Source organism: Acomys minous, assembly GCF_964271855.1.
Source record: "Acomys minous genome assembly, chromosome: 10".
NCBI lineage: Eukaryota > Metazoa > Chordata > Mammalia > Rodentia > Muridae > Acomys > Acomys minous.
In genome coordinates, this window is record NC_140491.1 from 41204259 (window position 1) to 41276347 (window position 72089).

Genomic DNA, 72089 nt, shown 5'->3' on the forward strand with positions numbered 1-72089 from the left:
TTGACCTTTCAAGCCGTGTTTGCTCCATCTCACGGAGTGGTCCTTAAATCAAACCGGACATTGGTTTGTTAATTCCTACAGGGTCTGTTCAGCAATTGTGCTAGCATATCTTTCAGGCAGGACACTGTTACAGACTGAAGGATCTTTACGCAGGTTAGTCCTTACCTCTCTCCTTTGGTGCTTGCAGTGCACCTGATAGTACAAGTACACTAGGACATAGAGGAGGAGACTCTGGCTAGGCAGGAGCTCTACTTCTCTGTGTTCCATGGGTTGTGTAGTTGCTGTCTTCAGCAATGGGGGTTTGCTGTCAGTTTGTGAAAAGCAAACTGTAGCCTTGGCTTTTCCTTGACACCATTTTAACCAATGACCCAATTAGAAATAACCCACTCCCAGTACTGAAAGCTTCACTTGAAGACAAGAAATATACCTCTGGGGCTCTGTCTCCCTGCATTGGACAATCTCACTCAGACCACCTTCATAGAGATACATCTGCCTCTTAAAATAAACCTGTAGCAGAAAAAATATTGTAGATATATTGCTTTAATACTTTTTAATAATGATCTCTAACTGTATTTTACATATAAATTTTAACGACTACTTGTTGGACACATAAGATACCTAGACTATATGCTTGTGTATGTTAATGAGTATTTATGAGAGAGAGGCAGAGACAGATGATGAGGAGCAGAGGGAGGAAGAGAGATGAGAGAGAGACTGGGTTGTTTATATTTTATGTAAAATTATAATGAAATATAGCATAATCTTCTATAATCTTTTAACAATTTGGGAAAGGTTTTGATAGCATGGAAAAGAACAACAAAGATTTATGAAATATGGATTGCTTAATTAGGAATGAAACATTTTAATATTATTATTATTTTGAAAATATTGGGACTTTCCCCCTCATGTTATATAGCACAGTTTAGAGGTTTGAGGCAACTGGGATGAAGCTGTAAAGGAAGGACATAGTTATTACCTAATAAAAACCAACGTAAGAGAGGACAGATTTACTATAGCTCAGTTTCATGAGATTCAGTATGTCACAGTAATGCAGGCATAGCAGAGTGGGCCAGTTCAGATACAGATCAGGAAGCCAAGAAAGGAATCTTCTAGCATTCATTTTCTTTTTCATTTTACTCTGTTCATCATGCCATTTCCCAGGATGGTGTCACTGATATTGAAAGAGGGCTTCATACCCTTAGTTTACATTTTCTAGATATGTTCTCACCCACAGACATACCTGCAGGTTGTCAAAAAGCACACGGCAAACAAACAAATAAACAAAAAAAAAACCCTTCAATTTTATTCTAAAACCTGCCAAGTGAACAATGAAGTAATTACAGACATTAAGTAAGCTGGGGTGAATTATACTAAAGTGTGGACAGTGAAACAGAGAGCAAGCAAAAGGGACAAGGATGAACAGTTGAATGTGTAAGCAATGGTCATTGCCACTTAGTCTGTAGCATTCCACTTTTGTATTAAGGAGACATTCAGTGAAAGGTGACACTGCCATCTCCAAGTCTCTCTGTAGGCACTGAGGTAGGCAATGTGTCCTTTAAACTATTGCACAAGACATAAGGTCTTAAGGTTTTATTATTTAGGTGCAATAATACAGCTTTTCAATATTTCCTTGATGGAAAACACTTCAGGTACTTTTCCTTCCATACAGTTAATCCCAATGGGTCCAGCCAAATTCTACTCATAAAAAGGTTTGTAATTCCAACTTTTGTTCCAAACTTCAACTCCAAGTAGCAAATGGCCTTGTTTGCAGGGCTCCAGTTTTGCGTCCACAAGTGTTATATATTGTCTTGATCTGGCAAATACACTGAAGATGTTATTTTTATGTGAGTAAGTTAGTAATTAGTAAGTAGGATAGACTAGCCCCATACCTTGAAGTTGTAGCTCTTTGTTGAATAACCACATGTAGCATTAAAGTAAATGTCCTATAAATTTAGACTGCTATCAAAAGGTCAGGTTTATAGCTGGATTGCTGTAAACGGTTTTTACACAAAACGTGAGCTCCACCACTGGTTTATACCTACAGTTGTTTCCACTTTTCAATTTGTTACATCCAACCTTATCCCTATGAATGGTAGTCAACTCTAATTCCTTTGTTCACTGTCACATACACATAAAACACCTGGTGCTTACCCACAGCCTCAGAACTTTAGAGTCTTAAGAAACCACTCACTCACTTACCAAGTATGGACTGAGCTCTAGGAAACAGGAAAGGAAGTGCCCCCAATTTCTGCTTCTCCAAAAAAGTTTACAATCTAGTGAGTTAAAAACATTTGGAAACAACTTGAGATAATGCAGGCACGGAAAGAGAAAAGACTCAAATCATAGGCTATGTATGAGAATCGAGAAAGAATACTGAGCCTGCACTGTGTGCCCTTTAATACTTCCAGAGAAGAACACAGGCTGAGTCACACAATAGGACTTTTCAGGGAACATTCAGAAGCTGAAGGTTGGGAAGTAGATAGAGCCTATTTCCATTAGTGAGTAAGTGGTTCACTGAGGCAGGGATATGGATACCTGAGTAATATGGGATGTTAAAGGATGCAATGGTAAATAGGCAGTGACATCACACTTTGATTCTTGTATCTCAAGAATATATTATATTTTATCCTTTAGAGGTGTTAACACTTACACCAAATAGAATTTAGAGTTATTAAAAATTTACACATAAAAAATCATTTTCAGAAAAAAATCATTTTCAGAAGAGTAGACAGATAGTTCAGTGCTTAAGAACAGTTGCAGAGAACCTAGATTCAGTCCCCAGCACTGACATGGTGGCTCACAACAGCCTATAACTTCAGTTTCAATGACATAATTGCATTTTTGATATCAGAGTATATATAACACATGTTTTATATATATACACATGTGGGTATAACCACTCACACAGACACATAAAATATACAAATATTTAAAAAGAAAGAAAGAAGGCAGTGGAGAAAAAGAAATGAAGGAAGAAAGGAAGGAATGAGGAAGGAAAGAAGGAGAAGAAGAAAGAAAGGGAAAGGAAAAGATAGGACATTTAGAAGATGGTCAGTGACCTCTTTTGTTCATTTGCCTGCCATGTTGTTAAATCATGTATGACTGAGCTTATGTAAAGTTTTCTTGTTATTTTAAAGCAGGAAGAATCAGGAAAAAAAGTTCTTGATCCTTATTTTTAACATCAAATTTCTTCTTCATTTGTGTCTAATATATATTATGGAGTAATCTTTTCTTACTTAGTCTTATAAAGTACTTAGTTGAAGGCTCTTGTGATAAATGATAATTTCATAAGAATTAAAATCATGTTGCAAAATAAGAAACGCAACAATAATAAATGGGTTTAAACCTTATGACAATAAGTTCAGAGTTTGATTTGTTTTCAGAAGAAAAGCTAATCCACTAAATTTTCTGCCCTTTCTGGGACAAGCCTCCACCCTTGCATATCTAAGATGCTAGAGCAATGTCTGGCAACTGAAAAGAGGGAAAGAAGAAAATGAGGAATTAGAAAGTCTAATGGAACAGATCTAGACGCAACCAACAAGAAATGATAAGCTAAGAGTTTTGTCTCAATTTAGTATATTTTTAAAATGAGGACTGTTTAATCATGAAGTGTATTTGAAGAATAAAATCATTTTCTCTTTTTTATTCTTTGTTAATTTTATATATTTATATAATGAATTTGGTCATTTTCAACTCCCTTTTCCTTTTTATTTTCCTCTTTTTTCAATAACCTTCTCTCCGAAATTGTGTGTGTGTGTGTGTGTGTGTGTGTGTGTGTGTGTGTGTATCATAGCTGCTTTCATGAACATGGATAAAGTTATTTACTGTAGCATGAACAACCTATTGGTAGTTACAGCACTGAAAATAACAGACACATCTTGTCCCAAGAAGTCATTAGCAGCCAACAATGTCTCAATGAGCGATGGAGCCTATACATCTCTCCCCCCAACCATGGTGAAGGGTGCAGAGACAAACCCAGTCTATTGAAGGTCTTTTGTAGGTAACCACAGTGACAGAGAGTTCAGGAGTACAATGGCCACGTCTAGAACACACCTTCTTTCATCACACCTCTTCACCCTACAACTTTTAGATTCTTTCTATTTCTTATTCTATGCTGTTGCCTTAGTCTTGAGTGGACTACATAGATAACTTGTTTAGAGTGAAGCCTTCAATGGGTACTTATTCTTCTATCTCTTTAAGTATTCAAAAAATTACTCATAGATTTCCATGAAAGGAAACTAATATCTGTTTTGTGTAACTGAAAGGTATATAGTCAAACTAACCTGAAGATATGGCTTCTGTTCCACTGTATTCTCTTCACTGAGCATTAATTGAATATTGAATGTGTTTTTAATTAAATGTTGTGGCCTCATTGTTATCATAGAGTTCATTTTACCATTTTCATGAAGATTCATTTTGTCTTTATAAAGCCTTCCCAAGCATCATTACTGTCTTCATACTCAGCACTTGCCATTTATCCATCCACAGATGACCTTGTCTACTATCTCATTAAGCAAATTGGATTTGATAAGTGGGCACCACATGAACCCACCTCATGTGAGATGGGATGACTCAGTCTTTACCATTAGCATTATTTAGTGTTAATGTCACTTTCTGCCAATATTATAAATGGCAGTATCATTCCCTAACAGCTTTATTTTTATAAAAATCCATGAGTGAAATTCTGCCTCAGAAACAAGGAACTTATTTTGACTCTTTCGTCTTCAACAAATTAAGACAAGGAGACAGACTAGCTACTTATTCTCAATATCTTGGAAAAACTGACCAGATAGTTAGCAATATCATCTTACTATGTCAACATGATAGAGTTGAAGATGCAGACATGTCTGAGACCACTGACAGAAACCTCAGTGATGCTAAACCTACAGACTTGAACAGAGAAAGCTCAAATCAGTGGCATGAGTGTATCAATGCCTGTCTAAAATCACTGACGACTACCAAGATAATTCCTCTCTTCTAGCCAACCTCTGATGATATGCACAGCCTCCCAGGCACTGTGGGAAGATTGTTATAAAACTCAAGAGGAGCTTTTTACATAGTAAACCTAGATAGGTGTCCCTGCATCAACTTTCCTTTAGCACATGTCCTTTGTGCTTTCCTGACTACATTGTGCTAGCTCATCTTCCTCTCCATTTTCTCATTTTCCTTTGAAAAGCACTTCCCCATGCCTGAATAAACTAAGGTGAGTTCAGTTTACAATGGACTAAATGTCCTATTGTCATAGCCAATACAGACCAGAATTCTATTCTTCCCACTTTAAATACCATACAGCCTTGCCTATCTGTGAAACTCTCCAACAAACAGGGATGTGCTTATCAGATTTTCATCCCTGAATTATATCAAACATACATGAACAACCACTAAAGTTAAAAATCAGTCTAAGTAAGTGAAAATTATGGTCTTTCTGAAACATTGAAGATAATACAAAGTTAGAAACAGTGAAAAAGCAAACTTAAAATGTAGACTTATTATAATTATTGTATAAGTAATAACAAACTAGCAAAGATTAGATTAAAATTTGAGTCTGAATTATTAAGATGTATAGTTTTCATTCCTTTGAGAAAGCATGAAGACAGAGTCACAGAACAAGAGAGTAAAAGGCAGTATTAGAAGGACATGTGACAGGAGGAATAAGAGAGCCTTGGATTACACTCTAATGTAGATGATAGAGTAAATTTTAATGGATTTTAAGGTTGAATGTTTACAAAACAAAGGAGAATCTTATTTCACAAAATCTACACGTCTAAACATTGCCCAAATAATGAATGATGTGTCATAGAATTAGTCTTCCTTAGGGGTAAATACAATAATTGCATATTAAACACTCAAACATCTTGATCATAGTGAGGAGCAGTATACATGAAAGGAGGCGATCACATACAGACAGCTGTATGGAAGAAGAATTGCCAAATACTGCAGAAATTAGTTCTAAAGCATATTAGCTGACCCCATAAGGCCAACCTCTATTGAACTAAAATGAAAACGCAATGTCCAAATTACGCATGTTGTGAAATCTCTGCCCCCGTAAGTGGCATATAAACTGCTGTGGTTCTTTCTATTTCGTATAGTCTTATATTCAAAGAAACGCTGGAAATGAGTTTACAGAATCCCAGGATGCTGTTATAGAAATTTTCAAGTATTAATATGTTATGCTATTTTAATTAGGCTCATCTTATTCTATACATAGCTAAGCGTGCAGGCAGGTGGTGACAAAGAGTAGGATGCTGGTGACGGTGTAGAAGGCAATAATAAAAATGTAAATAGTAAATAGAGGATACAGAGTTATGGGCAGATCTAGAAAGCATGTATGTGTAGGTAGTTTGAGAATAAGATGCACAGATATCTGATAGTAAATAACTGATTTAATCAATCAATAAAATAAATGTACTTCCTAGAAGCAGAGGCATTCTCTTATATTAACATAGAACAATAAGAAAATAAATCCATTACTTTATTATACTATACTATAACATTTTAGTAATTGGGGTGTAGATTAATCATGATGTGCCACCTAGCATACACAAAGCTCTGGGCCCCATCCCTAGCAAATAACAAACAAAAAAGCAAATAAATCCTAAACGGTTGTTCTGGTCTCTTTCCAATCCTCTCTTTTCTCCATTCTTTCTCATATTTCCATTCTCCTTTTCTTTTGATTTTTTTCTTCTTTCCCTCCTTCCTTCTTTCTTTTTTTCTCCGTTCCTTACTTTATTACTGTCTTTAAAATAATTTTAGTTTTTGTGTACATGTGTGCTGACTTGTGCACATGATTGTGCATTCATGTGTGTGTGTGTATGAAAGTAAGTGAGAGAGAGAAAAAGAGAGAGAGACATAGAGAGTGAGAAAGAGAATGAGAGAGACAGAGACACAGAGAGATTGTATGTATATGCTACATAACAGTGCAGGTTCAAATTTGTCATGTAGTGTGTATAGAGGTCACAGGATAATTTTCTGAGTTACTTCTATCCTTCCACTATGGGTTCCAGATATAGGATTCTGGACATTAGGCTTATACAGTCAGTTCTTTTACCTACTAGGGCAAATTCACAGCCACTTTTTTATATTTTGGGGTACAAGGTTTCACACTGGAGCCTAGCATGGCCTAGAACTCACTACATAAGCCAGGCTGGCCTCAGATTTATAACAATCCTCTGCCTGAGTCTCCTCTATTAGTCATCTAATATTTTTGGTTTTTTTTTAAAAGAAAAATAAATATCTTCTTTAGTCAGTTGTGTTCTACTGTGCTGTTTTAATCTGGAATGGACTTCTAATTATACTGTCTTTAATGGCCATGGCCATTTATGTTATCACAGGTATTTTTTTTTCCTGTAACAGGCTCCTCGATCTGAATCTGTCAAGCATCTTTTGAGGCTGTGGGATACACTGCAGACATCCTAGTATGGCCTCTTCACTTCCCCATATCACAAGGCACAGAGCAGCACTATTGATGATATCAACCATGTGTCTACATTGTCAGATTTTTATTTATGCTCTATAATGGCATGGTTTAGACACTCAGAGAATATATAAATATTCCTTTTTATCAGACTTCGACTTCCTCCTTAGCTTTAGCATCAACTGTTGCTCTGTGTTGGAAAATACTGCTACAGCACCTCTAACTCAGTAACTCTCCTATCAATACAAATTAAGACACTACTGTTAGAAAAACCCTGCTCCAATTCTCCACTTATCACTCTACTTTCTTCTGTGTGTATGAACTCATGGACAGTTTTTATATGCATGCATACATTTATGTATGTGTGTATATATATGTGTGTGTGTGTGTGTGTATGCATACATGTGTATATGTGCATGCATGTACATATGTATGTATGCATCTATGGAGTAGATGGTAGTGCATTTCTGCCATGACATAAGTGTAGAAATCAGAGGACATCTTGTAGGAATTGTTCCTTCCCTTCCATTATGTGGTTCTCAGGAATTCAATTAGGTCGTCACGTATGACAATAAATGCATTTACCCTCTGAGCCATCTTCCCAGGGCCTTGGCTTCTTTTATTGGGTTTAATGCCAATCATCAAGTAAACTCATTTCAGCATCCTCATTATATCAAGATGTGTGTGTGTGTGTGTGTGTGTGTGTGTGTGTGTGTGTGTGTGTTATCCATGCATTCCCCTTACATTTGTAACAAAGGCATATTGCAGATCCATCTTCTGCTTTCACTGAACTGTCACAAATACCAGCTATTTTTTTTTCTGAGCAGAATTCAGTGGAAAGCTATAACACACAGTCTTGAAGTTGTTTGTTTTTCTTATTACCATTATAAATCCTTCGTTATTTTCCTAATGTGTCAGCAGAAGGTTCACTGAACTACACTTTCTTCCTTCATAATGAAAACTGAAGTTTATCTTCTTTCTTTCTTGTAAGGGTCTCTATCCAGGATGTAAGACCAAAGGAAAAGTAAAGAGGAGGGTGTCAGATTATTGGAAAAATATTTTGATATTTTTGCCTCTGATACTAACATAACAATACAGCATTGGGCCATCAAGTACTCTAGAAGTACCAGTTCAGTGAGGCAGGGATTACAGAAACAAGTCCATTTCCTCATTGCTGCCCATAGCATGTCAAAGAGGCTACACACCCTAAAATATGCCGGATGTGTGGATACCACAGATTTAAATATACTGCATTGGACCAGCACCTCTTAATGGGAAGTCCTGAAGGTGAATCGTATATGACACAGTAGAGGAGACATTGATGTGTTTCTTATGAGAAAAAAAATCAAAGAAATATAGGGCAGAGTTTTGCAAGGTGGTAAGATTATGTACAGTCTTTATACACTCTTGGTGAACCTGCAAGGAATAGGAACAAAATAAACAGGACATTTAATTTGAGAGGGAATATTTCAACAAGTAAAGTGTCTCTATTCAGAGAAATACTATGAGAGAAACTGCTTCCCAAGGCCTTCTATCTAGGTGACCTTTAATAAACCAAGTGTAAGAGTCCTTTCAAACTGCATGGGATTATGATTTATGAGAATCATCTATATAAATAGCATTTCTTTGGGAGCAGGCTTCACATATATCAAAACAGAAGTGATTCTGGTGGGCGGTGACATAAACAGCCCCTCTAAGTGCATGTGGAATACCAGAGGGATGATATCCTTCCGTCTGAGGAAAGAAGGCAATAGCTGTGTTGTGAGGGAGGCAGGGCAACCATGTGCAAACCTCTAGACACAAGGAGCGTGTCCTGAGTGATGGCCAAAATAAAAAGAAGTGACCTCACACAGCTGTATGGAAACTTCTTAGTAACTTCAGTGAGACTTGAAACTGAGTGGGCCAGTGCTTTTGCCACTACCCGTGGATCTCAAGGATGCCATCAACGTACAGAGCTGAGTCTCCTGATGCTGAAATCCAGACGCACATTCCTAGTATTCTAAAGTCTATTTATTTGTAAATAAAATGATCAGTCAAAGTGACGGAGACAAACTGGAGGAGAACACTGCTGGTGTGCTGTGGAATGGATTGAGGTCTCCGTTTAAGTGCCATGATCATTACACCTTGTTTAAGGACATGACTATCACATGGATTAGGACCACACTGAAACCATCTCCTACTAATTGTGAATAAACAACATAACACTCACTTCCCCTATTCTTAAGGTCAACTTCTAAGTGAATGAATGTGAACTTGATAAATGAGCTTGCCCTTTCACAGGAAATAAATAAGTTAATCCAATCTCTCCTCACAAAGCTAATATTGAAACAAAACTTTTTTGGCTATTTTATTTAATATATAATGTATAAAAGTATTATAGTTCTTACATTTACATAAGTGTATGTATGCAGAGAAGATAATTTGCATGGACAGACTGAATAAGTTGAAAGGGGTCATCTCTGTGCATATTTGTGCAAGAAAGCTCCATTATACGTCCTGGTCTATTAATTTTGATATGATTAAATATTTAATTTTGTATATCAAATTAAATTTTGTCCAAACTATTACTGTAAGCCTATGTACTTAATATAATTAAAATGATGAAAGTAAAACGGCAGACGTTAAAATTTGTGGGAGAGAAAAGTATCTAATGCTAGCAGAGACCTTAGTTCAAAGAAAAGAAGGTTTAAAAAGGTTATAAATATATATTTGCATGTCAAATCATCCTCATTTTAGTGGGAAGAACCTTGGTATGAGTCCCCCTTTTCCTCATTACTGTGATGTTTTCCTACAATTTCCATTCTTCTCTAGTCTTCACTTGTCCCATCTCCCTATGTCTTATAAGCTCCCAACACCATCTATGATTTTTCCTTTCACTGTTATTTCATGACTTTGTCTTATGACCATGCCATGCTTTGGTTTTATTCACGTATAATAATCACTCATTTAGTTAGTGTGGGGACAAACCATATCAAAGACAATGTCCTATCACATCTACTCCACACCTCTTTCCCCATGAGAGAGTGCCATTGATTTAGGTTAACCAGCACCAGAAGTTTTTCCCATTTTAATAAAACTGAATTTCCAATATCAGTGAAAATCACGTGGATGGGGCTACTATGCTTATGTTTTTCAGTCTCATGTTTTTCACTACAAATGAAGCTACCTAGTTCTAGATAGTCCTCTGCCTCTGAACCCACACATGCACTTTCTTTCCTGACCTTTACATGAGGCTCCCAAAATAGTATGAAAAATATCTCCAGGTGTTGTGGACATATGATTCGCTGCAATGTGGCCAGCAGGCTATGAATGAAAGCTCTACATGCCAGAAGAAAAGAAACGCGAGCACATACAAGAATATAAAGATCATTTTCAAAGGCTTCCCACATATAATTCAGTAATAGAAAGTGAAACTTTATCTTTCTACTTGATTTATGTTTTATGACTTTTTAAAGCTTTGGTTATTTTACTTTGGATTGAACAATTGCACCTTGCTTATTTTGTATTTGTTGTTTTAACTAACTAGGAAAAAGTGAAAGGTAAAAATATTGTTTAAAATGTACCCAGTTATTTAATTTTGGGAAAAAAAGTTTAAAAGTTGCATTTTGAGTTCATTCACAGCTATTCAAACACAAGACCTTCTAAATTCTGTTTTGCCATAAGAAGATTCTTCATATCTTCTCTCTACTTTCCTCTTTCATCCTGGTCTTTGCCAATTCCATTACTCTGAGCTGAGATCCTGATCGTGCACATCTCATTGCCTGCTCCAAGGCCTCATCTATTCTCTGCTCAGCAGCTCTGAAGAATGAGGTTTCAGCCACACTGCCTCCACAGTTTGATTTAGTAAAAAATTATTTATGCACCTCATTGCCTTTTGGGTTGATTTTATCTGCTTGCTATCTGCTGTAATTTGGTTGGGGGAATAATCTATGTTTTCTAGTGGTTTTTATTTCCTAATTGACTATAAACAGGTTACTGGGTATTTGATCTCACTAATAAGGATAAAATTAGAATGTGTATTTTAATGTAAGTAAACTACACTCTGACTGCCCAAGGATGATGTCCATATTACTCTTAGCGATTCATGTAAAACTGTGGTAAGCTAGTCCTCTTCATGCCTTACCAGTTAATGCTGTTTGCAATAGTTCTCCTCATGTGCAGTCCTCAGCCATCAATGAGAAAACTTCTCTTTACAGCGGAGAGACACCACTGCAGGAAACCACAGCCAATCAAGATGAAGAGATGTGGATCCCTATTCAAGGAAAGTTTCCACACAACTATCTCTACACCTAAGGCTCACGGAACATTGCACAAGAGTGGGCAGCAGGATTATAGGTGCCCAGAGGATCAGGAAGCATTCTGTGTGATTGGGTCTCCTAGTAACTTCAGAAGTTATAGCCGTAAAGTCTCAGCAGGTGGAGTACCTAAACTTGAGCTGAACAAGGACAACAACTAGAATGGTAAATTGAATGGTGAAAGCTGATGAAAAGAATTTTAGACAACTAATAAATTCTGGGAGCAAAAGAAATAGTCTCATACCAATTTACTGTCTAGTACCAAGTGATCAGCTGTGAAAACATACATACAAGTAACTTTATACATATATATATATATATATATATATATATATATATATATATATATATATATATATATATCTTGAGACAGGGTTTCTCTGTGTAGTCTTGACTATCCTAGACTCACTTTGTAAACCAGACTAGCCTCGAACTCAGAGATCCACCTGCCTAGCCTCCCAAGTGCTGGGATTAAAGGCATATGCCACCACTCCTGGCGTCAAACCAGTTATATTTAAAAGTGTGTGTGTGTGTGTGTGTGTGTGTGTGTGTGTGTGTGTGTGTGTGTATGAAACAACAATTAATGAAAAATAAATTAAAAGAGAGCAAGGGGCATATGAGAGAGTCTGGAGGAATGAAAAGGAAGGAAGAAATAATATGATTCCATTATATATAAAAGTGAAATATAAGGTAACTGGAGATACCCATATACCATAATGCCCTGATGATGAAAAATTTGAAAAATAGTGGAGCAAGCACAGCATTTAGAAGACTTGGGTGTTAGGGATGGTTGTGTGAGATAGTGGAAAGCTTTCATGAGTGTGCAAATCTTTAGAAAAAAAGTAGTTGCATTTCATTTTTTATTAGTCGACTTCCCATCACTGTAGGACAATATCTGAGCTAATCAGGTTGGCCTGGCCTGTAGCTTATGGATCTATGATGAGCCAAAATACTGTCAATGTAATCACATGGAAAAAGGAGTTGCTAACTGTATAGTTGACAGGAAGCCAAAAAAAAAAAAAAAAAAAGAGCTGAGGCCCATATCCTCCTTCTGGAAACACCACAATGAATTGACTTCTCCCCAGTGTATTTTACATCTTGAAGACTAACCATTTCTAATTACACCATAGGCTATAACCAGCCTTTAACACGTGGACCTTTGAGGAACATTTATCTAATCCACAACACTGTCTAAATCAGAATTAGCCAAGGATGTATATGTGTCTACAAACATTATTAAATCAAACTGTAGCTTGTAACCTGACATTGGTACCAGGAACATAGAAAAGAATGAAACAATATTCACCATTAAAACCATTAAGTACACAAATTAACACATTAAGAATGTTTCTGACCATGTCCCCTTGATGGGGAGGCCTGGTGGCACTCAGAGGAAGGATAACAGGTCACCAAGAAGAGACTCGATACCCTATGAGCATGTCACAGACATAGGGGAGGGGAGTAGGGAAGAAGCAGGAGGGAGAGAAGAATGGGAGGATACAAGGGATGGCCTAACAATTGAGATGTAATATGAATAAATTAATAAAATAAAATAAAATTAAAAAATATTTTTAATTACAGAAAGAACAGGACATGGTCTGTGAGCTCACACTTTTCTGCTTGTATCTACATACTCACAGGATCTATTGATGCACAGAGTAGCTGGAGGTAGTTCCCTGTATTTCCCAAGGTTTGTTCTTGTTATGAGTGACATCAGCTACTAAGATGCTCACTTTATAATCATGACACTTTACATTGCTGAACAGTGCAAAGCTTACCCAGTGTTTTACCAGATGCATTATCTCATTTAAATCCATCTTCCGCAAATGACTTAACATCAGCCAGTGTGCATCAATTCACCTTAACAAAATTTTAATGTTGACAGCTCTGCTTACAACTTTTTCTGATGGATAGAAGAACATGTTCTTTTTCAATTTAAACATGTAAGCAGGAAAAAAGAGTAGGGAGAAGCGTTCACTCAGTTAAGGTAAGTGGGTTATTGTTCTAGTTAAATATAGCATCAGATCCGTTGCATGCAGGACACATTCCTTTCTTGTTCATCAAACAGAGAAGCTTGAAGAAGGAAAGCAGTGCCTTTAGGTCCTTCCACTCAGCTCACACTGTTAGGATATGATGCTGGTTGGGACGGAGGAGATGGAGTGGTTAGCAGTGGGAACAGCCAGCACATCTGCAGTGGGAACAGCAGGAAGTCCCATCATCCTAACAAGGTTGGGAGTGAAATGGTCTTCCTGGCCAGGGCAAACCACAGCCACAATACTCATTCCCGGGAAGATCGTGGTCACATGCAGGGAAATCCTCAGGTTCCAGACAGATGAAGTTCAAAATAAAAAATTTACATGATGTATGGCTGTCATGGACGATCCTTGCAGACTACTTGTGTTCACTGTTACCCTATATGCCCCTAACAAGCAAAAGCTCCTATTACCATGTTGACTTCCAGTGCAAATCCAGACACACTCTCAAAATCATCTGTCTCATGAATCAGCACTATGAAAGAAGCCTTGGGCTCACCCTAATTAACTTATTATCCTAATAGTAAAAGTATTGTGTTATGACAGCTCCCGTCTTCAATGAAAAAGCTGATATGATTTCAAGTATCATGTTTTGGATATTTGAGTTTCAGTCCTCCTATTAATCACCTGCTCGAAACTTACTCATTACAGGTATTAATTCACTCCTGTCTTGCTGTCAGATTATTAATGCTGCAAGCATAAAAGTATGCCATTAGAGAACTTAGTGTCAGCACAAAATCTGTGCAAAGATCATGGAGATGTTGTCAGATAGAAGTAAAATAAGTGAAAAGTGATGAGGAATAATTGTCTCGAGTGATTAAATAACAATCAATCGTTGTAGCTAGGAGTAAGGCTACATTATCAGTCCCAGCCTACGGTTTTGGGGAAGATGGATGTTCTTGAGTGCCGCTTTCCAAGCCGAGGCTGACACCTGCCTTTGCTTCCCTATTATTCCTCCTGGGCACCATATCATTTGCTGTCTGAGAGGAAGCTGCGCTCTTTGAGCCCTTTCACGTGTCTTTGAAATCAAGGGTAATGCTCTCTGATTTATTTTCCTCTTTCCTCCTTAAATGACATTCAAGTGCTGCAGGAATTAAGTAGTGCGTGATTTTGCCTAGTGAATTTTAGAATGTGTAGGATTAATCTTATGAGGCACGGCTTCATTGTGCGTAACGGTTCTCCTCTAGCTCAAACTTTAAGCAGCCAAGAACGAAAATGAACTACTGACGACGAAGCAATTACTCCAGCTCTTGTAGTTCACAGTTAAGCTGAAATAAAAGTAATTCCATTACAACAAAATAAATAAATCAGTTCTATGCATAGGAAGGTTTGAGGTGGAAACTTCCTTTATCGTTATGTTTTATGATCATGACTTCATTTCTTATTTATAGTTTAAAGTCAAGGAGTAAAAGAAGAAGAAAGTGTTGTTGGCTTAGTCTCACTGTGTGACAGTATCAGCAAGGAAGTGGATCTTCTAATTAATCATATAATAGAGATGCAGTTCTTAAACAGGCACATGGATTTCCCTGAATAGTTGAACCAAAGCTATAACAAAAGTCACTACTGATCCAGGTATTTAGAAAACCAATTCTAACATTTTAAAATATATTTTATTAATTTATTCATATTACATCTCAATTGTTATCCCACCCCTTCTATCCTCCCATTCCTTCCCCCTTCCTATTTTCCCCTTACTCCCCTCCCCTATGACTGTGACTGAGGGGGGCCTCCTCCCCCTGTATATGCTCATAGGGTATCAAGTCTCTTCTTGGTAGCCTGCTATCCTTCCTCTGAGTGCAACCCGGCCTCTACATCCAGGGGACGTGGTCAAATATGAGGCACCAGAGTTTCTGTGACAGTCACACCCCACTCTCCACTCAACTGTGGAGAATGTCCTGTCCATTGGCTAGATCTGGGTAGGGATTCAAAGTTTACTGCACGTATTGTCCTTGGCTGGTTGATCAGTGCAATTCTAACATCTTTATATTAACATAACATTAGAAAGGTTTGTATGTTCAAGGACTTTAAGATTGAGTCTTGTTTCCAGAACAGATAAAACCTCTCTGAATATCCCAGCAAGGATGGCAATATAGGAAAGGCTACGCACTTCTTATATCATGTTTCTATTCACCCAGAGTTCTGTGAAAGAGAAGTTGCCACAGCACTTAGTGTCCTTTGAAAACATTGGAAATGCGTGGCAGATAATGTTGTTTGTAGAAATAGGGAGAGAAAAAAAAGAGTCTGTGCTCTGGAAACCATGGTTTAGACAAAAGTGTGTTCTGAGACCTTAAGTCTGAATTATATAAAGACCTCTTCAATCCAACAGCCTGAACGTTTACCAGCACTGAGGACCTCGACACACCATTCATTCTGGAGCTAGGACAACCTTCTCCATAAGACCCCCCCAGAGAACCCAAAAACTAAGCCTAGAATTTATGACCCTTAGCCTCTAAAAAGACATTGAAATATTTTGGGTACAGTAGAGAAATTCAATATTCTATATTTACCAAATGCCTATGTCTCCCTACAAAGCATCAGAAATAATGTGCTGGCTAGCCTGACTAAGCCCACTAATTGAAAGTGGGCATGAGTTATACTAATCTAAGCAGACTTACTTAGACATAACTACTTATGGAGCTGGTCAGTATGTTACAGACTTCACCTGCACGGGAATTGCACATGTGATCCATATAGGTTAACATTAAAAAAGCTTTCTCTACCTCAGAGCCACTACATATAATTTTTTTCTGAAATCTTATTTTCAGATGTTGGGGAAACAACATCAAATTAATTGCATAAGCTGTGGCATAAAGGCTCCAAGACATCCCCCAGGACCTATATTTTCCTTGTAGATTCTATAATAGGGACTGCATCAGAAAAGAAAGGCTAAGAATGCTCTGTGTTAAGCAGTGGAACAGCATTCATGAGGTTCAACTACTTGGCCTCATGTATTTCCAAAGACTATTTCTTCTTGCCCATGTCATTGTAGAGTTCCCCAGACTGAAAACTGTGTTATCAGAAAAGCTCATTCATCAGGTTTTCCTCATCCTATCACTCTGGACAGTGTTCCTGTAACCTCATTCCTTCAGAGAGAGTGGTCTACAGTTTGGCTTTGGAGCTTGCAGTCTCTAAGCTCCACACTCCTCTGGAATGCAGTGTTGTGTTGTGGCTGTAAGGCTCCCCTGTGATGTGAAGATCTTCGCTGCCTTTGACTTCCAGGAAGCCTACACTGGAACTATAGCTGATGTGTGGTGGTGTCCTGAAAATACAAATCATTGATCCAGCTACCCAAAACCTTCAAATCAAGACATACTACCATACCTTGTGTAAGCCAGACACTGTCTCAGAAGATAGACAAAATGGATCATGAGGCTCTGTCTACTACAAATCCAGTAATGGTGACAGTAGTGTGCATTTGAACATACAGAAATGTATAATATTCTATAAAGCATGAAAATGCACAAAGAGGGAATAATGCGGCTTTGGAAATGTTTATCTGAGGAGGCAATTTACAAGGTTGAAATAAAATACTTCTGGGTTAGGAGGCAAGGGCCAACATCTGGTGGAAAAAAAATAGTTCATTCCACAGTGAACAGAAGGAAGACAGCTAGAAATGCTAAGTTGGTAAAAGAAGTACATAAGGATGTGTATGGGGAGGAATGGTTGGTCACACAGGACCTTAAAAACTTGATCGTGAGTATAGACCCTTTTTCTCCCTTCTTTGAGACAGTCTCCTATAGTTCAAGCCAGTCTCTAACTCTTGATATAGACAAGGATTAAATTAACTTATCCTCCTACCTCTGTCTCCCTAGTGATGAGATGATAGTCATGCTCCATCACACCCAGTTGGGCTAGGACCAGAGATTAAACACAGGACTTCATATGTAGTAGAAATTTCTCTACAAACTAAGAAACATCCTTATCACTGATCTTTCTAAAAGATCAATCTGGTTTTGATCTAAAATATGGGCTACAGGAAAGTGGTTTTAGTTTGAAAACTTGCACATCAAGTTGATGGATTTTTCCAATGAATCTTTCCCCAATATCTGTGAGTCCTTAAGCCAGATGTGTACAGGTATTAGCCCATACCTGTCTGGCTCTTTCCTTTCCCTTCTTAGATGATGTATTCTGATTTTGGATATGGTGGCCCTCATGGCTGAGATCCAATGACTTCTACATGTCTCTGTATGTGTGTTTACTTGTCATGGGGTGGGGGCGGGGCTGGGGGCTCATCCAATCATGAAAAAAAACTGAGTTCTAGTTCTCACATCCTTGGCACTGATGCAATGTAATGTTTTGGGAGATCATAAGCAAGAGAAACGGAGCTGGGATATCAAAGCACAAGGCCAAGTTCTAATGAAATTACTGCACCCAATCCAGGGCAGCACCACAAAGGGAATAGATGTATATGCTGAGCTGTAGCTGTTGGTCCCTGCTGAACATCTTTGTACTTGAGAGACTGAAGAATCTCGAAGAGCAATGAAATGGAATATGGCATTCCTCTCAGAGATTCCCATGCTCCAGGAATGCTGAAGACAACAGAAATATCAGCATAGAGTGAAATTAGACAGAAGATACCATTAGAACTCCTGAGCTTTTATTCTGACAAACATGCCTTTCTGTTTCTTTCTGAACTCTGCCTGGCTGGTCCAACTCAGTCTTTCTGGCTCAAACTTCTCTCCAAGATGACTGATTAAAACTGGCTTCTCTCCACTTCTGACTGCTCTACTTGGCCTAATATTAACTTTGGCAATATGTTCTAAACTTCTGGCTCATTCTGTCTTTACCTATGTCTATTTTGTTCTCTCTTGAACATGTCTTTATAAAACTCTCCTTTAAAGTTACCTCTGAATTGCATGAACTGAACTTTCACAAACTCAATTCCTCTGCACTTCTTCGCAACACACTCTCCACTGACCTGTCTGAACAGAACTGACTAGAACTCAAGAGATTTGCATGCCTCTGTCTCCAGAGTTCAGGGATTAAAGGTGTATGCCGTCACCTCTTCTTTACCTGAAACTTGCTCTATGCCGGGCTGGCCTTGAACTCAGAGATATGCTTACCCCTGTCTCCTGGGATTGAAGGCATGTCTGTATTCCAGCCATGTTCTGACTGCTCAAGACATGCCAAGACCAGGTTCTCAACACAAATGAGACTTATTTGCCCAAGAAGGACAGAGGACAGGGATAAGGGACAAAGGTAAGAGACAGAGGAAGAAGGGAAGGGGAATTCCCCTACAGTTAATTTTCTTCTGAATTTATAGAACAAGAGTTTTTTTTAAATATAATTAGTACTTTCTCTGATTTATAGAGGAAGGAAACAAGGAGAGGGAAAAAAGTTTTCTCTATTACCTGTGTTTTTCCCTTATCCCTTATCCCTGTCCCACTGAAGCAAATAAATCTCCTTTTTGCAGAGAATATGATCTCGGGGTATCTTGAGCCGACTTTTGAGATCCCTCAAACCCAAGAAGTTGTTTTAAATCTAAGACTTTAAGGAATATGGTACTTCTGTTAACACACCTTAGAAATATCTCAGATCTTCTCATTCAATCTTTTCCCACCACAAATAAGAAAGGCAGAAGGCAAACAGGAAATGAACAGGAACTTTTTAAAAAAAATCCAGCCCATGTTTCATATCTTAGCAACCTTCCTTTTTTCACTCATGTTTGTCCCCATGGCTACAAAGGGTGGCTTGTCTCTAACTCATTTTTTCCTCCTTGGTAAAATAGATTTTTTTTTCTGCTTTGCTAAGTGAAGGAGGATATAAAAAGACACACTCTGCATCCGTAGTGGCCAGATTGGAGGGAAAGGTTAGAAGAAGAGGTTGAAGTATGTGTGCTGCCGAAAGAATGCATCCTTCACATTCCCTTTACTTGGCAAGCAGATGGCTGGATCTTTATATGAGTGCCAGGAAGAAACAGCTGGCAAATCAAAACATACTGCAAGTGGTTAGAAGAGCTTATGAGCATTTGGAAAAACAATATTTTTGAAAGAGGAGGAAAAGTTCAAGCCATACTTAACATGCAGAGATGAGCTTGGAGCAGGAGATTGGGTTGCTAAAGACAGTGCAGAGGGGCAGGTTTCTGCTTGGATTTGCAGCCTCTTCCACAGACATCTGTTAGGGCAAGGTGCCTTGATTAGGGTGCACTTAGGAAAGTTAATGCAAAGAAAATTAGAATAAGGGATAGGGCCCAAATGAAGACCAAGAGGAAAAGATATATAGATAGTGAAGGACAAATAACAGAAAAGAAAGACAGTGCTCACTCTTGAAATATCCTTTCTTTGTGAATCTCTTCGAGCGTTTAACAGAAAACACTTCAGAACCCAACATTCACATTTCTTTCTTCACAGGAGAAAAATCAGGATTCTAATGTGCAGATGATCACAATCTTAGGTTAGATTCAAACCTGCCAGGCCATATCACTTGCATGGTTAATCAAGAATAAAGGTGACTGCCCATGATTAACAAATGGAAGGCAAATGTTGCCACAAGAAATAACATGATATCATCACACACATTTAAAGGGTGTTCATCTGGTTGCACATGACATATGTCAATTACCTATATTGTATTCCACAGTGTTTATTGTGAAAGTCTGATGAAACTTTAGGTGAAGTTTGAGAGTTTCATCTCAAATTTCATATGTGCCAGGCTTACATTCCATGCCATGCAGTGAAGGTTATGGTCTATGACCTGTGGAAGTCTAGAAGGGGCACTGCACTCTTGAGAGAAGTTTTTACAATTTTCAGAGAAACCCAATTAGTTCCTGGGTGGATTGTTAAAGTGTGATGAAATCCCTCAGGCTTTCTGTCTCGCCACATTCTCTCTTCCACATGTGTTCTCACCATAATGGTATCTACCATGAAGCTGTTTCTAAAGGCCACACAAATGGTCTCATGAATCTTACGCCTTTTATTGCCAAAGCTAAGTTATATCCATAACTTTTCATTATAAAGTTATCAACATTAGCTGTTCTGTTATACCAATGGATAAATGGACCTATAAATATGATTATTTCACTTGAAATGTGATAAGTACCCTTTTTATAATCTTGCCATGGAAATTAAGATAAAATTCTGAAATGATACAAAATTGGACTTTCTTATGGAAGCTGTTCAATAAATTCATAGAATGCTTGTTTCACTGATAGCTTCAGGAACAGGCATGGACCAAGGCAACGAAGAACTGGAAGCAGGCATTCCACACAATGAGACTGCGTAAATTTATGACACACGATCACTGCACTTCAATTTGCTTTCTTTACTTCATTTTATTTAAAGGAACATATTTACTGACTCTATTCAATCTCTGGGAATTATAGAAAGCATGAATTACAAAAGGAGAGGACAATATATCGTTTGATTTGTTTGTTAGTGTAATATCACTTTTGAACATTTTGAAGAAAGCATTCGAGAAAGACTGGTTCACTCAAATGTATAGCATGACTCAAGCCTGCTAGATAAGTTTCACATAGTTATCAGGGAAATTTAACAACTTAACAGGGTTTTAGATGCTTAAAGATCCCCATTTATGAAGCAGAGATTAGGGGGAATTCATAGCTTAAGAAATGTCTTAGGGTAGGTGGACAGTAATAACCTTTTGCCAAAATGGTCCTGTAAAAAAAGAACTAACCCCATTCTAGTTTATGTAATCTCTGCCTGTTCATCTAGACTCTTTTATCCAAAATGCTTTCTAAATTGTGAATCTTTTTTATAAACCATGCGTCCATTCAAAACTGTAGTAAAGCTGTGGTTGACCAAAGTCCTGCACTAACTGCCTCTTCCTCTGATGCCACAAAACTCATTTAAAGTTCAGTCCAATATAATTTAAGTATTCATTAAATGTACTATATTAACATTAAAGATAAGATTTGATTCAAAATATTAATGCCTGGCAAAGAGAATATAGAGAAATGGGCTGGTACAGTTTTGCTAGTTTGTTGAGATGCCCACCTTGGACATCACTGACCAACTTCATTCTTCCAAGAGAAGCACCTCCAAAGATTCCAGAACAATAATTTTCAGTTATAAATGGCTGGTGAAATCATATGTGTTGGTGATGGTACAATAACTAGTTATACAAATTGATGTTTTTCTTATTCTCAGCCACTTGAAGCACTTCTTTCTCTTCTACATTTAAAAAGGGGAAATGGGAGATATTATGGATAAGATGCTCTCCCTTATTTCAAGTTGAAATTGATCTCCCTGTATGTTCCATCTGTTTGCCCTAGTTCTGTGCAGTAGAGCACTTCTGATAAGATATTTTCTGCTTCAGCACATACTCCATGAGGAGCAGATTTCCTCATGAATACAATTGTTATGGCCACTAATGACACAGCAGAGAGGGATGCTCACCTGAACCACTGCATTAGGAGATAAATGGGATCTCTGTACAGTTTCCAGTTCCACGGTCCTTTAAGAAACCGTAAGGACTTTGGATGTAGCTCAACCCCAGAGTGCCTTTCTATCATGTTCAAGGCCCTGAATTCAGTGTACAATACCACAATAGAGGGATGACAGAAGTCAACAAGAAAGATGGGGCAGGGGAATATATAAACTGAATTATTTATGGATTCAGGCTTTTTTATTTTGGTTCTTTTTGAGACAGGGTTCCTCTGTGTAACTTTGGGTATCCTGGATTCACTTTGTAGACCAGCCTGATCTTGAACTCAAAGAGATCGTCCTGCCTCTGCCTCCCAGAGTTCTGGGATTACAGGTGTGCACCACATCTCCCAGTTTATGTATTCAGGTTTTAAATATATTTTTAATTAAAACAGGATTACATCACTGTCCTCTACCTTCCGTTTCTCCAATCCCTCCCATGTCTTCTCCCTCCAACCTTTCCCATGGCCCTCCACTTGTTTCGAAATTGACAGCATCTTTCTCTTTGATAATTATTGTTACCTGTATATGATTATATGCTAGCATATCTATCATCAACCCCCAAGTCCTATAAAAATGCTCCCTAATAAGAATTATATAGACCCAAGAACATGGAATTTAAAAGAATACTCTTAATGTTCACCAAATAACTCAAGTTTTAAAATATATATATACAAATACCTCATTAAACTTAAAGAAGATAACAATAAACACCTGAGTATATAAATAATCACAGATATACAGCTGAATGAAGTAACTAGGAAAATCAGGATTTGAAATAAGAATTCAAACAAAGAGATTTTTTAAAAATTAAGGAGGGACCACCACAAGAAGACCTGTAGAATAAACTAACCTGGATCCATGAGGGCTCACAGAGACTGAATTCCTAACCAAGGAGCTTGCCTGGCCTGGACCTAGGCCCCTATATATATGTAGCAGATAAGCAGCTTATTCTTCATGTGGGTCCCCTAACAATTAGAGCTGAGGTTGTTTCTAACTCTGTTGCCTGCCTTTGGATCTCTTTCACATAGCTGGGCTGGGCTGTCTTGTCTGGCCTCAGTGGGACAGGCTACACCTAGTCCTATAGGCCTGTTGTGACTTGATGTACCAGGGTCAGTTGGTACCAATGGGGTGACCTCTCCTTCTCTGAGTATAAAGGGACAGGGGAAAGAGGAAGATGTGTGAGGATGGCACTGGGAGGAGAGGAGGGAGGTGGTCTGCAAACAGGCTGTAAAGTGAATACAAAAGAAAAATATTAAAAAGAACTCAAGATAAAATGAAGTTGAAATATTTTTGTGTTATCCATCATCTCCTATGGGTCAAGTGTTATTTGTTCTGGCATTAAGGATACACCAGTGATCACTTTAATATAAGAAAGTTATATTTAAATAGAATGTTGTTATCTTCTATATCTGTAGAAAACAAACAGTTTGCACAGCTTTGGTCAAGAACCGCTCTGGAAGCGTAATCACTGACCTATGTTCTGTTTCACATACTGAAAGCATTCATCATGTCCTGTTGGTCGTTTCCCCCTTCCTGAACTTATTATTTCTCCTTCATCTTCTTCTTTGCAGATCTCACCCATTATTGGTTGATGCTTTAAACCCACATGTCACAACAAGAAATGAAGACCGGAAAAGAGTTGAAAGCCTGAAAGAAATAAGTAAACTACAGGAAGCTGTAGAGTAAATCTGGGAAGGACAATGAAGACTGATGAGATCAGCAGATATTTATAGGATAATTTATCTAAGGGACTTGGTCATTCCTGCTGTGGCCACTCCCCACTATGCATGGGAGAGTGGTCACTGTGCCACTCCTTTCTAGGGTATCACAGCAGGGAAATGGGAAGTGAGGAACCACTGGGGCTTAAGTGCTAAGCAGCCCTCACTTTGTCAGCTGAGTCACAAGTGAAAGAATCTAAGCACGAATAAAAAAGGAGATTTAGGTGACAACATGGCAAGCTATTCATCAATGGATAGGTATGGATGGCTGGCACAACTCCCACATGGATCATTCATTTTGATTCTTGACTAAAATAACAATTAATTATGAAATGTGTTTGGCAAGCAGAAGAATGCAACCTCATAAAAAAAAGTCTTGCATTAATGTGACATTGGGAGAAGAAGCTGCCCGCCATCTTAGGGTCTTCTGTGATTAAGTATAAGGGAAGAGCAGAAATATTTGTCTTAATTAGAGAAAAGAAACAATGTAAAGGTTGTGAAAGGATAGGGTAACCTCTGTCCACCTGTCTTCTCTCTACCATTTTTCCCCCCTGACAATATCACAAGAGCAATACACATCAGCCATGTGGCTTCTTGGGAAAGAAGGTCATAAGGAAAGCCAGCCTGTGGGGCAGATTCAGGAACATACATTCCTAATGGTACAATATAGGGTACGTGGAGAAAATGAATGATCAAGACTTCTGCAGAAATGAGCAGTGCACAGAAACGCATGGCAAAAAAATAAGGAGTGGAGGGCAGACAAAAGCTATTGGGTCCAATTTCAAAATATATGCCAATATATTTCTTTAATTTTTTTAGTCATTTACGTGTGTGTGTGTGTGTGTGTGTGTGTGTGTGTGTGTGCTCACTATACTGACTGTTTATCAGAAACTGCTACAGAAGGGTCAGCAGATGAGTAGATGCCCAGTAAGCCTAGGGACCTAGTAGATGCGTTGCCCAGTAAGCCTAGGGACCTGAGTTTGATCCCAGAACTCACATAAACGTGGAAGGAGAGAACCCGCACCACAAAAGTGTCCCCTGACCTTTGCATATGTGTACACACACACACACACACACACACACACACACACACACACACACACACACACATACGCACACACACATACACACACACAATAAGTCAGAAATGTATATAACTTAAGAGACGTTATTTTAACTTCCAAAGTAAGCTGTTATCTCTATCTTCTGTCAATTACCTAACTCCAGCCCCAAGAACCCTGAACCTATTGTGAGGCCTTTGTTTTTAGCTTTGCAAATGAAACTAGACTTTAAAAACAGCAGAGGCCTGGAACAACTCTTGAAGTGATTTGTGATTTTGTTCTAAGAATTTTTATTTCTTAATAATTGTCTGCATTGAATTCTAGAAGTTATCATGTCCAATAGTAAGACACTGGTGATTTGCTGGTAGTACTTTGTTGATAGCTACTCTGCACCTGGAAGATTTTAAAGCATGTCCACATATGGTTGCATAAAATGGTAAAATTTCCAGTATAAACAGTTACCCCAATCATTCGTTTCATTTTTTACATCCAGGGTTAGGTCAAAAAAAAAAAAAAACCAAATTAATCTAACACTTCCAGGAACTATTGGATTTTGTGCTTATATCTTTTATAAACTGCCTTATTCTGAAGCCCATCCACCGTGTGGCTGCCTAGTATCCAGGACCTTCCACCACAGATTCCTTCTTCCTTGGCAACTAAAACAGGACTTTAAGACCCATTTCTGCTTTCTTATTTCTTCTCTGAGTATGTCACTTTTTAAACATATTTCTTCCACCTAGGCCTATTTAATTTTTAGTTTCTTAAACTTTATAAACTCCAAATTCAACAGACATTTAAGTGATTGATGTGGGATGTCAGGAGAGCATAAAAATGTGATTTCAGCAGACAAATGTTTATGTGATCATTTGCAGTGATATCCATAGGCTTGAATGTCAAAAATTCAAAGATTTAAATTCTGACTACAGTAGTAATAATAGCCTCATGACCTCAATTGTGCAGCTAAGCCTTTCAAAACTTAGAAGGTCATCTGTAAAATTGGAACAATGATAGTTGTTTCTGGCCTTTTGTGTAAGACACATAGCATCCTGCTCATTACAAATTACATAATCTTAATTATTCTTTCAATTGGCTACACGTTTCTATTAATCATGCCCTCTCCTCTTCGCCTTGAGGTAACACACTGTAATTTTAGATGTTTTATCCTCTGCTCACTGCAAATTGCATCTGTTTGTTCAAAGTTAATGTGCTCTTCTCTCTCTCTCTCTCTCTCTCTCTCTCTCTCTCTCTCTCTCTCTCTCTCTCTCTCTCTCTCCATCTAAATCTGTGCTAAGGAAGAAGGCTGCTGGTGAAATCTCTGATGCACAACAAGATGACATCATCTGAATCCCTATCGTGATCACTGCACCACCAGCATTTAATGTACATGGTCAATCTTTTCTTACCTTAATACTGTTCGGCTCTTGGAAATGATGTCTCCACTCTTGTTTCCTCCTATTTCTTCTCATTTCCTCTGCTTACACTAAAGCCTGACAACCTGTAACGTGGTTGATTGTAACTGTCCCCCACAGGCTTCTGTGTCGAAGGCTTGTTCCCTTAGTGAGACCTGCCTATGGCTTAGTTCAGTGTGGGAATGCTCCTGGAGAGGAGATTGTGATCCTGGCTCCTGCCTGCCTGCTATTTCCTAGCTACCATAAGAGGAGCATTCTCGCTCCACCTGTGCCCCTTGCTGTGATGCTCTGCCTCATTAGGGACCCAAATTGATGGGGCCAAACGAAACGGCACTGAAATCTCTAAAGCTGATAATCAAAGTATAGTTTCCTCCATATACATTGACTATCTCAGATATTTTTTCACAGCAACAGAAACCTGATTAGTACACCCAGAGATTCTAAGAGCTCAACATACCTACCTCTTTCTCTTTCCACTACCTTGTTTGGAAACAGAGTCAGATGCAGGATTTATATGGACAACTAAAACTTCAGCTTCACCCTGTACACACAGATCACAAGGACTTTGAATATTAAGCCAAATCCTTTTAACAAAATACATCACAAACAGTCCAGTTACGAACAATGCATGGTGTTTTGTTTTTTTTTTGTTTGTTTGTTTGTTTGAGAATTTATCAGCTGCACTGAAGAAATAAGATGCCCAGAAATTTTGCAAGGTAATATCTTTCTGTGGCTAGTACCCAAGGACCTGAAATTTCAATAGAGTCCTTTATCCAGTGAAGCCCTAGATGATGTCAGGTAATAGGAGACTCAGAATTACATAATAGGATCATAATCTCCTTATTTTGTTTCTGAAGTCTCAGATTTAGTTGGAAATACTGTATATATTAACCATCAGCATCTCTAGAATACTTCTTGATGTATGCATTGAGGACCTGTTCACACAGAATCACAATGACCCAGAGAGAGAGAAAGAGAGAGAGAGTGGGAGAGAGAGAGAGAGAGAGGGAGGGAGGGAGGGAGGAGAGAGAGAGAGAGAGAGAGAGAGAGAGAGAGAGAGAGAGAGAGAGAGAGAGAGAGAGAGAGAGCTAGACATCTAAAGTTCTAAAGTTTCCAGGTGATATAAGCCTCTTCTACCAGCTCGGCTCTGAAGGCAGCTCCCATGGCCTGGTGACTTTGCTACAACCGGAAGAATCAGGGTGAAACTCCCCCTTTGTCAAATGGGAAGAAATGGAAGGCAGTCATGAACCATGTTTTATTTGTGGAATTCTAGTTTCCGGTGAGCAATGATCAAAAAGCATCCTGCCCTGAGAATGTAGACAAGGTTTGCATCTGCCTTCAGGGAATGGATCCCTTGGCTCCTGCTTTCCTGGAAAAACTGTTGAATGTTGGTTTTAAGTTTTAAGTTTTTAAAATTAAAGTACAAGCACATCATTTTCCTTTTCTTCCCTCCAACTCCTCTCTGTACTTCTCTTGCTCCTATGCTGTCTCTCAAATTCCTGGCCGCTTTGCCTTTAAATGTTCTTATATATATCCATATTTATAGATATTGAAATACAACCTGCCCCTTCTGTTTGATGTTGCATATATATATATATATATATATATATATATATATATATATATATATATATATGATTTCATGCTTGGCCTCTTGGTACTGGATAACTAATTTTGGTGTTCTTTCCTGGGGGAAGACTATGTGTCTGGCTATCACCATTCTGTAGTTGCCTATAGTCCTTTGTCTAGGGTTGGGGACCTCGAGCTTTCCTCTGCAATGTTAACATGACTGTTGATATTGTCTTTGTTCAAGTTTTGTTTAACACCCATGTTGATAAGACTTCAGAGGTATAGATTCTCTGACATTTCTAGGAGACACATTTTCACAGAAAACTTCCTGTTTTTTCTGGCTCTTAACAGTGTCCTACATCCTCTTCATCAATGTGCCCTGAAGCTTAAATGGAGGAGTTGTTTTCTCAGTGTATTAGCTGAGGTCCGAGCACCACACTTGTGCTATGCATTTTAGTCAGTTATAGTTTTCTGTAATGGCCTCCATCTTTTAGAAAGACACTTCCTTTACGAGGAGTGAGACTCATATGTTGAAGGATAAATATTTAGAATGTGGTTGGAAATTATACTAGCTTGTTAAAGTGGTAGTTCTAGGTTCTCCTAAAAAAAAATCTATAGCATTACTACTATTCCCAGGTAGTCAGCTAGGTTTACAGTGACAGGCAAGATTTTCTTCTCATTGGCTAAGACTTACATACAATTAGGCATCTGTTTGTTATGGCCAAAATGTGTGTGTGCACCCTTAGGGATATTGTGCAATGCTGCTTATTGGTATTCTGGTCTCATGGGAGCTATTTTTGAGGGAGGAGGCTTTTAAGTCACATTCAGCTCAGATCTTCTGGGCCCTTTGTCTTGATGAATAGGAACTTACCTTCAACCTTTAGAAGCCAGCCAAGGGCAGCAGCAATTGATTATAAACTTTTGGTAGTCTCTTATATTCCACTAACCAACAATATGAAAGGGGTTTTTTGTGCCTGTTGTTGAAGTTGTATTAGGCAGTCTGTGGCTTTACAGTTGGCTCTAAGTGATAATGGAAGTTACCAGCAGGAGAGGCTGCAACCACTCTTGTCAATGGGGGAGGTCCTGCATCAAAGCCTCAAATATTCAACTGTTTGTTTTTGTTTCTGGTAGTTTTTAGTATGGCTGTTTTCTCAAACACTCTAAGATTCTAATTAATCAGTTCCAGCTCTTCCTCCTCCTCCTCTTCCTCTTCCTCCTCCCCCTTTTCCTCTTCCTCTTCCTCCTTCTTTTCAAGACAGGGTTACTCTGTGTAGCCTTGGGTGGCCTGGACTCCCTTTGTAGACAAGGCTGGCCTCAAAGTCGAAGTCACAGAGATCCACCTAACCACCTGTCTCTGCCTCCCCAAGTCCTGAAATTACAGGCAAATTTATCAGCTTCTAGTAAGTGAATTGTATATAGTAGTAAGCATCAGTGTCATTTCTTATTTTGTTTTTGTTTTCTAAGCATCAGTTTCCTTTACTTCCTTCATCCTCTTTCCTCCCTCCCTCTCTGCCCCCCCCTCCATTCTGCTTCTCCCTCCTTCTCAAACATCCCTCTGTCTTTATGCCATGAAGAGTATGTTCTTTAAGTCCAAGTAGTTGGGATGACACTAGCACACCCATACTTTAGTTTTTGCAGTATTTCTTTTTTCTAATCGAGTTTCTATTTTTCCATTGTCAGTAAGCCTTTGTTAGGATTCCAAAGCAACCAGCTTTCTAACTTACAGCTACTCAATCTTGGGGCTCCTTGCTTCCTTGGATATCTTTTGTCTAAGACACCTGTATATGTCTAAACACTTTCTTAACACGTTTTCTAGTGATGCCTTGTAACGGTCGAAGCATATCAACAAACTTTTTTCAACCACTTTTGTTTCCTGTTTCCCAGGCTCATGGTCTTGCTGTATCAGGATGTTTAGCATCCTCAGGGCTTCCATCTATGAAAACATTTAACCAGCATTCACCCGTTATGCTAGTGCCAAGAACTTAATTTTTAAACTAAGGCAAAAATACCCTGCAAAGTATTAATTTATGATTGAGTTACAATATTAAATATTCCATAATTTCAGTAACATATACAAGAATTGAAAGTAGAAGCAGCCTGAGTGCTTATTAGAGTCTTATTGTTGTAATAAATTACTTCAGGCTTAGAGATTTAAAACAGTATATATCTGCTGGCTTGCAGCTCCAGAAATTAAAAGTCCAATGCAGGTCTCAGTGGACTCTATCTAAGTGTTGGAAATAGTACATTCTGGAAAGCCCAGAGAAGAATCTCCATTTTTGAAGGGAGATATGTTCTTAGATTATGTCGTGTCCTGCTTGCAGGGGCTGCCTCCATTAATCCTTAATGGTCAGCTATGCTTATCACCTTTTACTCAGAGTGGACCATTTCTCCTTGTCTAATTCTGCTGCAGCCCAGTGGACCATCATGCCCTTGCACTTTGCTGCTGACTAGAGGACCCTATCAGTTTAAGGACGCAACACTGGAATCAGCAGCTACCATTCTTCCAAGTATGGGCAACATTCCAAGAAACCTGAAGGGAGCAGGTTCCCTTATACGTGAGTCACCCCGTTTCACACTGACACTCGATGGTACTTACAATCTAGCTGCTTCCATCGTGCCCACGCGTTGACTTGCCTCCTTGGAATGCCAAGTGAAGTTGTTGGAGCATTACACAACTATGTTAAACCCAAGCAAGTAATCAACAATTATGGTTCCTAGCACTCAAGCCTCACTTAGAGAGCGTTATTCTATCACTAGTGCTTAAAATACAAAATAAATTTCTAACACATTTGACAGTTTGTTGGTGGTTTTCCTGATCATTGGGTAGTTTTCCACTTGGTGATTTGGGTGTGACACCTTGACATCATTTTTTTTGACTTTATTGTTATTTTTTAAATTTATGTATTATTATAGTGGGGGGTGATAGTCCATGCCATGTCACATATGAAGAGATAAAGGGACAACTTTATTGAGTTTGTTCTCCCCACATTTATCTAGTTTCTGAGATTGAATATTAAGTCATCAGCCTTGTGTGGTAAGCACCTTTATCCTCTGTGCCATTGCGTTGGCTCCAATTCCTATGTTTTTAACAGGCATTTTTCAGTTTTTCAATTATTGTCCCAGAAGGGAGAAAATATTTATATTGAAAGCATTCTGCCAGTCCTATATGAAATGAAATTGGTCATTTCTGTGCATATTGTTGAAAATAAAATATATAATATAAATATTACTCCAACTCCTATTGAAAGTTCAATAATTAATCTCCCTATACATACTATCAGAAGAACACACATTCTTAAGGAATAGCCAGTAGACTCTGCCAAATTAAGGAGATTACTGATGTATAGATGCTGAAGGACACATAGAAGAATATTAATGACACCAATTCAAGACTTCTGAATGTAATGCTATTTTTGTAATTGTAATGTGATAGAGCAAACCCAGTACAGAATTTTTATTTTAACAATATGCATCTTCAAATGTTCTTCATGGTAAAGTACTCATAAGAGTTAAAGGATCATGGTCAAGAGTTAATAATTTCAAATAATCTTACTCCTTTTGACATTATGTGAAGTCAACCCCTCATGATAAGTGGTTTTTTATTGTTCATTTTGTTTTTCTTAGTACTGACTATTGTATCCATTGGAGGTAAATATTCATTCCCCTTACCAAGCTTCTCAGAGTGGCTTGATGAGGTATGCTTTGTACCCAGGAAGGCAGGAACTTCTCTTCTTTCATGCACCTAGGTAGTGAGGATTGTAGGTTTGTACAACTATACCACACTTTAAGATATTGTTATGTTAAAATATCTGTCTTAGAGGGATGCTAAAGTGGCTCAGCCGACAGATTACTTGGTATACTAACAGTGTTCCTGAGTTCCAACCCTACTGTGTAGCATATTCCTATAATCTTACTACTCAGCAGGTGGAACAAAAAGGTAAAAAAAAAAAATTTCAAAGTCATTCTCAAGAGAGTTTGGGGCCAGTCTGGAATACAAAATACAGGAAAGGAAAGAAAGAATTAAGAATCACTTTGGAGGAATCTCCATACCTGATCTCAAGCTGTACTATAGAGCAACAGTAATTAAAACAGCATGGTACTGGCACAGCAATAGGCTAGTGGATCAATGGAATCGAACTGAAGACCCAGAGATGAATCCACACACATTTGCTCACCTGATTTTCGACAAAGAAGCCAAATCCATTCAATGGAAAAACGACAGCATCTTCAACAAATGGTGCTGGTCTAACTGGATGTCTACATGTAGAAAAATGCAATTAGACCCCTATTTGTCACCATGCACAAAACTCAAGTCCAAGTGGATTAAAGACCTCAACTTAAAACCACAGACATTAACCCAGTTAGAGGAAAAAGTGGGGAAGAGTCTGGAACTCATAGGCACAGGAGACAACTTCCTGAACAGAACACCAACAGCCCAGGCCTTAACATCAACAATTAATAAATGGGACCTCATGAGGCTGAGAAGCTTCTGTAAGGCTGGTGACACTGTCAAGAGAACAAAGCGACAGCCTACAGACTGGGAAAAGATCATCACCGACTCTTCATCTGACAAAGGTCTAATATCCAAAATATATAAAGAACTTAAGAAATTAAACACCACCAAACCAAATAACCCAATAGAGAAATGGGGCGCAGAGCTAAACAGAGAATTCTCAACAGAGGAATATCAAATGGCTGAGAAACACTTAAAGAAATGCTCGACCTCCTTAGTCATCAGAGAAATGCAAATCAAAACGACACTGAGATTCCATCTTACACCCATCAGAATGGCTAAGATCAATAACTCAACTGACACCTCATGCTGGCGAGGGTGTGGAGAAAGAGGAACACTCCTGCATTGCTGGTGGGAATGCAAACTAGTACAACCACTTTGGAAAGCTATCTGGTGCTTTCTCAGAAAAATGGGAATAGGGCTTCCTCAAGACCCAGCTATTCCACTCCTTGGAATATACCCAGAGGATGTACTACCACACAACAGGGACATATGCTCAACCATGTTCATAGCTGCCTTATTCATAATAGCCAGAACTTGGAAACAACCTACGTGTCCCTCAACAGAAGAATGGATAAAGAAACTGTGGTACATTTACACTATGGAATACTACTCAGCTATTAAAAACAAGGAATTTCCAAAATTTGTGGACAAATGGATTGAACTAGAAATTGTCATAATGAGTGAGTTCACACAGAAGCAAAAAGAGCTAAATGGTATATACTCACTTATATCGAGACACTAGCCCAAGGTGTACGTCCCCATGAAAAACTGTACCTACCAGAATAATGGGTAAGAGGGGAGGACATCCTATTGAATCTTTAGGTGTGAGAAGCCTGAGAGAAAGAGGAAATGGAAGGATCCAGTGGGTCCTGGAAAACTACAGGCGAGTCTGGGCCCTGGGGTCCTCCGCAAACTGTGGCAACAGCCAAGGAAAAAATAGGCAGTAAAAACCTTGAACCCCTACCCGGACTAGCCGATGGACATTCTCCACTGTTGAGTGGAGAAGAAGATCTAACTCTCACACAAACTCTGGTGCCCCATATTTGATCATATCCCTTGGATGGAGATGCCTGGTGGCACTCAGAGGAAAGATAATAGGTCACCAAGGAGAGACTTGATACCGTATGAGCATATTCAGGGGGAGGAGATCCCCCTCAGACACAGACATAGGGGAGGGGAGTAGGGGGGGGAAGTGGGAGGAAGGGAGGGATGGGAGGATACATGGGATGGGCTAACAACTGAGATGTAATATGTATAAATTAATAAAAATGTATTAAAAAAAAAAAAAAAAAAAAAAAAAGAATCACTTTAATCTACATCTTCAAATTACATCAAATGTGAGGAATGAATATCATTTAGAAATCATTTGGCTTTATTTTTATTGAATGAAGTTTTGTTACCAAAGCTGATATAGAAAACTACAGAAATTCTAGAATCTCCACACTGAATAACTAAAAAACATTTTTCTCATTCAAAATTTTATTAATTTTTATTAATTTATTCAGATTACAACTCAATTGTTCTCTCATCACTTGTATCCTTCCATTCCTCCTACCCTCCCACCCCCACCCTATTACCTTCCCTTAGGTCCATGTCTGAGGAGGATCTCAGACATGGTCGCAAGCTAACAAGTCTTATCTTGGTAGTCTGCCTATACTTTCTTTGAGTGCCACCAGGGCTCCCCACCATGGGGAAGTTGTCAAATATGGGGCACCAGAGCTCATGTCATAGTTAGTCCCTGCTCTCCACATAACTGTGGAGGATGTCCTGTCCATTGGCTAGATCAGAGTAGGGGTTCGATGTTCACTACTTGTATTGTTCTTGGTTAGTGTAATAGTTTGAGCAGACACCCAATGGCCCTGATCCTCCCATTACAATGTTCTTCTTGTAGAATTACAAATTCAATACAATCCCTATCAAAATACCTCCACAATTTTTTAAAGACATTGAAAGGTCAATCCTCAACTTCATATGGAAAAACAAAAAACCCAGAATAGCTAAAACAATCCTATACAATAAAAGATCCTCCAGAGGAATCTCCATTCCTGATCTCAAGTTGTACTATAGAACAACGGTAATTAACAGAGCATGGTAATGGCACAGCAATAGGCTGGTTGATCACTGGAATCGAATCAAAGACTCAGAAATGAATCCACACACAGATGGTTACTGATTTTTGACAAAAAACCAAATATATTCAATGGAAAAAACAATAGCATCTTCAAGAAATGGTGCTGGTCTAACTGGATGTCTACATGTAGAAAAAGGCAATTATACCCATATTTGTCACCATGCACAAAACTCAAGTCCAAGTGGATTAAAGACCTCAACATAAAACCAGAAACATTAAATTGATTAGAGGAAAAAGTGGGGAAGAGCCTGGAACACACTGACACAGGAGACAACTTTCTGAATGAACACCCCAGGCCTTAAGGTCAACAATTAATAAATGGGACCTCATGAGGCTGAGAAGCTTTTGTAAGGCAGGAGACACTGTCAACAGGACAGAGTGTAAGCCTACAGACTGGGAAATGATCTTCACCAACCCTACATTTGACAAAGGTCTAATTTCCAAAATATATAAAGAACTCAAAAAATTAAACACCACCAAACCAAATAAAAAACATTTTTTAAATACTTTCCTAACTAGGAAGTAATGATGAGATCATAACTTCAAATGTTTATTTAAAAGTAAACAATTTTGTTTCAGTTGTAATGAAGATCGTTGGCAAAGTGATTCTTCCCAGGCTAGGTTTTGGCAAAAGTGTGCATAGTGGTAGGTGAGGTTAAGACTCTGGCTTTGAAAGCACTGTCACTTACTGACTTAAGCAATAAGGTGAAAGGCATTTGGCCATTTGGTGAGGTTAAAATGAAAACCACGTACTAAGGTTCATCTCCCTGTTCAACTGGCAAAACAGAACCAGCCATACTTGTCTTCCGAAGTAGCTACACAGCGTTGGGAACATCCTTCTCTGACATGAAAGCAGGCTTACAACAGAACTTTCCATTTGCTGTATCATGAGTGTTAAAAGCGTTATTTTATACACATGTAGCATGTTTTCACACATGTGTACACACACACAAACATGTATACACACATGCACAAACATACATATTTGTATACAAAGAGGATATGAACTACATTATGGAGTAATAACCATAATTATAATTTGTCAGCTAAACCTTCTGACACTAATGCGTACTCAACACATATTCCCAAATTCAACTGTTACAACTCTGTTTGTGTCAAGAATTAACACTATTGCTGAATTTCAGATTTTAAAAGTATTGTTGTTTTTAATCACAGATGAGTTAACCTAAATTTTGAAGTTTCAAGTCTTTATAGGTAATATATATTTTCTTTTATTAAGATATATTATTAACACATATTAATAATAGAAATTTAAGGCTTTCATTATGATGCCCTACGCAGACATGTAATGTAATTTGATCTAATTCACCTGTGCATTATTATTATCATTATTATTAAATTTCCATATCCGCATTTAAAAAAAAAGCGTTATTTTAAAATGTAATGGCATATATTCAATAATGCATCACAGGAATATAACAAAAGTGTCAATAAAAGAAATGAACAGTTTTATACAAATATAGCATTTTAAAATATGTTGAAATCTTATTTGTTTCATGGTTGCACAAATTTTGCTTCAATGTCTATAAGTCATACGTACCAAAATACTTTGAAATGAAAATTAATAAAAAAATATATATATATACGTTTGAATGGATAAACAGCCAAAACTTGTAAGGGAAAGTTGTATTTGAAAAGATTTGTTTTATTATATTTTGTTCTTAAATACTATTGAGTATGCATTTGTCCACTTTGACTGGCTGCTTTATAGGTGTCTGTGATTGTCCTGCACTCATCTGTACTCTGTACCGTCTGTTCAGGACTGCCTGTCCCCTGTGTATCCAGGACTACCTGGTTCTGATTATTGTGTGAGTCCAGCTGTATTCCGTGTACTGTCCGTTCAGGACTAATATCCTCTGTACATTATACATTCATGTCTGTCCTGTTCTGATATGACCATGACCTTCCAGAGCACAGGACTTTACTCTGTGCCACCCTCCAACACGAACACTTTCCGTAGACTAAATCCACTCAGATTTTAAAATTGGTAAGTAACTTCATGTGCTTGCATGTGTCACCTCTATCCTTGTCGCTTCTTTCTCTGCACCTGGAGCTGCCATGCCTCTCTCTGTTGGCTACCAAGACACTGTGAAGGTTTGCCAATCAGGGAAGCTCTTTTTTGAGCATTCAACCCTTCTTTGCATGTGGTTCTTTGAATATTCTTCAATGATTAAATAAGAAAAAGTGAAACTAGAAACAAGCAAACCAACATAAAATTTTACTTACTAATTTCATGCTGCAATCTTGCACCTGGATTATATCACTGACTCATCAGGTTAATCCTCAGTCTACATGAGGAAGTATACTCTGGGTGGTTGTATAACTGTTGTGTGATTAAAGGATTAGCAAATGTCAGGGACAGCAGACAGACCAAGCCAATGATCTTCTTAGTGGTTTATGTTGTTTTACAAGTGAATAGAGTCACAAACCAGCAATGCCTTCTTATCTCTGAGATTTGGTCATGTAATCTTTTCTTGTAAACTTTAGATTGGTATTTATTTAATTTATTGAATTTTACAAATGCCTTGATCTACCACAGAATATAAATAGGACACTTCTGTAGGACAAAAACAGGTCTAGTTGTATAATCTAGTTGTAAGCACATTAAGGTAAAAATTACCCTCTGAAAGACTTCTGAGTAACTCTTAAATGGCCTGAGGCAGAAACCCATGCACTCTACACTCTATCTGATCACTATTCCTGGGCAAGTGAAATGGCCTGAACACTTCTTTGCGTGGTTGTCTTACCCATCTTCTCCCTGGCTGAACGTTTTAGAGACTAGCTCTTCTGGCCATAGATAGCCAGAGAATTGGCTTTTCCAACCACTAAAACCATACCTACAGGGTCATCCTCACTGTTTCACGGATTGAGATATTTAAGAAATATTGCAATTTTTCCACTTTTTGGCTCAGCAGTAAATGTTTTCCACTTCTCGTCTCCTGAGTTCAACATGTTAAAATGCTCAGGCTTGGTCTGGCATGAGTACTGTTATACCTGCAACAAATAGTGGGGTTGAAGGGCTGTGTATCCTCCATTCCTGAGAGGCCTATGATATAGATGATCATGTATCTCAATAGACCACTCTACAGTGAAAAATTGTCTGCAGTGTAAAACCTTCATGATACGAAATCATAACAACCTCTTTATCAATGTAATTGATAAAGTTCTTACTTCTTCATTCAGAGGGTTCAGGAGCCTCACAAGGAGACCATCAAGGCTAGTGGATCTGGTCCCAGGGGGGCCTGGATAAACTGCTGTGTGAACCAAGGATAATGCATGCAGTAAACCTAAACCCCCTGATCAGATCTAGCCAATGGACAGGTCATTCTCTACTATTGTGGGGAGATCAGGGACTGCCTCTGACATGAACTCTGGTGCCCCCAACTTGATCACTTCCCTTTGGTGGGGAGGCCTGCCTGCACAGAGAGTAGGGGGAAGCAGGCTGTCTATCCAGGTGAGACCTGATAGGCTGTGTCCACATGGTGGGGGTGGAAGGCTCCTTCTGTCAGAGGTCCAGAGGAGGGGAATGGAGCAAAGAGAGAGGGAGAGTGGGAATGAGAAGATATAAGTGAGGGGATAATAGTCAGGATGTAATCTGAATAAATTATAATTTTAAAAAGAAAAGAAAAATAAAGAAAGCTTTGATCTGAGGATCTGAAGTGGAGGTGAATTGCAACAGTCTAGTGTCTGTTTTTATCTGGTACCTGAACTGAAGTGACAGAGGTGTCAGGAAAGAGAAGAGGACAGCAACAACTACAGGACTTACACGCTTACTGATTATAGAAGCAAAGAATTTAAAATAAAGATTAGAAAAATGACGTCTGGATATCTTTACTATGTACAGGATTTGCATGGTTTCAACAATGGCAAACCTGGAGAAACAGAGTGAATATTTGGGATGATGTGAGCAGTGTGCAGATACAGGATTTTGGACAATTTAGGCACAGCAAGGCTGTATTGATTATGCAGTACTCAGATGGAGTTTGTAATTGAAATCTGATAGACTGCCCTCAGGAAATAGATCAGCTATGACTATAAATGGATTACTAATTTGTGACCTAATTGTACAATTGCTGATTGATCTTAAAATTTTTTACCATTTAATGCATCTTGTGATAAGTGTTACGCTGAACTGTATCATCTAGTCCAAGTGTCCCTGGCCTAGGTAGCCTGAATCCCTTCCCTGGCAAAGAAGCCTGCCTCCTACCATCTAATTAGCCCTTCTATGTTTACATCAAGGAAGCTGCCTGCTTCCTCCCTTGTTTAGGAATAAACCGGGACCTTAGACTATTTTCCGTGTGTGTGTGTGTGTGTGTGTGTGTGTGTGTGTGTGTGTGTGTGTGTACATGCATATATGGTACATGTGTGTGGAGTTGAGTAATCAACCTCCAGTATTGTTTTATGACTGGTCTCTCCATTGGCCTGGGACTGACTGCTTAGACAAGGCTGACCAGCCAGTGAATCCTAGGAATCCAGGTGCCTCAGCCTTCCTAGCACTGGATTACAAGCACAGCCCATCATACTCAGCTTCTATGTGGGTTTGGGGAGTTTAACTTATGTCTTGACTCTAGACTAAGCTGTTTCCCTAACCTTCTCTGTTCTTAATTCCAGATTTCTAAGCCTGTCTCAAAAAAAAAAATAATAAAAATTTTCCTTTGTCTTTTGTAAAGCAGCTGTGAGCTTTGAATTTGACCAATTCCATTCCGTTTCCCGGGTCATACCACATATAAAGCATGCAGAGACTCAAGAGCAGGTGCACACATCAATCTTAGTAGTGCCTGGAGCACCTAGGTGACGGCCATAGAGAACCACATACTGATCTGATTTAGTACGACTCACAGACTGGTGGAGTAACGTGTTTCTCAGCTTTGTGTGAATACAACATGTAACTGACACTGTCAACTTATGAAGTGGAAGTTTCACTTCGCCTTAGGGATTTAGAAGTTGCAATTGTTCATCAAATGGCTCCGTTGTTTTGCAGCTTGGTAGAGTACATACAGGAGCAAAACCACTCACCTCTTAAAGCAGGGAACAGAGTGAGGAAGGGTCCACTGTCCCACTCTTCCCTTCAAGGCTCATGTCTTCACTAACCTACAAGCCTCCCAAGTGACCCCAATCTCTCAAACCTTCCATCATCACTCAACAGTGCCACCTTAGGGACCCAGATTTTAAAGCGAGAAACATGGAGGACATTCAACATCCAGATCATATTAAGACTAGGCTAGCAATCCTGGGAAAACATTCTAGAAGCAGATTTGCCTCATGCTGCAACAATTCCCTCCACAGACTCCAGCAATCCCAATTTTCATTGCCTCTTAAAGTAGAGGTGCCAACTTTATCATAAAATAAAAATAACCATCCTCCTGTGCCTTGCCCTTGGTCTTTGGACAACCTCGATTGAAAAGAATTCCTTAATCAATCACCGTCAGTGATTCCTAGTTCTCTGCAAGTTTGAAATGTAAAAAGCACCCTGGTTATATAGAAATTGAGGCAGTGCAAAACCAATACACTCCATTCTAATTAAAACCCGCCACTCTGGCAACAGGAGTGAGGCAAGCAGAAGGCAAGCCTGCTGAGGTGTGTACCTTCCGTCCAGGAAGCTGAAAACTGAGATGGGAGAAGATGTTTTAAAGTTAGTAGCAGGTTTTCATTGTGTAAAATTTGTAACTACAAAATTTTAGTTAATAACTTTAAAACAGACTTATTTTTCTTTGGGAATTAAAAACCTCATAAATAGTAACAGCAAATTACAGATAGGTATCACTAATCCCCAACATTTATACACTTCAGCCAGTACATCAAAAGGGTTGTCTTCAAACATTCTATATTTGGATATATTTCATGTTGGGAAATTTATTACTTGCAGGTTTACTATCTAGTTCTTTGAATTTTTGACTTGGAACTAATTTATTTTTTGTTCTTTGTTTAGCTTAAATGTACATTGTATGGTGTATATATTAGTTTTTTCATTTTTATCAACATAAAACATTTTCATGAAATTCAAGAATGGCATTGTGCACATGAAGCTGCTTATTAAAGGTGACAACACAAAAGTCTTACATTTCCATCAGTTTTACCAGTCTGTGTTATATTCTTAAAAGCAAAAAGGGCTTCAACTTTGAGAGTAATATCAGGAAAAATGCCATTCATTACTGCAGCATATAGAAAAAACACAGGGACACTAAACATAAATAAAATACATAACAAAATAAGAAACACGAATATACAAAGCTGAGGTACAGGAACAGAAAGTAAGATATTTTATTTTGTGAGAGAAGAGTACAGAGGCAAAGTCAGGAGCCTCCAGTGGAGCACTTATATAAAGTTATTAATTTTTTCAAGAATGTGTGAAGAAAAAGCCAGATAGTGAAACTGTCTCAGTGTGACAAGGTTTGGTAAGCAGATTCAATTTAAGATAGCATCACCTAAACACTTGTTTGATAGGCACCAATCTTTCCAATGTGATTTGCATATGTTGACTCACTCACATCAGAGAAATGAGCAATGTAAGAATTAGTCATTCATTCAAGGTGACAGAGTAGGCAGATAACAAAACTTGGATCTTCAGCTGGAGCATACTGTTAAAAGTCAGAACTTCTTCAAATGTCTATTTAATTTCCCTTTCTGAGTGAGATTCAAGCACCCTCCCTTAGACCCTCCTTAGCTTCTTTGGGTCTGTGGATTGTAGCTTGGTTATCCCGTACTTTATGGCTAATATCCACTTATAAGTGAGTGCATACCATGGCTTTTTGGGTCTGGGTTACCTCACTTAGTATATGGAGGGAGGGAACCGGGTGAGAGAGGAAAACAGGAGTGAGAATCGGGGGACGGGGGTGCAGGGGAGAACTGTGAGAGAGAACAGGAATCAGTGCAGAACCATCTCTGGGACAGGGGAGGCTCCCAGGAGTCCACGGAAGTGGCTCTAGTGGCAAGGATTAAGGAGCCTGAAGTTGCCGCCTCTTGTAGCCACGTGGCAGTGGCAGTGGAGGGACAGGGGACACCAACCCACCCAGAAAACCTTTGAACCAAAATTTTTCTTGCCTACAAGAAGCGTAAGGATAAAGACGGAAAAGAGATTGAAGGAATGACAAGCCAATGGCTAATCCAAATTTGCACACCGCCCCGCCCCCCCCCCCCCCCAGTGGGAGAGAGGCAGCCCCTGGTGCTATTAATGATACTCTGCTCTGCTTGCAGACAGGAACTTAGCAGAACTGTCTTCTGAGAGGCTTCATCAAGAAGCTGATGGAAACAGATTCAGAGACCCACAGCCAAACAATAGGCTGAAACCGGAGAGTGCTGCGGAAGAGTGTGAGGAAGGATTGAGGGAGCTGGAGGGCCCAAGGACACCACAAGAAGAATGACAGAGTAAACCAACCTGGGACCATGGGGTCACAAGAGACTGAACTACCAACCAAAGAGCGTGCATGGGCTGGACCTAAGACTCCCTACATATATCTTTCAAGTATGCAGCCTGGTCAACATGTGGGTCCCCTAACAGTGGGAGTAGGGGCTGTCTCTGACTCTGTTGCCTGCCTCTCACCCCCCTTCCCCTAGCTGGGTTGCTTCCTCAGGCCTCAGTGGGAGAGGGTGAGCTTAGTCCTGCTGGGACTTTGACTTGTCAGGGTGGGCTGATACCCCTTTAGGGCATCGCCTTCTCTGAGAAGGAGGGGGGAAATGAGAAAGGGAGCATGAGGAAGGGACTGGGAGGAGAAGGAGGAGGGGGCTGGGATCAGGCTGTTAAGTGATGAAAGAAAAAGGAAAGAAAGAAAGAATGAATGAAAGAAAAATTTAAAAGATAGGATTCTGCTCAGTGTGGTAGCACAGGCCTTTAATTCCAACCCCTTGGAGGCAGAGGCAGGTGGATCTTTGTAAGTTAAAAGTCAGCCTGGTCTATAAAGTGAGTCTAGGACAGCCAAGGCTACACAGAGAAACCCTGTCGAGAAAAACCAAAACCAAAACCAAAACCGGAGGTCAAAACTTTTAATTACTCTGAGCCAACAAGACAGGTTGCCGAGTCAGAAACTGCTATAGTGTCCCAAAGACCCAGAACGGTGCTGCACACAGAGGCCGGCAACATTGTTTACTCTCGTGAAGTCTACAGATAGTAACTTTAAACAACTGAGGATAAACTCTTCAAGATTAAAGCAGGGCAAATTCATGAATAAGGTAATTGTACAATGTCTAGCCCCAAAAAGCATTTCAAGGATCACCTGGATATATCGAAAGTTAAACTAAAAGAAATGAGACTTTCCCACAACTAATCATAGTACTGGAACAGGAAACATTTTGTAATCCACTTTTTATGTAGCCAGATCCCACGGAGTAAACCACAGCTTTAAATAAAAGAATTAGAACTAGGTGAAGGATGGTTTTTGCACTGATACGTATTTTTCTTTTCTGCCATTTCTTACTTTTCATGGTGGCATCCAGAAAGAAAAAGCCCATCTATATGGAATCCATGTATGTTGATTGGCCCACCGATGAGCTCCTACCACCGGAGAGGTGGCTTCGTTCTGAAGGCGATAGTCAGTTGATTTTAAACATTGTTGTGGCAGCATCCTGAAGCCATTTATCCCCTTGCACAACACCTGTCCCTCATCTTTCACATCCAGTCTGAGTCTGGTGCCTGCTACAGTGGAACAATTCTTTGCCAAGCACATGAGACACGATTGTAAGTAATACTTTCTCCTGTCTCCTTAAGCATCATTAGCAGATAACTGGGTAACACCAAATTCATTGCGCATTTATAGAAAAGAAAAAATTCATATTGCCAAAGATATGGAGATGACTCGTTACAAATGAACAATGGAGACATTAGAAAGAGTCGGGTACACATCTAGTGCCACAAGAAACAAACATGCTTTTTTTTCTAGTTCCTTCTGTAAGACTGTTAGAAACGAATCCTTGATTACATGTTCTTGCCAGTTTGAGTTCATAACATTCAAATAATTAACGTGACTATAAGCCTTTAAAATTATAGTCTGGAATTAAACGGGTCTAAATAGAGCTCCATATACTTCTGAAAAAGGATGGAGTTTGCATGGCAACATGAATAATTGGCACTCCTGGGCCTCCCCCTATTCAGATGTCAATGCTGCCTTTGTTGCTCCCTATATTCAGGAGATACATGTTACTGGCAGAACTACTATGGAGCGACAATGGATTCTATATATTCCACATAAATATGTCATTAAGTATGTGACATGCAAAGAGTCCTTCAATTGTACACCTTGCCTTTTCTTTCTCTTAACAGAATGTTTCTCCTTTTATTGAAAATAGTTTTTCCTGACATAATATATGCTAGTTATGGTTTCCCCTTTCCACTCACCAGTCCCTCCTCACCTCCACCCTCATCTGGATCTAGTCCCCCCCCTTCCTGACCTTCATTATAAAACAAAGAAACAGGATTCTAGATGATAGTAATAAAAATAAAATATAATAAGATAAAACAACACTCATACACACACTGTACTAAGGAAAAATAAGCAGAAGGAAAAGAGCCCAAGGAACAAGAAACAGATATAGATACAGAGACCCACTCACTCACACACTTGGCGATCCCATAAAAACTCTAAACTTGAAGATATATATATATCCAAAGGAACTATAGTGTAAAAATAGACAAAAATACATAGATAAAATAATATAAAAATGTAAAAAGCCCTGAAATGACATTATTATCCAAGGAACTTCCAAAGATGCCATTGAATTCATTTCTGTTGCCCATCTGTTACTGGGCATGCAGCCTAACCTTAAGTGTAGTTTGTATACCTAACGGAAGTCCCTTGGAGAAAACTAATTTTTCACTTGCAAGTGGTTATCAATTAGATGTAGCTTGAGGAGTAGGAATGTGGACGTGTGTCCACTTCTCCTTTCAGTTCTAGGACCATATCTAGTTCAGACCCAAGCCCTATACTTGATGCATCAGTCTCTGTGAGTTCATAAGTTTGTTGCTCCTGTTGATTCAGAGGGCATTGTTTCCTTGGTGTCTTTGGTCCCCTCTGGATCTTACACTCTTTATTATTCCCCTTTTGCTGGTCTTCTGAACCCTGAGGGGAGACGCATGATGAAGACCTCTGTTTAAGGAGGAGTGTTCTAAGGTTGGTCATTCTCTGCACAACATCTGAACGTGGATCCCTGTATTTGTTCCCATCTGCTGCAGAAAGAAGCTTTTCTGGTGATGGCTAAGGAGGCACTGACCTTTGAGTACAGAAGAATGTCTTTAGGAGTAATTTTATTACTCTACACATGTACCAAAAGAGAAATGTAAACATCAACCCAGCCACAAACCTTTTGATCTACAAAGGCATCCTGCCTTTAATATATGCTCGGGCAATAGTGGTACAAAGCTTGTGGGAGTGTGACCAATCAATATCTGATTTAACTTAAGGCACACCCCGTGAGATGGAACCAATACTCAACACTGTTTGAGTGACCAAGAACCTAAGACTAGATAGTCCATGGACTTGGGTGAAAAGGTTCAATTCCACAAACTCCAATTTATGGATGCTTTTTCTTATTACAGTTCATGTAATGTTTTTATTCAAAAGCTTAATATTTTCATGCATAGAAATTTAAACTTACATGTTGATAAGAATACCCTTCATCAATATCATTTGAGATCTTTCATAGGTTAATATTGAATTCTATTCTTTCTCATCCAACCTAGGGCATCCCTTAACTGTGGGTTCCCAGGCATGCTTCTAAGTATGTGATTACATCCAAATTTGTTCTTCTTTAAAAAAATATTTCATCTTGTTTCCATTTCTTACACTTCATTCAAATTTCCATATAAGTTTTTTTTAAAGAGCTCCTTAGAGGATATCGATTGACAATTCCCTAAATCTTTAGAGATAATAGATGCCTTTATACATTGAGTTTTTCAAAGTAAGCATATTGTTTTCCAGGTTGTTTCTTTGATTTCTTTCAATTTTTCATAGATAGGCAATTAATAGATTTATTCTTGGATGTTTGGAGATAGTGGTCTGAACACTCTGATTTTGCTTCCATTTGTGCATAACTTGTATATAAAAACACAAGTTTCATACATTAATGTTGTATCCAGATATTATATTAAATCTTCTCCATCAAAGGAGCTCTGAAGGAGTCCTTGTTGTTATTTATGTAAATAATTATATCACATGGTGTATAGTGCTCATCTCTGTCAATTCTGTGTTTTCATCTAGGTTTAATTTGTTTAATTTTCACTGGAGATAATGGTGGAATAGAAGAGAGGGAACAGGAAGAGAGAGAGAGAATGGGAGTGATTGGGTGATAAGGAGAGAGAGAGAGAGAGAGAGAGAGAGAGAGAGAGAGAGAGAGATCTCGAGATCTCCAATTCAGCAAGTTCAATAACAAATATTCTTCCCCAATTTTCACTTAATATTTGCTCTTTTATTATTTTAGCATTTAGAGAGATGCTTTCATAGCAGAAGAAGCTGTGTACTGCATGAAGAGCATACATGAAATCTTTAGTCCATCTCACCCTTAGCTATAGTGGGTCAATTTGTAAAGACATATTTCTACTCTAATCTCAAATTTTTCTATCTACTGTTACTGATGAGAAGAGTCTTGCAAGTGGCCTGCTATTGGTAGTCTGTTGGCATTGGGACGAAGACACAAGAATTACAACCCCATGGCTAGTGAGCTGAGGCCCTAGTTATTGCTGGATGCGCCTGCATGACTGAGGTTTGCTCTTCCACCTATGTTTATAGTTTAACATAAAAGATACTTTGGTTTCTAACTTAAGGAGAATTTTCAAGATTAACACAAATGGATTACTTGGTATAGAAAGTCTTGGCATTTTCTCCTTTACTCCCGTTCCCCACTCTTATGTCATATTGCTATGCCATTGTTACATTCCAGTGATTTAACTAAAGTCAATCCCGTCATTATTTTCCTTTTTCCTTTAGGCTTAATATTCTTCCTCGCTTTATGACAATAAGATATCCCAGTCTTTCAACTAAAATCATTGTCTCAGGAGCACAGGTTTCATTTTATTAAGAAATGTTATTTAGAAGCAAAGCTTTAGGGGTTTATTATTATAACTTCTAAGTGAGAAAAATAAACTTTGATTGATTCCGTCAGCTGCAATGATGTCTTTATCTTCAGTGGGCTGGATCTTAGGTCTATGAAGGCCCTGTTCCTCATGTTCCTGTGATTCTGGCACATGGATAGGGAAACTGACATACTGTGCATCCTGCAGAAGCTTCTCACTCTGTTGCCTACTACATGGGATCCTAGAGAGATATAACATGCTCACCTGAACAAATGCGCAGGTGTCTTCGTGTGATCACATGCTTAGTAAAGCTATGGCTATTTTCAGCCTCACACAACATAATAGTTTCCAATCTAACATTTTCCAATTTATTCCCAACTCCTTCCTTCACTGAAAATTTTCAATAACTTAATTATTTGTTCAAGTCTAATAATCACTGATTGATATAATTAGGAAAAACAAACTAGGCCTATGAATGCTAAATGAGTTAACAATTGCTTTTGGTTTAGTCTGAGAGTATATACCTTGCTCAAAATCATTCAGGACTGAACCTGGTGGGGCATGCCTATAACGTCACTCAGGCAACTGAGTTAAGAATACTGTGAGCTTAAGATCACCAACAAATGAGACCCTATTCTAAAAATATATAGAGATAAAAATCAAAAGTCATTTGGGTTTTCATATTGCTTTGATGATGTTATTCAGTGGGCATAAAATTATTTTTATTTGTTTCTGTACTTCATTTTGGTTGCAATTTTCCTATGACTTTGCTTTCAATGTTACTTTTGTGATTTTTATTTGTTTATTGTTGTAAAATCTATGAAATAGTCACTTGGCTTCTCTGTCAAACTCTATAAAAATGTATGTGCAAAGGAATGCGATTAATCCCTACTGTCCATGCTTACACGGCCCCAGCAGTAAACAGACATATTGATTTTTGTTTTCTTGTTTCAAGTTAATTAGATGTCTGCGATACCATTCCACTCAAGTTCATGGACAGATTCCGTAAGATTAATCATGTCTGCGTAGTATTAGATTAGCAAATGTGACTAACTTTATTCGAATACTTTTATGGATAAGTAGGCTGCAATTTTTCTATTTAAAAATGTAGCCAATATTTCATTCTAAGCCACTAAAATTGGTTAATTTTTTTTTTTTTTTTGCCTGATAAAGGAGACTATTTAATTGGGAGCTGGCTTACAGTTTTAGAGGTTTAGTCCCTTACTGTCATGGTAGGAAACATGGCAGAGTGCAGGCAGGCAATGTGCTGGAGTAGGAGCCCGGAGTTCTACATCTCTGTTCACAGGCTGCAACTTGAGACTGTCACACTGGGCATAGCTGGAACTTCTACGACCTCAAAGCCCACCCCATACTGACACACCTACTCCAACAAAGTTACACCTACTTCAGCAGGGCCACACCTCCTAATAGTGCCACTCCCTATTATCCAAGCATTCCAACACATGAGTCTATGGGGTCATTCCTGTTCAAACCAGAACAGACCTGAAACTTGATTGAAGAAATTACTTTGAAAATATTTTCTTGGGCCGGGCAGTGGTGGCAAACACCTTTAATCTCAACACTTGGGAGGCAGAGGCAGGAAAACCTCTGTGAGTTGAGGCCAGCCTGGTATTCAGAGTGAGACCAGGACAAGCAAGGCTACACACAGAAAAACCCGGTCTTGAAAAAAACCAACCAACCAACCAACCAACCAACCAACCAACCAACCAAAGAAACGAACAAATTATTTTCATGGGAAGATTTTTCATTAATTATTTAATTTATTTACTTTACATCTGGGTAGGAAATTCCCTTTCTCTCTCTCTTACCAGTCCTTTGCTCTCACCTTCTCTTCCCTTCCCCTCTGCCTCCTACCCTTCTCAAATAAGATGAGACATCCCATGGGTATCAACCTGCATTAGCATAGCAATTAAGACTAGGCCCATCTTCTTTTATTGAGGCTAGACGAGGTTGTCTAGTTAGAAGAAAGGAATCCAAAGGCAGGCAACAGTGTCACAGACAGGCAGCCCCTGCTACTGCTGGTGTCTGTAACCTCTCTGGCTCTTTTAATCCTCACCCTCATCTTCCATAAGATTCCTCAAGCTCTGCCTAATGTTGAAAATGCTGAAAATATTTCCTGAGCCTTTGAACTGAGAAGCTTCTCCTTATTCTATTTCGATTATGTAAGGTTTGGTATTTTTATATATATATTTAAATTTTATTCATTTTATATCCTAATTCTAGCCTCTTCCCTTGTCTCCTCTAAGTTCTATCCTCCTTATCTCCCTGCCCCCAAGCCCCCTCCCCTAATAGTCAGAAAGGAGGAGCCCTCTTCCCCTAGCCTCCGACGTCAGCCTCTCAAGTAGCATCAGAACTACCTGCATCTTCTTCCTCTCTAGCCTGGCAAGGCTGTCCCACCAGGAGGGAAGTGATCAAATAGCAGGCAACAGAGTCTAACTCAGAGACAGCCTCGCCTCTGCTCCTCATATTACAGGACCCACATGGAGACTGAGCTGCCTGTTGATTACATCTGAGTAAGGGTCCAGGTCCTCTTCACGCATGGTGCTTGGTTGGTGCATCCGTCTCTGCAGCCCCCGCCCTGGGCCCAGCTTTCTTAGATCTGTTGGTCTCCTTGTGGAGTTCCTATCTCCTCTGTGGCCTTCTATGCCCCAACTCTTCCATAAGACTCCCTGCTGTCTGCTCAAAGTTTGGCTATGAGTCTCAATATCTGCTTCAAATCCCTGCCTGGTGGAGTCTTTCAGAGGACAACTATGGTAGGCTCCCAGCCTGCTCCGTCTTTTGGTTTTTCTTTTCTTTCTTTTTTTTTTAATGTATTTATTTACTATGTATAGTGTTTGCCTGCATGTACACCTGCAGGCCAGAAGAGGGCATCAGATCACATTACAGATGGTTGTGAGCCACCATATGGTTGCTGGGAATTGAACTCAGGACCTTTGGGAGAGCAGGTGGCGCTCTTAACCTCTGAGACATCTCTCCATTCCACCCCCTCCCCTCTTTTGTATTCTGTTGGTGATGCTTGTGTCTGCAGCTCCTGCTCTCTAGTTTTTTTTTTTAATCACCAAGATTCCCTGAGTTTGTGTTTTCTTTATTGCTTCTATTTCCATTTTCAAGTATTGAACTGTCTTATTCTTTTCCTTGACCTGTTTGATTTTACTTTCCTCTATTTCTTTAAGGAATGTATTAATTTCATCTTTAAAGGTCTCTAGCGTCTTTACAACATTGGACTTAAGGTTATTTCTTGTGCTTCAGCTGCCTAGGGCATCTCAGGCTTGTTGTAGTGTGACGGCTGGGTTCTTATGGTGACATATTGCTTTTGCTGTTGTCGATTATGTTTTCATGCTAACCTTTAGCCGTCTGGTTGTCTCTGGTATTGTCAGGCCTCTAGTAAAGCAGGCTGTGTTGTAGTCCAGAAATGGAGTGGTCTACCTAAGGTAGCCCCTGATGGCAGCAGATCTCTATCTGTCTTGTTTGGCTGTAGGCCTCCAGGGATACAGGCTGAGCTATGGGTTAGAAATAAGGCGCACAGGGTATAGGGCAGGGCTCATCACTGCTGGCTTTGCTAGGACGACATGACATGGAGGGTTCTGACCTGGTGGTCCCTGATGGCTGTAAGCCTCAGGAGAGTGATCTAGGGGAATAGGGTGCTCAATGGACAGGAATAGCTCACCACTGCTGCCGGGGTTGCTCAGAAAGACCCAGGGGCCTAGGGCATAAGAGGGTCTCACCTGTCTTTCCTGGGTGGCAGCAAAGCTCTGGTACTGAGCTATAGACCAGAAATATGGTGCACAGGTGACCATTCATTTTTGTTTTACCTGAATTTTGTGTTCAAATCAGGAATAGCGTCTCTACAAACAACAAAGAACCCATGCTTGTATTTTCCCCTTGGACTTTCCCATCTTTATAATTTTATATTTGTGTTTAATTAGCAAGCTACCTAACAGAATGTCTTCTCAGTTTTGGCCTAACTAACATTTTGGTCAAGAAAGTTTTCCTTATGTGGCTTGACATTCACTGTAGGATTTTAGGATGATTCTTGATTTTTTTCCCACACTATTCAGTAGCTCTTCCTCCTTAATCACAACCTAAAATGTCCATAGTCATCAGTGTTATCCACTGAGGAAAGTAGCTTTTCACTAGTTAGAAACTCTGAGTTACGCCAATGTCTCTTAGGCCCAATATTAAGGTTGCTTTCAAAGAGATATTTAGCTGATTCCATGATCATTTGTTTCAGTCCACGTTTCTTCCACTGGTTTGACATGGCAATTTACTGTTCCCGATTTCTGCATTTGCCCTTCAGTCTGTTTCTGAACTGTTTAGTCTTCCAGTTTTCATTGGCAAATAGTAATGTACACTTGTACTGTGTGATAATTTAATATAGTAATGTACGCTTTTACTGTGTGACAATTTAATATAAATGATATCACTGTAATAATGAAATCAGTATATTCTGCAGTCCTTTCTTCTAAAACATTGATCATTCATGTCACCTCTTTTCATTTAGAAGATTCTCTATATAAATGTTATTATAATAAGTTTTTGTAGTCGTTACACTGTGCAACACTGGGAATGATTACTCTTATAAAACTGTATTATGGTGAACTCTCTTTATTCCTCTGTTCCCATCCACCTTCCTATCTCAACCACCATTCTACTGTCTACTTCCATAGAATCAATGTTTTTTGATATCCCAGGGAGGGAAAAACATGGAGTTCATATCAAGTCTTTTGGTGGTCTTCTCATGTCTTAATTAAGTCCAGAATATGTTTCAGAAACTTGTCATTTTTATCCTGACAACAAAAGAATCTAGTTTATCATAGTGAACGTATCTCACTTGGCTTCAACATTATAGTTACCCAAGATACTGTGTTTGTGAGTACACAACAGTTGCTCAAAGTCACAACCATTTCTTTGACATATGGAAGAGAGCACTTTCCAGAAGTTTTCTCCCCTGGCAAAGTTTGGGTGCACCTTGGATAGAATGAGGAGGTTACGTGGAAAGAAGGAGTCTTGAGCGCTGTCTGTCTCCTGTAGACATTGCTCTTTGCAGAAAATGTTGCCTATCTCTAGCATGGCTGACAATTTTCAAAGTGTTAACTATTTTTTCTAGTAGACATTCACGGATTAGCAAAAGCTTACATTTGTCTATATAATTCCCCAAGCTTTACTCTATTGGCTTAAGCTTTGTTGTGAAAAGAAATAGAAAGTTACAGTTTTGTTACTATCTCTTTAACTCTCCATACCTCATCCTCACATTCTTTTCCTTCTGAGGTCAATAATGACTCTAGACTTTTCTCCTTCAGCTGTGTGACTTTTTTTGTTACTAAATGCTTTCATAGACTTCTAACTTTGATAACTGATTTAAAAAACAAATGACTGAATGAGTTTGCAGTTTCAGAGAATTTATCTTTACTAACATTTAAGCAGGCTAATGTAGCTGTTCTTGCAATGAAAGCATTGCTTCTCACTTGTGATGGTGCCTTTAACTCCACAGCCAGCTCTGCTGTTTTGAAGAGGAAAAAAAAAAATCAATCATCTTGCAAGTTTTGACCTTTATTACTTTGACCATTAGCAATAAATAAAATAAATGTCCTAGAAATCACTTCTCTAATGCCTTTATTGTTTGATAAATGAGATTTCTAAGGCCTTTGCATTTTCAATTTGTGACAACTTTCAGGTAAGTTTATGAGATTGTCTTACTTTGTTTCAAATCCTCAGTACCCAGTCAGGCTTCCTTTAAACCCTGATGCAGTTGTGTTCTTAACTTGGTTTGCAATCTTTTTCTGAATTTCCACACAATTATAAGTACTTTGCTTTGTTCTGAATTTGTATTCTTAAACAGTCACATATGACTGACAGATTTTTCTCCATTCCCCACATATGAAATATACATACGAAATATACCTGAGGGTTTTTTGTCTTTGTGCTGGAATTTTTACAATAATAATGGATATGTAATTCATTTCTGAAGAATGTAAAATTGAAAGAAAGGCATTAAACAAAATGATACTGTTGAATTTTAATGAGCATGCAGAGCATATATGAAGATCTAGGATTGTAGTTCATGAAAGCCGCTTTGGTCAGTAATATTCTTATCAAATTCTGACTCTGTAGTCCCAAACCCCAGCACTTTAGCAGTAGATGCAGCAGAAAAAAGAAGAAATGAGTGGAGAAATTCAGGTATTAGGAAAAAGAAAGGAAAAGGCACAAGAATGAGAAATTGAACTTAATTCACAGTTTACATATGCATATGTTAGGATCTGAACTATTGCTGAGCTCTATAAGTGTAAAAAGAATATTAAAAGGTATTAAAACTACTAAATGTTTTATTATCCTGTTGAAAGTTGGTGGTGATTTGAGTGAAAATGGACCCCTGTAGGCTGAGTGGTATTATTAGGATATGTGGCCTTGTTGAGGTAGGTGTGGCCTTGTTGAGGTAGGTGTGGCCTTGTTGAGGTAGGTGTGGCCTTGTTGAGGTAGGTGTGGCCTTGTTGAGGTAGGTGTGGCCTTGTTGCAGGAAGTATGGGATAGGCATTGAGGTTTCAGTGTACTCTTTCCTCCTGCTGCCTGATGATTCAGATGCAGAACTCTCAGCCCCCTCTGCAGCATCATGTCTACCTGCATGTCATTATTCTTCCTGCAATGATGATAATGGACAAACCTTTTACTTTTAAAGCCAGTTCCAATTGAATATTTTTCTTTATAAGAGTTGTCATGGTCATGGTGTATCTTCACAGCAATAGAATTTTTACTAAGACAGAAATTGATAGCAGCAACTGGGTCAGTGCTGTGATAGTCTTGACCATGCTTTTGTTTGGAGGAATGTGGTCTTTGGGACTTTAGATTCGAAATCCACTTGAAGCTTCAAGTGAGGCTTCATAGGCAATACCAGTAGAAGCATGGAAGACAGTGGTGCAGAGGATGAGTTGAACCGTGTTTTACGGCAGGAAAATTTTTATATATGACCTGGAGACTGATCTTGTGATATGTTATCAGACTGCCTTCTGCCCTTGACCATGGATTCACAGATTTAGTAGAGGAGACTTCAAAACAGCTTAGTGTTGCCTGTGCTGTATGGTTACAAGTAGCCAGCATTATTCAGATTTATAATAAAACAGAGCAAGCTGGGCAAGGAAAAATATAAAATATACAACTTGATGGATGGGGAGTAGGGAGATGATGCCATGAAGTGTAAACAGATTAAGGACTGGATTCTAATTGAGATAAAATGGTGACCTCAGCACAAGACCCCCACCCAGCTAAACTGCCGGCTTGTGAAAGGGGATTAAAGAAAAAAATAAAAATGAATTAAAGAAGTTTAAGGCCAAAAGTGGTGGTGCACGCCTTTACTCTCAGCACTCAGGAAGCAGAGGCAGGTAGCTCTCTAATTTCAAGGCCACACTGGTCTACAGAGAGAGTTCCAGGACAGCCAGGCTTAGGTAGTAAAGGAAACTATTGAAAGCACAAAGCAAGTAAAAATGTATTTGAACAAAATATAATTGTTATATTTGTTCTAGCCCCCCAGAAAGCAGCTCAACTTGGAAGTTTTGGTCATATGATTCTGGAGTTAGTCAAGGCTGCAAAAAAAAAGGGGGGGGGGAGGTATGAGATATCCCTCTGCAAGGAGAGATGCTGAGGAAAGGCATATGTTAGGGGTATCCCTACATGAAGTCCAAGAGAGGCCATAACTTGAAGCTGTGAAGGTGAAACCTGAATTACCTTGGAGACCATAAGATGTTGAAAATGCCAGTGACAGGATATTTGCTGAGGAAGAAAGCTGCAAACAGCGTGTGAAATAAGCCTAGGAGAAAGAAGTGTGTGTACATCAAAAGGAGTTAAGAGATCTGAAGAGCACATTGACATCAGACATGGAGATGTAGAGTTCAGAGTTTGTACAACTAGTTTTTGGTCTCTCTTTGATTCAGTATTTCCTCACTATACTCCCTTTCCTACCTTTTGAAATGGTACTGTATATCTTGTGCTAATTTATGTTGGAAGTATGTGACCTGCATTTTTATTTTGATTTTACAGGAAGTTGCAGTTAAGAGATTGCCTTGAGTTTCAGAAGAGAGTTTAAACTTGGAACTTTTAGGTTTAGTTGTTGCTGCTGCTGTTGTTTTGTTTTGTTTTGTTTCGTTTTGAGACAAAGTTGGGCCTGGTTAGTATTTGGATGGGAGAACTTTGGAGTTTTAAAGAATTGACACTATGGATGGGGATTTTTGAAGTTGGTCTAAATACATTTTACACTATGGTATTACTACAAGCCAATGGGAGACAGGGAGTGAACTGTGATGATTTGAGTAAAAAATGGCCCCCTATAGGCTCATAAGTATGACACTCAAAGAATGTGGCCTTGTTGGGGTAGGCGTGGCCTTGTTGGAGGAAGTGTGCCATGGAGTGGAGAGGCCCACTGTCACTCTCTCTTCATGTTGTCTGCTGATTCATATGTAGATAGAATATTTATCTCTTCAGCACCTGGTTTACCAATATTCCACCATGCTTCTTTCCAAAGCAATAATGGAGTAAACCTTTGAACTGTAAGCCTGTCTCAAACAAATATGTTCCTTTATAAGAGATTTCACAGTCTTGATATCTATTCACAGCCATAGAATTTTGACTAAGACAGGTTCATATAACATATATTGGGCATTTGGGCATATTCACTCTCCCTTCCACAATCTTCCCATATCTACATCCCTTCCCTACCCATCCGACTCTGTGTCCTATTTTATTTTAATTTCTTCAAGAGCAGTTAGAGTGTGTGTGTGTGGCCTTCCACTGGAGAGTTGTTGACTCTAAGAAACATCTCCTTTTCATAGCAGCTAACAATTGATGATAGTTCCATGTCTAGTGGTAAAACTGTATGCCCATCTGCTCTCTCCATGCTGGGATTTAGTCATATAGATATAGCACAGATTTTTTGTCTTAACTGCTGTGAGTTTGTATGTGAAGCTGCCCTGTTGGTTCCAGAAGAAACGTTATTTGTAGTCATCTACTGCCTCAGCTCTTAAACTCTTTCAGCTGCCTTTTCTGTAATGATCCACTGAGTGTTAGCTATCTCTTTTAGAAGGAAATTGCTGGTATCAGACAACAGTGGAGATTTGGGATCTCAACAAGCCCATGATAATATCAAAGTTTTACAGCTCTTTGTTAAGCTGCTGTGCTAAGTATGACAGAGGAAGCAGGTGGATGCCCAAAACTGACTCACCCCGAACCAGCTGGAAAGCTGGTCAGATGAGATGCAAGCTCAATGTGTACCTCACTGGTCTGGCTGTTAGCAGTGAACTAGTAGCAATGGAGCTGGGGCTAGGGTGCTAGGGATACTTGATTTGCATGCAGTGGTACAGTACCTCATTTATATTGAGCAGCATAGGATTCCTATCACAAGAAGAACACAGTACTTAATTATCCTATGGGTGGGGGAAAAACTTCCAGGTATGTTTAAAGGCCATTTACTGAAGGCTAGAATCTCCTTGGCACAGGGTGGAGTATTTCTAGGAATCCCCAGGTGCTTACTGAACAGATCCTATCAGGAAAGAATCAGGCCTGTAATCTCCCTACTGGCTATATGATGACTCTTAGAGTTTCTAAGCTCAGAGAGGGGACCATGCTGAGAAAGGGGGTACTGTCACTACATACTGATCTCAGAGGCTATCCGGAAGCACCAGACTACAAGCTTTCCAGAAGAACCCCACAGCTAATCTAGGAACTGTTTTTAAATAGATATTTACTTTAATTTTATGTGTATGTGTGTTTACTATGTGTACTATGTATATGCCTGGGGCCTAGAAAGGTGTCAGATCTCCTGGAATTGTTGCTGCAGGTAGTTGTAAGTTACCATATGGATATTCTGAATTGAACCTGGGTCTTCTGAAAGACGTAAAGAACTCTTGAGTGCTGAGCATTTTCTCCAGCCCAATCACTGAATTTTCACAGGAATAATAACATAAACTGGGATGTGTACAAGTAGATGTCAGGTCAGTGCAGTTAGCCAAAGTACTGGGTATCTAGGGTATCTTTTCAGTTTTACTCTTATAGTCTAGGGGCAGAAATACCAACAGACAAAGTAGAAGCCAAAAACAGAACTCTGTTGGCATACCTAGTCTGCAGCAGGAATATTCTTGGAGCTCTTGTTTTGAGGCCTTGCCCAGCTGAACAATTTCCATCACTTGTTCTCATCAGTGAGGGCCACTGAAATAGGACAATGGGTATAAAGCCTCTCTCTCTTCTCTCCCTCTCCCTCCCTCTCTCTCTCTCTCTCTCTCTCTCTCTCTCTCTCTCTCTCTCTCTCTCTGGATCAAGATCAGAATGTACCCGTCAGCTATTGCTCCATCACATTCGTGCTGCCATACTCTCTTCAATGAGCATAATAGACTAACTATCTGAAACCAGAACAAACCTCAAGCAAATGCTTTCAGAGTTGCCATGATCCTGTCTCTTCACGGCAAAAGAACACTAAGACACCTGGCCATCTGAGTTCCATCCCAGGACCAGAAGTGAAGGCGACATAAAAGAACTCAGTCAGCTGCTTTCATCTTACCTTCACATAAGTGCTGTGACATGTGTGTCACCCCAACAAACATCACACACACACACACACACTTGTACACACAGTTATTAATTAAAAAATAAACTTTGAATTTTGAAAATGGATGGAAATCATATTTACTAAATCATTTTGTTGAAATTCATATATTTGGAAATTAGTGGACATTAGTCATTTTAAATTCAGGCCTGCTTTCACAGACCACTTCCTACCCTAAATCCTTTGTAAAACATTCCTATTATGTAAAGATGGTTAAGAAATGAGACTAGGTTTCCATGTCTAAAAGCCTGAAATTATCTTCCTACAGCTTAAAAAAAAAGTCTTCCATTCCCTTCAGGTCATCTGGTTGTGGGTATCTGTGTTACTTACTACCTACTGCAAGGAGAAGCTTCTCTGATGGGTGTTGGGCAACTACAGATAGTAGTCTACCAATGGGCTGCTGCACATAGGGATACACAGTGGCTGTAGCACCAAACAGAATGCAAAGGGGGAAGTGGAAATGAATTCCTATCCCTAACAAAGAAGCTATTAGCAATTCACACTTGTTGGGGAGTAAAAAATCAGTTCTCTCTGATGTAATGACACTGGGACTATTAAGCATACCTCTGGAGAGGGCCCATGCCCAAGAGTAGTTGGAAAATACAAAACAGACTACATGTTTTTGTGTGCTTTATTTTTCTTTCAGTTTACTATGGTAATTTTTGTCTTCTTGACTAGTTTGCTTGTTGCGATTTTTGTCTTTTGTTTTGGAATATTTGAACTGAAGGGAAGGAGAAAGGATATAAAAGGAAATGAAGTTGTGTGGAAAAGTTCTAGGAGGAGTCAGTGGAGAAAAGACATTATGATCAAATTGTATTTTATGAAAGAAAACATTTTTGATTAAAAAATACATTTAAAATGTCTTTCAATGTAATTGAAAAAAATACCAGGATAAATCTTAGATTAATGTGCTATTAGGTTATACGCCTAGGTCTTCCACAAAAATAAGAGGAGAATGCTCCTTAATACTTGTTGGCAACAACGGCATTTTGATAAATTTTCCTTCATTGAAAGTTTCTTATTTCCTGCTAAAAAGTAGGTGAAACAACAGCATTCTCTCCATGTTAAGAAAGGATGAACTTGTGGAGAATTGAAGAAACAGAAGAATGTTGGCAGGAAATAGTTGGTTATTTGGGGCTACAACTTCTGGAAAACTATCTTCCTTCCCAGCATTCTCTAGTTTTGAAGACTATATTCTGCTCCTTATAGGAACAACACAGCAATGACAGGTTGGAGGTAGCAACAAAATGCAATTTTTCTATACTTTCTTTCATTTCTTTTAGCTTCTGACTCATGTGGTGTTGTAGAGATCATCCACTTTTATTTTTACAAGACAACGTCACCAATTTATAGAAATTCACAGACTGTCCAAGCAGTTCGTAACACAACCACATACCTGGAGCCTATCTACAGGGATCTCAGCTCTACAGCCTCATTTTCTTGGTTGCTATATTCAGCTATGCATTAGTGCCACCTCTATCTCCCCTCATGGCCACTGTTTGTTTCCTAGACCAAGCATAGTACCTGGGTGTGCAGGGGTGAAAAATGAGCAAACACGTTTCTAATGAGCTCATGGCATTTTGTGAAATTCTGCAGTGATTTTTATGAGACAATTGATGTTTGTTAAGCCAATTCTATTAGCTGAAGATGATTGATATTAGTGTGCGCTTTCTGAAACTCCTCACAGCTGAGCCTTTTAATGCCACCCTCAAACATAACCAAACGGTCTGAGGCAGCTTGGTACATACAGACACAAGTTTGTGCTCTCTATTGTTCCTATTAGAACAGACAGCACACATCATGCAACCCCTACTGAATAGCCAGGAGCACAGCACGGCATCTAAGGACCCTGTACACGAAGGCCTGGCAATTGATCAAGTCCATAATATGTGTGCAAAAGTATGGATTCCAAACAGATGATGAAGGCAGAAGTGCCACTGATGCGGCAAGGCCCTCAGTTGAAATAGCCAACCAGGATGGCACGATGCTTATGCAGAAAAAGCCACAGAAAGGAGATTTTAACTTTCACTGACACATACTGAGTCCCACTGTCATGTTCATGCTCCAGCCTCAAAACTAGATATCCACATGTCCTCAGATATTAAGTTAGACTATTTTCATCCAGTTATAAACTAACATTGTTCTGCACAGCACTTATCAGTGGCCAGTTAGAATTGAGTTTTGTCTTTGGGCTTGGTGTGTTCACAGAAAAACAGCAACAACAAACAACAATAACTACAACAACAACAAAACCCTGATATACCTTCTCAATACTCATAAGACAAATTTTCTTAGCATTCCTAACATCAAGACGTGCTGTCTTGTCTAGCACATAAGTACTTATGCCAAATATGTGGGAATTGAATGTGTCTTGAGAAAACAGGAGCAGGAAGACTAAAATAAACTAGGACTCTCAATAAACTTGTATTGAGAGAAAAAAGCAGAATTTGTCTTTTTTATTTTTAAAATTTTAAGACCAGCAATTTTCATAATATATATATGGATATGTAATATATATGATATATATGGGTATATAATATATATGATATATATACATAATATATATTATGCATATGTATGTGTTTCATTACATTAGTTACATCATTATGTTCATGAACATCTAAGTTGAATCCTTTCCCTAGCAATTTTGAACAGAGTTAGCAATGAACATGGATATGCAAAAATTTCTGTACTGAGTATAGAGTATTTTATGTGCTTGCCTGAGAGTTGTACAGTTGGGTTGTGTAGTAGATCGTTTCTCCTTTTTGAGAATTATCCAGAATGATTTGCAAATTTATTGTATTTATTTACACTCCCAAGTGTCCCTTTCTCTATAGGCACGTCATCATTTGTTGTCATTTTTAGTCTCTGATCAGGTCTGTTCTGACAGGGGTAAGATGGAACCATAAAATAGTTTCTTTAATACATTTTTAATTGAAATAGTATTACAGCACGTTATCCATCCCTTTCCTCCTTAAAACCCCTTCCAAAGACCCAGACCCACAATAACACTGATAGTCAATCCACTGACCTCTATATTGTGTTCAGTTGTTATGCTGGTCTAGCAGAGTAGCAGCAGCAGAATTTTCTAGTCCTTAATAGCTGAAGTTGTCTAGCGTTTTAAGTGTTTCCTAGATGTTCTTAGTTTTTATTTTGGGAATTGTATATACATTCCACAGACTATTTTTTGGTTGGGTTGCTTATTTTCTTAATATATGGCTTTTAATTCTATGTATAGTCCAAACATTGATCGCGTGTCAGATGAATGGATAGCAAAAGTTTTCTCTCATTCTGTAGGTTGCATATCCACTTGCTTTACAGTTTCCTTTGCTGTACCCAACTGTTATAGCTTCATGGGGGGCCTATTTGTCAGTTCTTGGCCTTATTTCCTGTGCTAATGGCATCTTATTTAAAAATTCCTTATTTATGCCTATAAGTGGAATCATACTTCCCATTTTTTTCTAGCTATTTCAGAGTGTGGGATTTTATAGTAAGATACTCTATCCATTTGGAATTGAGTTTGGTGTAGGTGAAGAGAAAAGGGAATCCATTCATTCTTCTTCATTCAGCTATAAAGTTCTCCCAGGACCATGTTTGGTGAAGATGGCATCTTTTCCCTGATGTATACCATTCGTTTCGAAAATACAAGGTAACTGTAGTTGCTGGGACTTCAATAGGTTCTCAGTTCCATTTGATTAACCTACATGTCTATATTTGTTCTAGTGTTATGCTGTGTCTAGTACCTTAGTTCTGTAAAGGAGTTTGATATCAGGGATAGAAATACCCCTCACAGTATTCCTTTTCTTCATGATTGCTTCGGAAATCTTAAAAAAAAAAAAAACAACTTTTAATTGTTTCTTCTATGTTTGTAAAGAATGACCATAGGATTTAGACGTGGATGCCATTGAATGTGCAGCTCTCTCTGGTAAGACAGCTACATTTAAAAAATAATTCATGACCATATCTTCAAGTACAGGATGTTATTTAAATTACCCTATATTGGTTGAGAGTTGCTTTCTGTCCTAGTATATAAAGACCCATGTCCCACTGTAATAAATGTAACTTCTTGTGTGTTTGATTAGGACGTTCTGTAGATTTTTCTTAGGTCCATTTGAATTATGGCTATTATCTGTACGTTTGTTTTTCTCAAGTGATCTGCCTATTGGTGAGGGTGGGATGTTGAAGTTACCCACTATCTCTGTCTTCAGATGAATCTCAACTTTATATCTAGGAGTATTGGGGGCAAAGGGGCCCTTGTATTCTTAGAGAAGCACTAAGAGAAACAGGAATGTCAATCATGCAAGGCTAACTTCCCAAAGGGGGAGATACAATCAAATAACTGCATTCCATCCAGGATGCTAAGAGTGGATTTTGATAATAAACTGGTGATGTTTTTGCCATCTGTGGAGGTGGCCTTTACCCACTTTTGCTAGAGTCAGACTCTAACTTCCCAGAATTATTACTCCAGACCCTTCTTTCCCTATACCATCACCCATACTTAGGATCTATCTCACAAGTACTTTATGGCTTACTGACCTCTCTTGCTATCAGTCAGCAATCACACTAGATTCTAGGCCTTTTCGCTATAGAACCCACCCTCATGGTTACATGCACTTTTTAAAAGAGTTGTCCTGTGGAGAGTGGGGACTGCCTCTGACATGAATTATGGTGCCACCAATTTGATCACTTGCCCTTGGTAAGGAGAACCAGCTGCACACAGAGGAAAGGGAAGCAGTCTATCCAGATGAGGCCTGATAGGCTGTGGTCACATGGTGGGAAAGGAGGTCCCTTCTTGTCAGAGGTCTAGGTGAGGGCAGTAGGGCAAAAGAGGGAGGGAGGGTGGGAAGGAGAAGATATAAGTGAGGGCATAACAATCAGGATGTAATCTGAAGATTTTATATATATATAGTCTATGTAGTCGCCTCTAAGCTTTATTGTGCATATGGAATTGGACTGTTCAGATTGTTTGTTGCTTGGAAGCCTATTCTCAAATGGTACAGTGTTTTAAATGTGTTGACAACAAGCTGCCTGCCATTACACTCCCAGAAGTATGATCCAGGGTGATGAAAAACAACTTGGTTTTGGTTCTTATCTTTTTGAGGGATTCACTTCCCTGTCTGACACCTGCAGAGACCTCCTCATAGGAGTATTTGTTTTATGAAGTTGGGTCAGCTATATTTGATATATGCCTGTTTAGAATATACCTGTTTAGAATTGTATAGCTTTCTCAAAATGTTCTCTTGATGAGTATGAAGAAGCCTCTATTCTATTTTTTGCTTTGAGGTTTATTTTATTAAGATTAGAGTAGCTACACCTATGTATTTCTTTGTTCTATTTAGTTGGTACAATGTTGTTTTTATCCTTTTATCTTAAGGTGATGTCTATCTTTAGTTATGATTTGTGTTTCTTGGAAGCAAGAAACGCCATAAGTTTCTTTATAATGTGCTTGTTCATGTATTTTATTAGGGGAATTGAGACCATTCATATCCAGAATTATTATTGAAGATGTGTGTTCATTATTGTCATTTTATTGATTTTTCTAGTGTTCTCTTAGACTTTCTTTGTTGAGCTGCCATAGCATTATCTGTTACCGCCTTTGGATTTTTATGCTGTTTATCCTTCTCACACCAATAATTTCCTTCCAGGATCCTCTGTACTACTGGAGTTGGAGTCAGCATTTTGAGTCTATTTTTATCAATCTATTTTTTATCAAATCTATTTCCTCAATTTTAAAAGAAGCTTTTGTTGGGCATAATAGTATGGCTTTTCTTTTACTATTTTGAATTGTATTCCTTTTTTCATTTTACTTTCTACATTCTCTTGGAGTATATTTATGTTTTTTTGTGACTTATTTGAACATAGTTATAATAATTATTTTGAATTATTCTTCTGGAAGGTTCTTCCAAATTGTTTTAACTGGGAGTCATTCATATAGGATTAACTATAAATTTCAAGAAGAAAATTATCTTAAACATTCATGTTATTTTTGTTTCTGTTCTGGGATTAGTTCATACACAATTATATTGTTGGCTGAATTTTTTCTTTTTCTTCTTAATATTTAAAAGAATAAGCCTTTTTCTTTCAGTGGAGGTATTGACAATACTCAGAAGATGACTAAGTTGTATTAGGATTTATATAACATTTCCTTCTATGGCCTACTCTTCCTCTGAGATTAGGTACTGTCCTTGATCATCTGCATCCTCCATCTTTGATCTACAACATCTGTCTTTCATGTCTTTTCCTTTGGTTCTTTTTATTTATGTTTTTACAATGCTCTTTTGGGAATATTGTATCTGTAAGACATAACTTCGCAACAGTCCATCACTTTTGCAGACATATTTTTTCTTTCCCCCTTGCATAATAATCCCTGGGCTCTGTAAGGGTGGTATGGGTTCTTTTTTATTATTTTTTTCACATCTATGACTAAATCTGTGGGATGCCTATATCATAGGAATAATCATTTAGTTTCAGGTGCTTTATTAGACTTATACGTCTCTGTGGTACATATCTCATTCATTGCCAAAAAAAAAGTTTAACTCCATGACTAACTGAGGCTGACAGCAGTAGTAATCTATTCAGAAAGCCATTGTAAGGTACATCACAGGCAACTAATGTCTGTGGCTTATGACTTCACTCTCTATGGACTCTTGCATTGGCTTATAAAACCAGATATACATTTGGGAGGGAGGGGAAACTGTGATCAGGATGTATAAGTGAAGAATCTATTTTCAAAATAAATCTTCTGTGGATCAGGCCTTAAATCTAATCGGAAAACTGATTGTTATAAAAAATAGTTACGCCATAATTGTACCAGCATGTACATCTTGCCTGGAATTCTGATAGAGCAGCATAGGGTCCATTGCTAAGTAAGATTGTTCATGAAAAACCTCCCCTAGCACTCTGTGATGCTTTCCAATAGCCTGAAAGCCAATTAGAAGGTATGGAACATCCGTGTAAGTCTTCATATTATGTCTCCTTTCTTGCCAAAATGTACGCAGGATCTTCAGCAATGTGATCTTACCTAGTTCTGCCATGCAACCAATAGCAATGACAAATATTTGTATTATTCTGTAGGCCTCTGGAGTCTTCCTGTTTAATAAAGGAAAGGGGCGTGACCCACCCCTGGCACTAGGGTTTTTATATGGCAATCTAATGGATTCTGGGAGTTCCCTTTTCAACTTATACATGGTGCCCTTTCTTAGAATGCTTAAATTATGTCTTCCCTGTACTTTCAGATGATTTCTGTTTTTTACATAACAGTGTGAGACAATTAATAGATAGCATCATGTAATAAAACTTTTATATATATATATATATATATATATATATATATATATAGTTGAGCAGGATCTCTAAAGACCTTACCCTGTCCACTCCAAGCAACTAAAAATTGTTTTTGATGACTAGATACTAAAATGAAGCATTATAATGTCTAATGCAGCATGAAGAATACGATCACTTGTTTCAATTGTTTTGTAAAAATAGCAACATTTGAGTACAATACTAGGATGGGAGACACTACCCTATCTAGCCATCCATAGTCCATAAACAGATTTTTAACTTCTTTACCTTGGGGCACTGCTGCTGCCTTGCGAACACTGAACTCCCAACGCCCGATGTTCTCAGGATGGCTGGGCTATTGCTGTTCTGCTTTGGTTCATAAAGGCTGCCTTAGAGCATCCTTCCCATTTTGAGAGTGAGACAATACTGTAGTTTGTGTCTCTCACTGGTTCTGTGTTAGATAAATAATCTCCTCCTCCAGTATACTTTGCACTATATACTTTAGAGGAATAATTACCCTTCCATAGGATAAGCTTAATCCTCTTGTGAACTATTATTCAGGCTTTTTAGGTTTTCAGAATTTCACTAGTATAACATTTGGCTTCTTCTTTATTGTTTTCCCCTGGGAGCTCTAGCTTGACACAAATCCTGCCACAGTTGCCTACAAGTGACCTAGTCAGATTACTTCATCTTTTTTGTCTTTGTCTAACTATTCCTTATTGCTTTAGCATCTTGTGTTCCTGACATACAAGACAACCTGTTTCATTCAGATCTTCTTAACCTTCTCATATTTTATAATAGTCATATTATACCATGAACCTCAGTAAAGCCATTAGAGCCCCAAAACAACCCAAAGTTCCTGCTAAGTCAACCTCTTTCTTCACTCTTTGGTAAACTTAGCTTTAGTTTTGTTTAGTCTGGTAAACTGGGCATCATCAGATCCCTTTGTATTGCCTGTCTTCTCCATGAACCAGCCTTTATGTTCATGAAGACTTTAGCCGGTAATAACCACCAATCCTTAATGGCTCACATAAATAAGTCCATGAAGAACTAATCTCTACCACGTTGCTTTATGTTATGCACTTTTTGTGTCAAGAAGGAATGAATTGTTATATGATTCAGCATGTCTGTTTCCACATCACTCACACTCAAGCCATGTGCTCCTGGGTCCCACAGCCTCTTGAGCCAGGTGGTGAGATGCTTTTTCACTGTTTGTCTAAAATGCCTGCCAAATTCAAACAATCCAGGTATCTCTCCATGGTTATCATGTTCTCTTGAATCAGATCACTATTAGAGTCCCATTTTTATGCTGAATTTTTAGTTTTCCATTAATCTATTCTGAAAGTCAGGCTTCAGGAGTATCTTCTATTCCTTTTCTTTTCATTGTGCAATCCCTCCCATGGGATCAAAGAGTTTGAAACCCAAAAAGAGTGAGTTAGCAGAGATGTAATTTATTTTTTAAATATTTTTTTATTAATTTGTTCATATTACATCTTGATTGTCAGCCTTCCCCTGTTTCCTCCCATTCTTCCCTCCCTCCCACTTCCCCCCTTCTCCCCTCCCCTATGTCTATGATTGAGGGAGACCTCCTCCCCCTATATATGCTCTTAGAATATCGAGTCTCTTCTTGGTAACTTGCTATCCTTCCTCTGAGTGCCGCCAGGCCTCCCCATCCAGGGGACGTGGTCAGAAAAGGGGCACCAGAGTTCGTGTGAGAGTCAGATCTCACTCTCCACTCAACGGTGGAGAATATCAGGTTCGTCGGCTAGGTCTTGGTAGGGGTTCGAAGTTTACTGCCTATTTCTCTTTATATTGTGCTTCCCTTAAGCATCCCAGCCATACAAGCATGGCAAGCCAAAACCTCCACCTCACCATCCTTGATTCAATTTCTCAAACAAATCAAAGAGTGATGTGGGGGATGTTAGTCACTTGCTTCTTTTCCATCTTAATTCCCCCCTTAAAAAGCAAATTCACTGTGCAGGCTTGTCAGCCTCACTTGTATGTATTATGCTTAGCAATGGCCATGCAAACACAACCCCAACCCAGCATGGTATTTTCAGAGACTTCAAAAACTTTTCCTAGTCCTTCAGTGGTTATTACCATGTCCTTGTAGTAGTAACACATTAGATTCCTCTCATCACAGAACACTCCCCAGGGATTTCTCCCACAAGCACACAATTTTGAAATAGGTCAAACTTGGTTTCATAACACGTCTCAGGGAGTATGGACTTACTACTACACCAAGGAGGCATACAGGAACTACAGTACGGGTTAAGATAACCATATCAAGATTGCCTCCTCCACCCATGAACAGTCTTCCCTTGCACAGATCAACCGCAATTATACACCTCAACTACAGGGGCCTCGCCATCACTCATACCCATCTCACCTCGATTTTGTCATTTTCTGCTCAGATGTCAATTGTGTTTATGACTTTTCCTGGGGAGACAGGAAAAAGAAAGGTCTATCTCACCCAGAAAGGGTATAGACCAATTAAATATTTTTACCCATGTCTGTATCAGTGAACTACAAAGTTTACTGCGGTCCCTAACGTAAGTATGAGTAAAGGATTTCCTGAATCTTATAATTCTTGTACCTACAGAATACTAGCTTCACTACAGGAAATGTTTCAAATATAGGTAAATGGTTTTATCAATATCCTCTCCCTTTCTCTCTCCTGCGGCCAACATAATATCAGGATCCAACTAAGCATATAAACAATACAACCTAATGACGTTAAAAATATCTAGGTTGTTTTATTCCAATAAAAGCAAAGTAACATTCCCTTTTCTTGTTACAGAATTTTATCTTGGAAAAAAATAACATATAACTCAGAATATTAGACAGCTCATTGGTCCTGTTCATAAACTGAGACCCAGTGAGTTCAAGTGCTATATCTCAATTCAACAGGAACAGGACACTTTAAAGCCTCCCAAGCCTGGAGACATTACCTACACCTTAGAGGTTGCTTTTATTATACTCATTTTTCTTTCTTTATTTACTTATTTTGGTTTTTTGAGACAGGGTTTCTCTGTGTAGCCTGGGCTGCCCTGGACTTACTTTGTAGACCAGGCTGGCCTAGAACTCATAGCAATCTACCTGCCTCTGCCTCCTGAGTAGAGTGGTGGGATTAAACGCCACCACCGCCCAGCATTTTTATTAGTCTTTCCAGAGAGGTAAGTAGTCTGGAAAGTTTCATGATTAACTATATTTCTGTATTCTGTAAATCTAAAAATAAGTAATAATTTTCCTTATTTTGTAACTCTGGAATATACTAATCATGGATCAGTCTACAAGGAAATGTTACTGAAACATTACAAATAGAAATTATTCTTTCACAGCTATGTCTAACTAATGAATTAACTTTTATAAGATGACTTTAGATGTACTCCTACCAAAATAATAATAACAGTAGACTTGTAGTTTGCCTCTGTCCCTTTGACATTCACAAAATCTGGTGCTGAAGTTAATTGGAGGCAAGATCAGTCTTTCATGCATTGTTTGTGGAAACAATAAAAGGCCAAGGAATGGATTCACACCAAGAATCTGGAAGTGCTGTAGGTCATGTTAGAGTGATATTTACCCAGAACTGCAAATGGTTTGAAATGAGACGCTCTTAGTTTATCACTAGAATCACGATGAGGAGAAGATGACTGAAGTTATTTTTGTGTTAAAGCACTTGCACGCATCAGTAAGTGAAGAATTTGAACTTTAGAGCATATTGATTTTAAAATGTACAATGCTCCATACATCAGCGAATTAGACAGTGAGCCCAGTCTTTGTTCATGGCAAACACGCTCACTTGGAAGACTGTTATGTGAATAGAGGGTGAAAATCACTTTCAACTTAAATGGAAATAAAGGTTGCGTCTTCCTAAACTTTGATCAAAGAGTCTCTGAAGTGAACGATGGTTTTAAATGTGAAATCTTCTGAGATTGCATTTGAAGCCGGATTCGCCTCAGCACATCAGCCACTGAAAGCTTCTGATTCTGCTGTTTACAGTGTCTGCTGTCTCTGCACACAACTGGTTTGTACAGTGGCGAGGAACAATTCTTTCTATGAGAATGTGACCACAAACCTCCTTCCCAGATGACAGCATTTTCTTTGAATGTTTATCTGCTAATTATCACATCTACTGTCTCTGGTGAGTGAGAATCTTTAAAGCTACCATTGACCCTTAACGTTGGCCTTCAGAGCAGTATAATCTGCACATAGTATGGCAACTTACCTTGTAGGACTACAGAAACAACACATATACACAAGCAAATATTCAGCTCCTACTCCCTTTTGGTTGTTGTAGCATCTCTTAACTATTCTTGTTGCAATCACAGAAACTATTAGCACCAATTTAAAAAGGAACAGACTTTTTTTTCACACGTAAAAATATTATTTCCTTCATCAACATTTGAGAGGTTGACTATTTTCTTTCCCTTTTATTATTATTATTTTGTTGTTGTTGTTGTTGTTTTGTTTTCCAAGACAGAGTTTCTCTGTGTAGCCTTGGCTGTCATGGACTCACTTTTTAAAGCAGGCTGGCCTTGAACTCACAGAGATCCACCTGCCTCTGCCTCTGCCTTCCTGAGTGCTGGTGTTAGAGGTGAGCACCACCACACCCAGCGGAGAGGTTGACTATTTTCATATATAGCTATTCGAGACGACTACCTATTGACCTAAGATCAATACAAGAAAACAAAACATTCAAAGACACGCCTTTGAAAAGCTGTGTCAATGTGATTACAATAAGGGGTAGAAATATGGCAGGTATAACTTACTCGTTTTCTGTCGGTTTCAACTACTTACTCTGTATATCAGCTAATAGAACTAAGTGAAAATGAGCAAGCAGTTTTGTAAAACAATAGCTAGATCTGATCTACACAATTACTGAGGATTTAACACCATGGTCCCCAGAGTTGTGTCTGTAAGGAATACACTGCCACAGGCAACTTTGAGGTATTTCATTTCTTTGTCTTCTGTTTTTGTTTTGTTTGTTTTCAAAACTCAGAAGAAAAAGGCCCATTAGGCATCAGAGAAGAAAAGAAAGTGAAGGGCTTAAGCATCACATGCTTGAGAGGGATGCTGCAATACATCTAGGAAAGAGATATACTTTCCTATTGAGGAGACATCCTGTCACTTCAGAGTCAAAACTAGAGATCTGGTTGCCTACACCTAACAAAAACATTTTTAAAAATACAAGAATAAATTAATAAAAAAAGTATTTTGAAAAAAATTATCAGTGTAGCAGCATCAGTTCTCCAACATGGAATAGCTACCATAATGTAGAATCTGTAGGAACATAGGACAAAACAAAGGTCCTTCCAGGACTGGGCAGGGTTTCACAGACTAGGGAGGGACATATTTTTAAATTTAATTTAATTTTCATTAATTTATTCAGATTACAACTCAATTGTTATCCCATCACTTGTATCCTCTCATTCCTCCCTCCCTCCTGCTTTCACACTATTCCCCTCCCCTAGGTCTATGACCAAGGGAGACCTCCTCCCCCACTATATGGTCATAGGTTATCAAGTCTCATCTTAGTATCCTGCTTATTCTTTTTTGAGTGCCACCAGGCCTCCCAACCAAGGGGAGGTGGTCAAATATGGAGCACCAGAGTTCATGTCAAAGTCAGTCCCTGCTCTCCACTGTGAACAATGTCTTGTCCATTGGGTAGATCAGAGTAGGGGTTCGCTGTTTACTATTGTATTGTCCTTGGTTAGTGCAATCGTTTGAAAAGACCTCCCTGGCTCCCGATCCACCCATCATGTTCTTCTTGTAGGTTTCTAGGACCCTCTGTGTCCTTCTATTTCCCCATCTCCTATATTTCTCTTACCTAGAGTCTCAGTAGGATGTCCTCACATCTATCCCAATCTCCTGGTAAGTGAAGACTTTGGTGGGACATGCCTTTTGGGCTAGTGCCCAGTTATAAGTGAGTATATACAATGTGAGTCTTTCTGCTTCTTGGTTAACTCACTCCTTATGATCATCTCTAGTCCCATCCATTTGTCCACAAATTTCGGGAATTCCTTGCTTTTAATAGCTGAGTAGTATTCCATAGTGTAAATGTATCACAGTTTCTTTATCCATTCTTCAACTGAGGGGCATTTAGGCTGTTTCCAGGTTCTGGCTATTATGAATAAGGCTGCTATGAAAATGGTTGAGCATATGGCCGTGTTGTGTTGTGGAGCATTTTCTTGGTATATTCCAAGGAGTGGAATAGCTGGGTCTTGTGGAAGGTCAAGTGTAATGAAGGAATGTTCCGCTTTCTCCACATCCTCTCCAGCATATGGTGTCACTTGAATTTTTTTATCTTAGCCATTCTGATGGGTGTAAAATGGAATCTCAGAGTCATTTTTATTTCTCTGATGACTAAAGACATTGAGCATTTCTTTAAATGTTTCTCAGCCATTTGATATTCCTCTGTTGAGAATCTCTGTTTAGTTCTGAGCCCCATTTCTCAACTGGGTTATTTGGTTTGGTGGTGTTTAATTTCTTGAGTTCTTTATATATTTTGGATATTAGACCTTTGTCAGATGTAGGGTTGGTGAAGATCTTTTCCCAGTCTGTAGGCTGTTGCTTTGTTCTCTTGACAGTGTTTCCTGCCTTACAGAATCTTCTCAGCCTTAAGAGGTCCCATTTATTAATTGTTGACCTTAAGGCCTGGGCTGTTTGTGTTCTGTTCAAGAAGTTGTCTCCTGTGCCAATGTGTTTCAGGCTCTTCCTGACTTTTTCTTCTAACCTATTTAGTGTTTCTGGTTTTATGCTGAGGTCTTTGATCCACATGGACTTGAGTTTTGTGCATGGTGACAAACATGGGTCCAATTGCATTTTTCTACATGTAGACATCCAGTTAGACCAGCACCATTTGTTGAAGATGCTATTGTTTTTTCCATTGAATGTATTTGGCTTCTTTGTCAAAAATCAAGTGACCATATGTATGAGGATTCACTTCTGGGTCTTTGATTCAATTCCATTGATCAACCAGCCTATTGCTGTGCCAGTACCATGCTGTTTTAATTACTGTTGCTCTATAGGACAGCTTGAGATCGGATGTGGAAAATTCCTCCGGAGGATCTTTTATTGTATAGGATTGTTTTTGCTATTCTGGGTTTTTTGTTTTTCCATGTGAAGTTGAGAATTGAACTTTCAATGTCTTTTTAAAAAAAAATTGTGTATGTATTTTGATAGGGATTGCATTAAATATGTAAATTGCTTTTGGTAAGATAGAAATTTTTCCTATGTTAATTCTCCGGATCCATGAACAAGGGAGATTAGGGAAGGACAGTTTAGGGTAGAAAATCATCTATCTCTGGAGGTGGAGAAGGATAGTTAAAAACTTAGACAGTTCCCACAACTGAACCATTGGAAGCATTCACACCAGCAGACAATCTTTTCCTGGGACCTGAAATCCTGATCCCTTGGGTGGTGATGTGAAACTTCACCCCATGTATAGTAAAGCAGGTCTTTAGCTTTCAGCTCTATTCCAGCAACCATTCTTTAGAGATCATGAGAGTGAATGCTTGTGTGTGTGTGTGTGTGCGTGGGGGTTAGGAGGAAGAGGGGTGTGGGGGAGAGGGGGAGTGGGTGTTTTCTAAAACATCACTTTAAACAGTATTCCTGTTATAGGGATCTAGGGGGCACAAGATGGACAAAAACGGT